Here is a 71,387-nt window from a genome sequence, read left to right on the forward strand (position 1 = left end):
ATAAGTGAATAAAACCATTAACTGATTTGAACCCAGGTCTTTATATTAAATTAAATTATATTATTTTTTCCAGGACACCATGCTGCTTTGAAGGTGGAAAGGGTAGGATGTGGCTCTGGGGACACAAGATCCCCCTTGGTTCATTAGCTTCGTGGTTGGGTGCCTGGCACATCCTGTCCTGCCCCAAGGGCTGAGAGGTCGTGAAGTGTGGAAGCTGGAACTAAATGTAAGAGGAGCCACCGAGAACTTAAGTCCCAACTTAATAGAATTGTTTCAGCTCAAAGAAGATTTCTCCCACCTTCTCCCAATTGCATCAAGCAGGAGGTTCATCTGAACTCTTCTTGTAGCTTTACTCGTGCTCCAGATGACTAGTGTAGATAGTAAAAGCAGCAGTGAGACCCCAGGAGGGGCTACATTCCTGCCTTAGCCTTTACTCTGAAAGAGAGTTGGAATATTGTAAGGCTAGACGTAGGTTAGAATTTCCTAATGCCCTAGGAGGTATTTCCCCCTGTAGTCAGAACCCACAATTTTGTTCCCAGTTCAGGAGAGAGCACCTAAATGATGAGAAAGGACTGATGGGATGTGGGACCTATCTCTGACTCTGTTGAGTGGAGAGCTTTCTAGAAAGTGGTCCAGGAGAGTAATTAGTTGCTTTGTGTTTGATCAGAGCTGAATAAACTGATACCAATTGAAGGAGGGAATGGACATGCCAACGATACAGACAAATCCACCTGAGATAGGAAGAATGTGTCTGGAAGGGGACCACCATGAAGCTAATGCTGTCAGAATTTCATGGAATCCCAACTGCTGCCCTGGCCACTGCTCCTGATACAACATCTTTTTGTCAGCATAAGAGTTCCCAGGTGAATCTTGAAAGCTGGGATGTGAGAGAAGAGGACAGGTGACATTCCAGAACATGATTGTGTTGAGTACATGCTACAGATGGAGGAGCTCTGCCTGTTAGGACAGATACTGTGTGACAAGAGGTCTGACAGCAAGGGAAGTGTACTATTTGCTCTATGTCAAATGCTGGGCCAGGCCCAGTAAACTCGCTAGGACAAAACAAGACCCAAGATACTGCACTTTGATTCTACCAATGCCACTTTCTTTCTAGGTGGCCTTGAATCCGTCCTCCCTTTCTCTGGCCCTCAGTTATTCTAACTTTAAAATGCGGGGATTAGACCAGATGATCGCACAGAATCCTTTTGGTTCTAAGATTGTGGGAAGAAGGAGTATGAATTGTATTTGTGTCCAACCATGAGTTTGGGGGTAAAAAAGGAAATAAATTTGATGTGATGGGTAATAAAGGCAATAAATGAGTAAAAGACAGTGGGTAGCTGGATGGAGAGAAGTATCTCAGCTGATTGGTGCTGTCGCGCTGGAGATGTGGACCCACACATGGTTGAGCCTGGCCACGAAAAGCTTGATGACAATTTGTTGGTTCCATGGGGAGAGATGGGGGTACAAATTTGGCATTAGGTAGAACCATGAATTCTCTTACAGTCAAGGAGTCTGGTGCCAGCCTCTGGGGTTTGGGCTATTGTGGCCCTGGTTTCCTTTCTAGACCCTGGTACACATACCTCCTCTTCTTTGACAAATCCTGGGGTGTCATGGAGGTGTCATGGAGCTAGCTGATAACACGTGTACAGTGTCTCACCCAAAGTTAGGATTTAATAAAGTCCTAGTTGTTGGGATCTTATTTATTTTGTTGGTTTTTTTTTAGTCTTTTGGAGGGTTCCAGTTACTCCCCCACCAAAATAATACCTTCAGACTTTCTTCCCTTAGTCCAGTGAGCTCACCCCAAGGAAATTGGGCATTTTCTGAACAACTATCCAGACGCTACTTCGAGCTTGACATCCTCAGTTGCCAGAAGGTCACAAAGGAAGATGCATTGGTGATAACTACAACTTTCTGACCAAAGAGGCAGGTGAGGGCACCTGTGAATTCTCATAGTAGGAATCTCACAATATATAAGAATTCAGAGGTTGAGAAATGTCCTTGGCCCCAGCTCTCCACTGTTAGGTTATAAGAGCCATGGAAGAAGAAGCCAAAATGTAAGAATTTGGTGTGGGGAGGGACTTACACGACTGATGGCCCAGAAATGGGAATTTTCTTTGATTTCCAAATGAACAGGGACATCTAGTGTCAATTGTTTACAAAATTTTGGAACAATCATGATTAAAATTCCAAGTTTCTCTTCATATCTCTTCTTATTAAGGCTGTTTCTGTTGCTGTCTTGTAACTTCTGGGATTTCCAAAGACAGGAGCTCATCCCCATGTTCTCAGTTTACTGTTTACCCCACCATCTCATCCTTTGTGCCTATCATATGTTATATGCCTACAAAATGAGGGAATTCCGAGCAGACACCCCTGAACCCAGGGAGTTTTTAGCATTTGAGCTCCAGAAAAAGTCCTTGATCTGTTATGAACAAATCTAGCTCTCAGTAATACGCTCTTAGATACGCTCCAAGGATCTTACTCTATTTTGCTGCTGCACCCATATTGTATATATCCTATATATTTCTCACTTAGGACTGTGCCCCTGGGCTTCTGACCTTTTTCCATCTTTTTTCATATGGAAACTGACCATGCCGAGTCACTAGGAGCAGAGCACACAAGGTTAATTGGGATGGGATCTAAGTTCATAAACTCCATACAGATAATTTCTTCCCAATCTCACTGTGACTTCTTTCTGCTCCCTCGGTCACTACAGATGCAAGCTATTTTATTTATTAATTTTATTTATCAGCTAATACTACTTGCTGGATTCAGGTTAAGCAGCTGTCTCACCACTGCTCCAAAAGATTCCCTGGATTTGTCTAATGGAAAGTTTCTGTACTCAGCTCCTTTTTTTGGTCATCCAACTCCCAGGACTAGGTTCCCCAATTGACTCCTGCATTCAAGTTTTCCCAAGAAACTCACCCATGCTGACACACTACAATACCTACCATTTGTATCTTGAATCAAGACACCCTTTTCATAAAAGCTTCAAGTTTCTTCATACCTCTGTTATATAGCATTCCTGTACAGTAGTCAACCTCCCACCTAGGATCTTTGACTGAAACAATTCCTTGTACATAGTCAGACACTCACTTAGCTCTGGTTGAATTGAAGTGGGAAGTTTGTTCCAATAAGGATGTACTGACAGGACACAAAAGAACTTATTAAAAGTTCCCATCAGGAGAGGCCCAGATTCCAAGCAGGGCTAAGTCTCTGATCCCTCCTTCTGATCTCACTACATTATCTTTACTCTCAGTTTTGCTCTTTTGGACTACATTTTCTTTCATATATTCACCATTGCCACAGAGAATACCTCCTTAGCACTCTCCTTCTTTCACATTATTTAAATGATGGGATATAAGAAGTATAGCCTTCTTCCTTGTCCTCCTGCTTCAGTCTTTCTAGCTCCCCTCCAACCTACCCATTGCTTCTAGTATAATGTTTACAAACACTGCTTATACTCTCACAATTTTCTAAAATGTTCAGAGTCATTTGGACTCAAACTATGAGTACGTTGGATGCATTACGATTTTGTAGTATTTAAGTTAGTCTCTTTCTTGTAAACTTTATCAAATCAATATTATTATACATCTACATTCTTCCAATGGCTTCCAGGTGGACAGAGTGTACTTCCTCTGTTTTTCCTGGCTCCTTGACGTTGGGTGTGGTCCTGGGACTTCCTTTCGTCAAGGGGTATTATCAGGCTTGAAATGTACTTTCAGGGTTGGATTTTCTCCTTTGACCTCTGCATTTTGCATGAGAAGAATGTTTCTTGAGAAACCGCTGTTCGAAGAAGAATGAGAGACACATGAATCAAAAGTAGACTCTACCTCAGCCTAGACCCAAGCTCAGCTAAACCCAGTTTAGATGAGTTGAACTCCTGTTTTCCTGCTGATGTGTGAGAGAGAAATAAATTTTTATTGTTGCCTGCCACTGAGATTTTATTGGTGGGAGATTGTTACTTAGCAGTGCTGACTAAAACACCCATGCAATAAATTCTAATTTAAACATTACCTCCACACATAATATAAAATAATAGGAGAACATGGGAAATTGAAAAGAACTGAAATAACTACACATATGTAATATAAATGACATTTGTATTTATAAACATCCATGATACAGCAAGGAAGAGAATATTATGGTCCTCTTTTCTGATCAGAAGGTCATGGCCGATATTTATGATATCTTCCTTACACGATTCATCCACATTCCCTTTGCTTTCAATCAGCAATGTATCAGGTAGTTAGTGTTGTGTTTTTTTCACCTAGTAGAATGTTCCAAATCCTCATTTCTGAGGCACATGAGCTCCTCATGGCTCTGTCTGTATTGGTTGCTGTAGTCTTCTATTATACTAGACCTAGAAAGTTCCTATGTTCTAGGTTCTAATTCCTATTCCCATTGTTTAGTAGCAGTTCTATTTCTCCTTTATAACGGTGATTGATCAGTACAGCCAACAGGGAAACATCTCTTGATTTGTTCAGTGAAATGAGGAACATGAAATGGTCACTTGGCAGTCTTACCCCATAATCTAAGGACAGTTTTTGTGACACTTGGAGGAATTCCCACCTGGGATACTAAAAAAACCCCAAACTGGTAGATCACAATTCCTATTGTTGGGGACATTCTTGGAGCCTTAGAAGAAAGACTTGTGGTAAGACAGAAGGGGAACTGGGAATCCTAGGTTGATGAGTCTTTGAAAGACATTCAGTCTATCCTTCCTTAAGGCATGTCCATGACCAATCCCCCTCAGTCAGAGGGACATTTTTCATTTCCAGCCTGCAGCATTCTCTGATGGGCTGAGGCACTCTGCAGCTAATTCCTTCTGTAACTGCCCCTGGAAACATGCTCAAGGAGTCCACAGCTGGCAGCCTTCTTGCTGAAGTCCTTCCTAGATGTCTCAAGCCTAGCTACATCTCTGTTATTTCCTTGGCTCACAAGAAGACTCAGACATCCTAGCCCTTTCGGACTCTGGAAGGGAAGACATCTCCGTTGCTTCTCACTATCTAGGCAATAGTCTTTATGCTTCCCTCAGGGGACACATCTCAATCTCTTCCAAGCACTCTTTCATGCTCTGCTTGGACAGCAGAGGAGTCTCATGTTTCTGCAGTTCAGCTGCACTCAGCTTGGGGCTGGAATGTCAATTGTCCCTTCTGGCAGAGGATTCAACTCACCTGTGAGTTGGTTCTTTTAAAGCCCCTCACCTGGCGTGGTCAAGGGGAACACAGCCTTCCTTAGTTCTGTGACTTCCCTTCCAAAAACGTCTTCATGAACCCTCTCTATGTTAAAGATCTAACCTTTTCTTAGATGGCTGGAGGTGAGTAATGTCCATTGGACCACTCTAGCCACTTCTGAGTGCCTTCCTCTTCAGGTATTTTATACATCCTTTTTGAACGAATGGACACTCATTGATGACTATCTTTAGCTATGAAGTCTCAGCTAAAATCTATCAGATAACAGAAAAAGTTCCATTCCAGAACCTATCATAAATATATTTGTTTCACACCATGGATCTACCATAATTTACATAACTAGTCTCCTATCATTGAATATTCGAGTTGATTCAAATATCTTACATTCCTAAGTAATTTTGATGAACATCTTTGTCCATATCATTATTTCATCAGTATATCTTTTATTAATGATCTTCACTTGGTATGATGCCTATGGGTCCTCCAGTCCAACACCCACCGAATCCTCCAAAAATATGGGGCCATTCCTGTATCATCCCCAATTCCTTCAGTTGGAAAATCCATATTGTGGGTGCCTATGAAATAGGAGATCTTCATTTCCCCAGTCCCTTCACTGCCTGTTCCTACCGGAGGCTCTTTTCGTATTATACTCTTATACCCAGACTAAAAAGTTCAGATACATGCTTCAATAATTAGCACATATTTTGGAATTTTATTTCTTCACAAATAAATGGAACTAAATACTAATACATTAAGTGTAAAAAATATTCTATAATATTAAACCCGTGTAAAATTCTCTCATATCATTATCTTTAATTAGCCATTATTATTTAGACATCAGCTTTATGTAGCTCAAAGCAATGCTTTCCAATAGAACTTTCTGCGATGATGGAAATGTTTTATGTCTGCATTGTTTAAAACAGTAGCCTTGAGCCACGTGAGGTAATTGAGCACTTAAAATGTAACTAATGAGACTGAGGAGATGATGAGATGTTTTATTTTGTTGAATCATAATTAATATAAATTTAAATAGCCTCCTGTGACCAGTGCCTATAGTAATGGACAGATCAAGCTCAGATGATTAAAACAGTGATAGCTGCAGTTTGAGTGGGCCAATCTTAATGTGAGAGGCCTGGCTTGCTAGGTCAACCGGAACAACATCTGGTCAGCTCACGGTGATAAAGGAGCCTGCAGAGTTTTCTGAACAATGTTTCCAGCTCTGGGCCAGGGATGAGCCAGATTAGAAGTGTGTCACAGAAGAGAGGTGTAGGACATGGAATTATGATAAGTTTGTCTTGGGAGAAGTTCATTTGGAGGGGATGTGATGGGGGAAATTGGAATCGTGGGACTAGGTGACCATGAATTTCCAAATTGGTAACATTCACATGTGATTTGCAGAGGGAAGCAACATGTTCCACAGTTGCTGGAGATTTAATAGAGGAATTAAGATCATTGTTAGATTAGCTGATCCTTCATCATGTGGTTTAATCACATGATCTTTCAGGGGGGGAGTACTTTCCATAACTGTGCCTTGTTCCATCTTAGAAGATATTTCAAAGATCGGAGACACGGTGCTTGTCTTCTTTGGGAGCTAATTTATACGGGACCTAGAGAAATTTTTTAAAAACATAGAGTTTAAAGTGGAATGTACACTTTGATTCCTTTATAAAACAAGAATTTTGGACAAAAGAAGGATTGGGATGACACGAATAATAATAGTAACATTCTCCTTAGACTCTGCCAGACACCGTGGTACATGCTTAACCTCTGTTATCTCATTTCGTCTCATGATGCGCCTGAGGGTAGGTGTTATTCAGCTCCAGTTATAGATGAAGAGACTGGGGCCCCGAGGAGTTGGAGGTACTCAGCATCACCAGGTCTGCAAGGGCAGAGCCGGACTGAATCCCAGAGCGCCAGGACCCTTCGCCCTTCCTCTGTCCTATTACCCCTTGTGAACAGATATTTCCAAGCTTCTGTTGTGTTTGTTTTTCAGCATTTTCTATTTTCAAACTTATAAATTAGTCTTTAAGAGAAATAATTTATAAAAGGAGGCTGCGTGTATCAGGCAAAAGTGAAGTAGGCAGCTGATATCTGAGGGGTTCCAGACTATGAAGGCAAGACTTTCTTTGTGAGAACAATTCATCAAATGTTAGGATTAGTCTACTCATTGCCAGCCTCCTTCTCATCCTATTTGAAAAGTTGGAATTGTATCCTCACTATATGCAAGGCATAGTCTTAGGTTCTAGGATTCTGTGGCAAAGAATTCAGACACAATGCCTGCTTTTATGAGACTCGTCATCTAGAGAGAGAAAATACTAAGTTAAACAATTACAGTACAGTGTGATAAACTTAAAGTAGAGCCAAGATATAGTGCTGTTAAAGGACAAAGAGAGTGACCCATTCCATCGGGGCTGAATTGATGAAGCTTCCCTGGAGATTTTTATTTAACATGAAACTTGAAGCATGAGTGGAGCTCACTGGGAAAGTGGGAGAAAGACATTCCGGGCAGAGAGCAGATCTAGAGTTAGAGCATAGAGAGAGACGTGCATGGGGTCTTGGAGAGAGACCAAGTGGAGTGAGGCAGGTTTTTAAGTGTGAAAGGGAATGAGGAGTAATGAGGCCTATGTTGAAAGTAGGGGGAAGAACATCAATGGAAAAATTCAGTGGAAACAGGAAAATGTGAAAATCCACTCAGCAAAAGTGAATCCAGCAACCCAAGTTGGCAATCCCTTGGGAAGAAGGCATCCCAAGCCTTGGGTTTATATTCCAGCTACGCTATTGACCGGTTGGCTAATGCTGAGCATATGACATTAACTCTATGATCCTCAGTTTCCTTGTCTGTAAACTGGATATTATGGTTGCTGTGAGGACCAAGCGAGATGAAGAATGTCAGGGCTAAAATGTTAGTTCACATTTGAAAAGTTGGAAGCCCTTGACAACACTCATCAGAGCCCAGGTTTCGTGGAAGACTGTGACAAGGTCTGCCTGGGCTGATCTGTTCTCCATTCCAGGTCACCACAGGAACCTCAACACTGCACTTTCTAGGAACAAGATAAGCATTTTTCTCAAGTCCTCACTGGCACTGCAATCTCCTACCTCACCTGATCTTCCTAGCCAGCATGAGGGTCTCCAGAGTAGTCACGGTCAGTTCTGCAGAGGACAGGCTGCAGGGCCAGGGACAGCAAACACTCTGATACATGCTTCTAGTAGATATCACAGTTAATGCGATACGTCAGAGGGGGTAGGCTTAGCAGACCCTACAAGAAGATAACAGGATGGGGGTGCCCGTTTCCATAGAAGACATACTCAGGTTTATGGCAATGTTTTTCTGCCTGTTCAAGGTGAAGTCCTGCCTCTTTGGGCAATGCATTGAGATGAGGTTTACTAAGGCTTATATACCCACAGCCATGTGACCCCGCAGTACCGCAACAAAAATACCTGATATTGTTGCCCCAGCCACCTTTAGTTAGCCTTTTACCTGGATATAACACCTGGGTTCTTACTATGAGCTCAGTGTCTTCATGCTGCCTGGGCCCTGGATTATGTAACAATGCTGATGCATTGACTGATGGCCAGTATATGGCCTGAGCAGTTAATTGTGTACAAGGTGCAGAGGAAGATAGCATGACTGACTCCAGGGCCTGAGTAAGGGTGTAAGTGGTGTTCATGCACTTAAACTCGTCCACTGGCCTCCACTTGCTACCATTTATTGAGCTCCTTTGTACAAGGTTAATAAAAGAACTGTCTAAGCTGAAATAACTTGGAAACTCCGGTGACATCAGAGGGACTGTTAGAAGACTCAAAGCTCCTCATTTTTTCCCAAACAGTCTGCAACAAAATCCACCAAGTTCTGAATAGTAGCTTTGATTTGGTGGTGGAGTTACAAATGACTCTGCTTTGCTCACCTTTCATGTAACACTGGTAAGGTAACAGTGGTAAAATAATAAAGATGATCCCTTTTTTTAAAGAGGAAAAATCTGGAACCCGGAAGACTGAGTTGCTGGCAGCTTCTGACCTTTGCAGAGTCTTTGCAACCACCAAGTTCTTCCATTCCACATGGCCTCATGTAATCCTCACATACCCAAGGCACAGATGTCCTCTTCATCTCTCACATGAGGAAGACAATGGTCTCAGAGATGCAGAGGGAGCCGACCAAGGCCACACAGACTGTGAAGGACTCAGCTCGACTCACTGCTGAGGGAGTTGTCAACCTGCAAGCCGGCACAGCCTGTTCCCTGGCAAAGGCTCAGATCTGAGTACCTTGTATTTCCCCTGGGCCATGACTCAGCCTCCTTATGTCGCTCTGTGTTGCAGAACTCACCCCGGACCACATCCTCCCCCAGGGAGTGAGAACATAGCCCCAGGAGGGGAATAGCAGAGGAGGGCATGATCTGGATAACCAAAGGCTACTCTGACATTGTGGGAATATTGGACCTAGAGAGCCTAGGGGAGGAAAACTGGGAAAACTCACACCAGGAATGCCAGGCCAAACCCCAGTCCTTACCAAATGCTCTGGGAAACCTGCCTCAGTTCCCAGCCATGAAGTTTCTCAAGGCCCTGCGTTTGATTCTGTAGAAGAAAAATATTTTCAAATATTATCTGGTGAAGTTTTGTTCTTAGAGATATAATTTTTTATTTTCCATTACTTCCATCATTAAAACAAGACTAGGAAGCTAAGTTCTCTTGCCATGGGGAAAGCAGAACCTCAAAGAACCCCGTGACAATAGAGTCATACTTATGCTTCTGCATTCCGATGTAGAGCCTTGAAAGATGTGGAGTTTAATTGCAAGGGCCAGTCTCTTGAGAGAGAAGTGGTTGCCTAATTGCTAAAATTTACTAATTACTATGTGGCAAGCAATGTTTTAAGAGCTTGCACGGGTTATGTTTTTTAATCTCGCTCTTATTGTTCCGTCTTAAAGATGAGAAAGCTGATGCCCAGACAGAGGTTGATTAACTTGTCTGAGGTCATTCAGCTAAGAAGTGGGAGAGCCAAGATTTGAGTCCAGATATCCGGCTCTGGGCCCATACTTAATCACTCTGTACCTTGTCTCATGTTGGTCATCGTGCTCAGGGCAGGGAATATAGCTGAGAACAAGACAGTTTAGAAGCTCACTGGTTGACTCTCCTGCCTTTGATCTTTTGAGACGTCATTTAAGCCTTATAACAATCTTGCACGGCTGAAAAAAAGAGTCCTCATTTTATGCATGAGAAAAAGAAAGGAAAAAACGGGGAATTGTCTTACTCAAGGTCAAAGAAAGACATAGTGCAAGATAGGATTAGAAACCAGATGTCTCATCAGCCCTTTCTCTGCTCTGGGAGCGCTCTCCATTCAGCAGACTTAGGGCCAGTGCTAACACCTGGGCAATTAACCAAAGCTTCCCTTAGGTTGGAGGATCTCCAGAGCCCGGGAACACTGGGGGCCAAAGGATGGTGTTTGGAGAAAGAGGGCAAGCAAAAACAGAACAAATTTGCTTTGGGACTTTGGTGATACTTGCAGCCCCAGGTATAGTATATCAGGCCCCAGGACACAGGTGGATTCTGGGAAAGGGCAGTGAATGGATGGGTTTGTGGGTGTGTTCAGAGAGGCAGATTCAGAGACTCACAGATGTGGTGATGGGGAGAGGAGGCTTATATAGTTCAGGAGTAGAGGGAGCCTCTTTTAATCAGGACATTTATGGAAATTATTCTCGGTAAAGAGAAGGACAGAGAGAAAAAGAGATTTGTTGTAGTGGCTGGTAAGAGGCTCTTCTGTTGAGCTCCCACTAGCAGCTCCGGGGTGAGGACTGGGCATGAGAAACCCCTTACCTTTTGCGTTTTACATTTTTGTTTAGTGTACAGACTATCCCACAGAAGGCAGAACAGCACTGAAGTCCTTTTTGGCAATCTTCCTGCAATGTACAAAATTGAGTACAGTTTTCAGGGTCCGATCTGCAGGGTGGAGGTTCCAAGACATACCCTGGAATACAGAACAGGAAAGAGAAGAGCCTAAAACAGCAGGCTGGAGTCACATTCAGAACTCCAAAAGCCCAAGAAACTGCCAGGAAACCAGCCACCCTGATCTCCCTCGTACGGTCTCAGGGAGGTGGAATAAGATTTTGTCCTTAGCTCCTGCCTTCCTCTGAGTTCTCAGCAGGAAAACCAGGACTTGGATATTTGACCAAAGACAGATTTCAGCAGAACACTGTACCCCCTGGTCATTCACTATCCTTGCAGATCAGATGCCAAGTCCCCATAGACCCTGCTTGAGTCCAGTTCAAGGGAATGAATGGTGTGTGTTGTGAGCAAGAGAGGGGTGTGTAGGTCCATTTGCACTGACCCATTGTGTAGTCTCAAGCAAGTCGTACAGCCTTTCACTAAAACTATAGTTTATCCTAGGGTCAACCTAACGTGTTATTTGTGTATAGGAAGAATGAGTGGAAGGGAAGATTTTGGGAAAAGATGAAGACCACACAGTACACTGAAGGTACTAGCATCAGAATGCTGGAACCCAAATCACAAATGAGTTCTGGGGGTGACTTCTTTCAGGTGGAGAAGGGTGGGTATTTCAGAATGGGGTGCAAAGATCAGCTTCTCCTTCTTCCCAGGTCTCTACTGATCAGGAGGCCAGAACACCAGGATGCCCTCAGTTTCTGCTGTTAGAGAAGAATAAGCATTTTCATGCTAACATCCCATTCCCTCCATCCCCCAGGACTCAGGTCAAAGCCAAGACTACCTCCACCGGGAGATCCTGCCCCAAGGCTCCAAACTCACAATGTTCTCTCTGTTCCTGAACTCCAAGGCATTAAGGATGGGCCCCAGTAACCCCTTTATCTAAGCCCAGCCAGGCTGTAATTTTTGAACCTTCTGTCTTCCCCTTTCTTTGGGGCAAATGTCGTAGGTGGAGCGTTTTATAAGCCCCTGTTGATTTCTTGCTCTGCAAGTATTTGCAATTAGAAGGGGGTCTGTAGAATATCATGCTGATCTGAAAGGAATAAATGATGAATGAAGTTGGGGCTATAATTGTAATAGCAAACAACACCAGAGATGGGGTGAAAGAAGCCAAGGCCCAAACCATTGACAATTTGGCAGAGACCGGACCCAGCACTCACCCTGGGCCTTCCAGTCATCCTACAGCTCACCGGGTCAGGGCAAGAAATTGGAACTGGTCTCCACTTTGGAGAGCTTGGGGCTCAATGGAACAGTATGGGGAAGGAGTCCTGAGCCAGGGATCTCAGAGAGGTTGACCTTCTCAAATTTTGCCTCCTCTTCTGGGTATCTGGTCCCAATCTCGCTCACAACACTTACCAGTCTTTCAGAAAGTCTCTTCTCAAATTTTAGTCCTTGATTCTCCAATCAACTGTGCCCTGGATACCCCCATTCTCTTGCAGCTTGCTTAGCCTCTCTCATTCTTACAAACCTGCAGCCCTCTCGAAGTCCCCTAAAACAGGACCTTGTATCCCTAGACACGTGAGGTGCCACACCTATCCCTCTTCTGAGCCCCCAAAATTCTGAAGATGCTCCCCCCACAGAAGAGTACAGGTATGGTGAATAAGAGTTCATTTACCATTTGGTGTTGGTCAAGGTCAACATTACTGTGGCCAGCGCTCTTGGTAGGTTGAATTGGGCAATGGTGGCTGCTGAGATGGACTCTACACCTTCCCTTTGATGCTAGTCACTGGTAATTGTGCAGATACCTCTGAATTTTTAAAATGTGGGATAAAATGTAAGACTTTCTTTCCTTCCTTCCCAGAACATCCTCTAAGGCTGAGATTATGTAGGTTCCAGCTTGAGTTCTACAAAATTAATTTTCCTCTCTGTTTTAATGCTTGAAAGGTTGGCCCAAGCATCCATGAAGGAACCAGGGGCAGGAAGAATAAGCTAGATGACGAGGCTGATAACATTTATAGTGGTTAACACTTACTGAGCACTTACCATGGTCCAGTAAGAGTGCTCTATGTCTACAGACATTATCTCAGTTTCTCCTCCCAACTATCCCAATATCATTATATCCATTACAAAGATAAAATCTGAGGCCCAGAGACTCTGTCCAAGGTCACTCAGTAAGCAACAGAGCAGGGATTCAAACCTAGATCTTGCTGAAAATAAAACTGGGACTCTTGAACTTGATATTGTATTTTTTCACAAGGTGTGCTCAGGCTGTCAGCGTTCAGATCCTCTCACCTCTACAGATGCTGCTTCCCTCCCCTGGGCCCAGACCCAGCACCTACTCATAAAATGTTGCTTGGGACTCCCAGGCACCAGCTGTGGTGTCAGGTGAATTGACAGCAGGAGCTGGAGAATCAGCACAGGCTTCATGCTGCCGGCAGGACGGATGGGTAAGTTCTGGCCCAAGACTGCTGGGTTTGACCGGTTTAGAGAAGAGAGGGAAGGTGGGCAAAGTGAAGGCAAGCTGTGACTGGCCTTTTGTTGTGTATCCCAATTGGGAGGGCTTGGCAGAAATCCAAATACCTCCCAACTACGCCCACTCCAGGGCCAGGTATTATTTTCACATCTATACCCCTTTCATCCCCCTAATCTTGACCTTGTTCTGTCTCTCATCTATCTAGGTCTTATTCATGTCCTTTCACAAAATTTTTATAATTTTTCTCATGTAGAGCTCCGGCATGTCTTTGTTCTATTTATTCCTAGAGGCTTGAATTTTTAAAATGAAATTATAAATAGTATCATAATTTTTAGTTCTTTCTTTTCGTTTGTTGCTAGTGCAGTGAAATGACTTTTGCATATTGATCTGTAACTGGTTACCTTGCTAAATTCTCCCATTGTTTATCATAATTTCTTGGTGTGTTCTTTTCAGTGCAGTCAGTCATCATCTGTAAATAATAACAGTTGATTTTTCCTCTTCGAACTTTACACCATTTTTAATGCCTCGTTGCACAGGCCAGGACCTCCATATGTTATTGCATAGAAGTGGTGAAAGTGTATATTCTTGTCTGATATCTGATTTAAAATGAAAGCTTCTTAAGTTTCCCCTTTTAGGATAGTGTCTGTTTTAGCTTTCTCGTAAACATCTTTTATCAGGTTTAGAAAGATCTCTTGTTCCTGACATAACAAGAAAATTTTCATTAATTTATGTGAAATTATATCTATTGTTTTTTCTGTTTATTGAGATGATAGCATTATTCTTCTCCTTTAATCTCTTGACAGATTGAAGTACATTTCAGATGTTCTAACATTAAACCTTTCTTGCATTTCTCCAGTAATCTAAAATGATCATTGTATCTTATCATTTTTATGTCATTTGGTTCAGTTTGCTATTTTTAGGGAATTTTACATCTATGTTCAGAAGGGGACTAGGCTTGTAATCTTCTTTCTTATACCATCCTAGCCAGGTTTTGTAGCAAGTTGACACTGACCTCATAGAATGTGCTGAGTACCAGCCCTTCTTTATCAACGCTTTGGAAAGTTTTGTGTAAGATAAAGATAATCAGCTACTTGAATCCTTAATTCCCCTGTTTTCTGGCACAAATATACTCATTTGCACCTTGTCATTTTCATTGAACAATATATCTTGAAAATTACTCTAAGGTGGTTCATAGTGACTTTCCCTTTCTTACAGCTGCATTCCATACCACCATGTGCACACACCTTAGTCATAGAGCCAATCTCCCATATATGGGCATTTATGTATTTTCCAAGATTTTGCTGTTACAAATATGCTGTGATGAACAATCGTGCATATTTTCTGTATTGTTGGAGGTATAACATCAGGGTAAATTTCTAAAAGAATAATTGTTGGTTAAAAGGGTAAATTCATATGTAGTTTTGTTAGATATTGCCAAATTCTACTTCATGAAGGTTGTACCATTTTGTACTGCCACATACCATGTGAGCAGTACATGTTTCCCATAACAGAATGTGTTGTCATGCTTTTGAATTTTTGCCAAAATGATAAGTGAGAATGTTATCTCTATAGTTGATGAGATTCATTCACATTGTAGTATGTATCAGTACTTTATTTTTATATCTGAATAATATTCTATTGTACATATATCCACAATTTGCTTATACATTAATCATCTGTTGATGGATATTTGGGCTCTTTCCACCTTTCAGTGCTTGCAAATAATGCAGTATAAACATTTGTGTGCAAGTATTTTTTTTTAGTACCTATTTTCAATTCTTTTGAGTGTATACCTAGGAGTGGAATTGATGGATTATATGTTTAACTTTATGTGTTTAGCTTTTCCAGGAAACTGCAAACTGTTTCCACGGCGGTTGAACCTTTAACATTTTTATCACTAATGCCTGATGATCATGTGATTTTTTTCCTTCATTCTATTAACGAGTTATATTATGTTCTGATACATACATATTTCCGTATGTTGAACCAGTCTTGAATTCTGGTATAAATCCCAGTTTGTAATGGTGTATACTTGTTTTAAAATTGTGTTGGATTTAGTTTGCTGGTATTTTTGGAGAATTTTTGCATTTATATTCATAAGAGATATTGGTCTATAGTTTTCTTTTCTTGTGGTGTCTTTGTCTGGCTTGGCATCAGGATAATGCTGGTCTCGTAGAATGACTCAGGAAGTGTTCCCTTCTCTCCTGTTTTTTTTGGAATTAAAAAATGTGAACAATATGTTTATTTTATATAACTTTTTGTGTGTGCATAGAAACCATATAAGTAAAAAACATGAGATTACATGGGTGATTATAATACAAAAGTGGGGAAAGGACATCTAGTCCTGGGCTTTTCTTTGTTGGGAGGTGTTTTTTTTTTTTTTTTTTTTTTTTTTTTTTTATTACTGATCCAATCTCTTCACATGTTATAGACATGCTCATTTTTTATATTTCTTCTTGAGTTAGTTTTGGTAATTTGTATGTTTCTAGGAAATTTGTCCATTTCATCTAGGTTTTCAAATTTGTTGGTATAAAATTATTCCTAGTATCTCTTATAATCCTTTTTATTTCTGGAAAGTTGGTAGTGATGTTCCCATTCTCATTTCTGATTTTAGTTATTTTTGTCTTCTCTCTTTTTTTTTTTAGTCAATCTAGCTAAAGGCTTTAAATTTTACTGATCTTTTCAAAGAATCAAGCTTATTTTCATTGTTTCTTTTTTTTTTTTGGTTTTCTATTCCCTATTTTGTTGATCTCTGCTCTAATATTGTTATTTCCTTCCTTCTATTAGCTTTGAGTTTAGTTCTTCTCTTTTTAGTTCCTTAGGGTATAAAGTTAGGCTGTTGATTTGAGACTTTCTTTTTTTTAATTGAAATCTAATTAACATATAACATTATATTAGTTTCAGTTGTACAACATAATGATTTGATATTCGTATATATTGTGAAATGATCACCACAATAAGTCTAGGCAACATCCATCACCATACGCAGTCACAAATTTTTTTTCTTGTGATGAGAACTTTTAGGATCTACTCTCTTAGCAACTTTCAAATATACAATATAGTATTATTAACTATAGTCACCATGCTGTACATTACATCCCATGATTTATTTTACAACTGGAAGTTTGTACCTTTTGACCCCCTTCACCCACTTCTCTCAACCCTCACCCCTAACCTGTCACAACCACCAATCTGTTCTCTGTATCTATGAGCTTGGTTTTTTGTTTTGGGGTTTTTTTAGATTCCACATATAAGTGAGATCATACTGTCTTTTTCTGTCTGATTTATTTCACTTAGCATAATGCCCTCAAGGTCCACCCATGTTGTCACAAATGGCAAGATTTTCTTATTTTTTTATGGCTGAATAATATTCTGCTATATACCACATTTGCTTATCCCTTCATCCATTGATGGACACTTAGGTTGCTTCCATGTCTTGGCTATTGTTGATGAGGCTGCTATGAATATGGGGGTGCAGATATCTTTTCAAGTTAGTGTTTTCATTTTCTTTGGATAAATATCCAGGGACCTTTCTTCTTTTCTAATGTAAGCATTTACAGCTATAAATTCCCCCCTGAGCATTGCTTTCACTGCATCCTATAAGTTTTGGTATGTTGTGTTTTCATTTTCATTCATCTTAAAGTATTTTCTAATTTCTGTTGCAATTTCTTTTTTGACCCATTGGTTGTTTATGAGTGTGTTGTTTAGCTTCCACATATTTTGTGAATTTTCCAGTTTTCCTTCTGTTATTGATTTCTAGCTTAATTTCATTGTGGCTGGAGAATATAGTTTGTATGATTTCAATCTTTTTTTTTTTAAGGTTTTACTTTTTATTTTTTTGTGAGGAAGATCAGCCCTGAGCTAATATCCATGCTAATGCTCCTCTTTTTGCTGAGGAAGACCTGCTCTGAGCTAACGTCTATTGCCAATCTTCCTCCTTTTTTTCCCCCCAAAGCCCCGGTAGATAGTTGTATGTCATAGTTGCATTCCTGCTAGTTGCTGTGTGTGGGATGCGGCCTCAGCATGGCCGGAGAAGCGGTGCATTGGTGAGTGCTCAGGATCCGAACCCAGGCTGCCAGTAGTGGAGCATGCGCACTTAACTGCTAAGCCACAGGGCTGGCCCTGATTTCAATCTTTTAAAATTTATTTAGGCTTGTTTTGTGGCCTAAAGCAATAATTTATTTTGGAGAATTATTTTTCCTGGGGAATGTTCCATATGTAGTTGCGAAGACTATGTACTCTGTGGTTGTTGAGTGTTCTATATGTCTTTTAGGTCTATTTGGTGGAAGCATCCCCTCTGGAGACCAGAACTTCTTGATAGACCCTAACATTGCAGGCAGAGGAAGGACAAATTCCTGGGGATGATGTGGAGTGTGGCTACTTGTAGTTCCTTGGGTTCTGGACTCATGTATTCTGTCTGTGGGAGACATTGCAGCATACAATAGCCTTTGGTTCAAAGTATATTTCCAAACCAGAAGGAAAGTACTCCATCTTTGTGGGATGTCATCTCCAGTCTGGCAATTTATATACTTCAGTAGGCCAATCCACAACTCTGTCAGGCTGACAGATTCTGGGTGATATCGTATAGTGTAGAACCATGGGGATCTTGTGATTAAGGACCTGTTATTGACCTCTTCTGATGTAAAATTTGTCAATTGGCCTGAAGCAATATTACATGGAACCCTATAACAGTACATCAGATACTCTTTGAGCACCATAGTGGTGCTGGTTGAGGCATTGCAGACAGAGAAGTCAAATCATGCTCCCAGAATATGTGTTTATCCCAGTCAAGGTGAGTCACTCCCCGTCTGAGGAGGAATGGGACTGATGTCTAAATTGCATCAAGTGGCTGATTCACTTACTGAGGACTGGTGCTATATTAAGGGCTCAGTGTTGGTCTGTGCTGCTGCTAGGTCATATATTCAGCACAGCAGTAGCTACATGAACTTTGGTAGCTGTGAGCTCACACTGATGAGCCTATGCATAGCCTATATCTGTGTTATCATGGCTACTCTATTCATGGGTCCATTGTGAAAGTATTGATGTGGCTAAAGACACAATCTGGAGTACATTAAATGGCCAAGACAACCAGTATACCCAGATGTATCATGCCTCTTCTGCAGTGATGACACTTTATGCCTACTCCCCTTCATCCACCCACATACCTTCCTCAAAGCTTTTGTCTCCAAGTTTCCTGGCTTGTTGTTTCTTTCACTCCTTTGGCTAACCTGCCAAGAATTCACCACTATTCAGGGGGCCATAGATATTCCTGTCTCAGGTCCCTTCTCTCTACTCAAACTGCAGGTAGATCACCTGAACTTCTGTCCACAGGGAGAATTTCCTCTCCCCTTTGCCTTTCAGGCAACACATCAGTAGGATTGTTGTGTGGAAATAGTGCATTTTCAGCTTACACTCTCATAGAGTCCCAACCCCTCTGTGAACCAGACTTTCTTATTTTTTCTGCTGTATCAACCAATAGTTAGACAACAGCTCCTGAGACCCCAGGTGTGAGCTGATGGAGAAGTATAGACATAACAGTGTTAGGTGACACAGGGGTCTAGACCACCTGTTTGTGTATCTTTCTTGTACTCTATGGATCTACTTAGCCCCATCCCAGCTGTACCACTTATAACATACAATAGATTGCTCCTGGTCATATCTGAACTTGTATTGTTGGATGTGATAGCACCCAGCTAATGATGAGCATGTTTGATAACAGCTACTTGATGTCGTCATCTCAGATACTCAGTCTTTTAAGGACCAGATAACATTCTAGAAGCTATTTTATTAATGATTTATAGTTTTCTCCTACAGGAGGCTTTCCCTAACATTAATGATAAAAGAACTAATGTGTGCTGAGCACTAACTTTGTTTCCTATGCTGTGCTGGAATATAAAGGTTGACTTCTGCTCTCCTTTAAGGTTTTACATTAAAGGGTCATTCCTCCAGGAATCCTTTACTTATTCCTCCCAGTCGGGGTCAGTAGACCCTTTGCTGGGCTCCAGTAGTACCGTATTTCCCCCTCTGTAGTCCTGGTCACATTGCATTACACTTACTTAATCTTCTTTTTCTCCTGCTAGATTGTGAATCCCGTAGAGATAGGAACATATTTGACTTATACTACAGTACATAGCACTGAATTCAGTGCCTTGCATGTAGAAATTTAAAAAAAATTCATAAACACTCTCATTTGAGCCTTTTATTACTCTTGTGAGTCACACAGAAACATGAATCATTCAAGAGTAAGAAGACGTTTGTTGCAGAGTTGAGTCAGCAATCTAGTTGTCTTACTTTTGCACCAAGAAAAGTCCCTTACTAAGTCAGATTCTGGGGCCAGTGCTAATGGCTAGGCAAGGAATAGGAGCTTCACTTAGGCTGGATCTCCAGTGCCATAGATTAGTGGATCCAAAACATGGATGTTGCAAAAGAGAAAAACTTTGTTTCTGCTTAAAATATGTGTTACTAGTTAGGATAGATTAAATGGCATTAACAAAGAGCCTCCATTATATAATGGCTGGAATGCAATAGAAGTTTTATTTGCTGCTCACACAATAATTTAAGATGGCTATTCGAGAACACTGGGTGACTCTCTTCCACGTGGTGATTCAGGGACCCAGGCTTCTTCCACCTTTTTGCTTCACCATGCTGTCATCTATACTAAGCTGGTGGAGGGAAAAGAGAGTGTGAAGGAGGCTTAGCAGCTTCTTAAGACCTTGACCAAGAAGTAATAAATAACTTTTGCCATCAACCTGTTGGCTGGAATATCTATGTTGCCACACTAGCTACAGGGTGGTCAGATCAAGAAAATGCAGCTCATATTTGAGCAGCTATTTCCCATCTATAACTCTTCTTTGATAGGGTCAGTATGACCCTTTAATGGAATCACTCACCAAATAGTTACCTTTTATGAGTGGATAAAAAGATGAACTGGGAGAGCAAGAAAATTTTGGATAGGTCAAACAGCACTCTGCAAACTATAGATACGAGTATCAGAGATTTTGAAAATAAAATACCCCTGTGTACTGAAGGAGCCTGCATTAGGAGTTCTGAATATCAGAATATGGTTCAAATCTTCACAACCATCTTCTTCCCAGCTTCTATGCCTATTGGGAGTCCGGTGCCTTCAGGTCCCTCCTCTTTCTCCTGTTAGGGGAGAATAAACTTCTTCACTCTGAGAGCCTACAATATTCCTCCACAATATTTCTGGTCAATGACCACCTCCTCCTGGAGAACCTGCCCTGAGCCCTTGACTGGCAGATCCCTTCCTCTGTCTGAGCTCTAAGAAACTTACTGTGGGCCCCCATTCTTCCCAGGTCCTCCCCTAGCATATCTCTCTCTCTGATATATTAATTAATAATGTATTAATTATGTAATTATATATATTAATAATCAATATATTATTATGAATACTAGAACTAATTATATTAATATAATTTATTATACATAACATTATAATCAATATATTACTAATTAATTTTACAATATATTTTATTATATTAACAAATTATTGTGAATATATTTTAACAAATCTGTAAAATACATGTGTGTAATATATACATTCTTCCAGCTTTATCAAGATATAATTGATTTATATCTTGGTATATTGGTATATATTGATATATATTATTTGTATAAGTTATATATGTATATGTATACATACATTATATATTTATATATTGATTTATATCAATTATATCTTAAAATACACGTGTGTAATATATATAATTATATATAATATATGTAATATATTATTTTCCAGCTTTATTAAGATATAGTTGACATATAACATTGTGTAAGTTTAAAGTGTACAGCATGTTGATTTGATACACTTATATATTTCAAAATGATCACCAACATAGCATTATCTAACATCTTCATCACATCACATAATTATCATTTCTTTTCTGTGATGAGAACATTTAAGATCTACTCTCTCAGCAATTTTCAAGTATATAATACAGTATTATTAGCTATAATCACCATGCTGTACATTAGATTCCCAGAATCTATCCATCTTATAACTGGAAGTTTGTACTCTTTGCCCAACATCTCCCATTTTTCCCAGCCTCCAGCCCTGTAACCACCACTCTGCTCTCTGTTTCTGTCACCCTTTTTAGATTCCATGTATAAGCAATGTCATGCAGTATTTGTCTCTTTCTGTCTAACTTATTTCACTTATCATGATGCCTCAAGTGTCATCCAAGTTGTCACCCATGGCAGAATTTCCTGCTTTCTCATGGCTGAATATATTGCATTGTATGTATACCACATCTTCTTTATCTATTCACCCATTGATGAATGGGTGAATAGATCCTTCTTTTCTTTTTTCTGTAAATTATTTTGTATTTGAAAGTAGAAATAGATTACATCTTTCAGGAAAAAAATTCTGTTTGCAAAAGGGGAGGGAGGAGTGAGAGGAGGAGTCGTCTCTGCAGAAGCCCAAGTCCCCATAGAGCAGACCACGGCAAGGGGCAGGCAAAGGGAGGACACCAGGACTCCCTGGCTTGGCCACCAGAGGCAGGGAGGAGCCCAGGATAACCTGTTCTTTCTTTCCTTCCCTCTCCACACCCAGCTCTCCAGAGAAGTCTGCGCCAGACTTAGAGCTCACCGCTCTGGCCAGAGTCATGGCAACCCAGGCCCTGCTGCCCCTCTTGCTTCTCTGTGTGCTGCTACTGCAGGCCCAGGGAGGGCTCTATAACCGGAAGGAGATGCAGAGTAGGTGACGGACTAGGGGACGGGGATGGGGAGCGGGCAGGAGGGGCCGTGTCCAGTCTAAGGAGGAGCTGGGAATTGGAACCTTTCAGCACATCCTGCTCTGACCACAGCACTGTGAGGACTCTGGGTCCTCCCGAACTATGGCCTCCAGCCCCTTCCCTCAGCCCTGGGAATAGTGATGGCGGTGGAGGGGGAACCTGCATCTTTTTATTCTCCATTCCCCAAATCCAAAGACAAATGGTACATACAATAGTGAAAGGTACAGGTGAGCTGAGAGTCAGATGGGAAAACAAAACAACTATTCTTGGATTCATGTGTATATGCAACAAGTAAGCATTCAGAGATGTTTATCGGGGTAGGTTAGAATGGAAGATTGTTGGGAAAGCAAATTTGGGGTGTTCAGTGTCAAGTTAAAGTTAGCATCAGAGGGACCATGATGGTGACTGTGGAAGGGAAATATTGAAAGTGGTATTTTCTGGGAAGGGGCAGGGGTACTGGAGACAGTGACAGTGATGAGAAGAGGTAAGGTCTCTTCCTCTCTGGACCCTGCACATTCTGGAGACTGGGGGAGGGTTTGCAGGATGTCTCAGACTTTGTCAAGTTCTCAGGGTCAGAGTGTAGATTCTATGGGGCTGACTTCACCAAGGCCATGACTAATATGAGAGGTAGGATCCTGGTGCAGGAGGATGGAAAGGGTCCAGGAAGCCCAGGCATTGAGGTCTGTTGGGAGAGAACGGGGGGAATAGGATTGAAGATACTACCAATCACCAGGATTTGCTGAGGGGCGGAAAGTGAGTTCCCTGAAAAGTCCAAGAGTGTCATGAGTGGGACCTGGGTTCTGGGGTCTTGGAGGAGGCTTTAAGCTTGAGCTTTAAGCTCAAGAGGTGCTCTCTAGGGGCCTGGTTCCATTGACTCTGCCCCTGCCCCTCTCAGATATCAAGGCCTGTGAGAAGCGGCCCAGCGTGTATCTTTGCAAGGACCACTGTTCGTATTACCTAAGTTGTTCAAAGACAAACACCATATGCTGTCCAACCTTCTGCGGGAACGTTTGCATGAGCCTTGAGTGAGTGGGAGAGTGGGCTGGGCCATGCCTCCTGCTCCCGCAACTCTCTATCAGAGACTGTGCCTGCGACGAAAGCACAAGGATGTCAACAGGAATGCCCCCTTCCCCACTGTCTGAACTACTTGTTCCTGTCAAATAAACCAGAACAAATGCCTAGGGACCTGCCTGTTTTATTCCCAGTGCTTATGATCATTGAGAACTCAGTGCAGACCCCAGGGTGCCCCCGCCTTTCTGTGTCCTGGTCTCTGATCTCTCTCCCCTTGTCATTTTTCTCTCCTGTCTCTCCCTTTGGCCCACACACCCTGGCCAGGCCCCTGGAGGCTCAGTCCCCTTGTTGCTCTGCTCACTGAACCAGTACTCCCAGGGGGAGAATGTGCTCATGTGTGGAATGTCTCGATGCTAAGAGAACATTCCTTACCCTGGAGTCAGAAGGGCCGAGATAAGCATGAGCTAGGTGGAGGCTAGACCCTGGGTCACAGAGTAGGAGGCCCCCAAGGGCTGCATTCATGTTTCAGGCCTTGGCCCGTGCCACTCCTTCTCCTTCTGAGGTTCAGATTACTGTCTCTTTACAATGAAGAAAATGAATCCCAGGGAATTTAAGTGACATGCCCAAGGCCAAAATAGAGTGAGAGGTCGTGATGCTGCTGGAGGAGGACATTTCCTCTGGACTCCCTGCTTGCTCACTTCTTCCCCATTATGGTGAGACCACAGGCATGGTAGTGAGAACTATGCTAACCCCAAACATCCTCCACTCCCTCCTCTACCAACATGGTCGCTCTTATGATCGGGCCTGGAATGGAGTGCAGGGTCTGAGACTCCACTGCGTTCCATTAGCTGAGTGGTCTCTACCTTTCCCAAACCCTCCTTCTTGTGGCCTCATTCTTGTTTTTTCAATCCAGAGGGAAGTCATGGGGTAGGGAACAGGTGGTTCATGGTGATGCTGCTAAGGATTAATTGGCACAGGAGACTATGGATCTTGCCCATGGTCTCATGGTGAGTCAGTGGAAACTGATCATTGGGGTACAGATTCCCTACTACTCTGTGCAATAACAAGTCCTGTGAAGTGGTCCTGGGACTAGATGCAGGGACTGGGTCACATGTGGCCAGTCAGGACATGGAGTCAAGCGTGAAGAACTCGGGTAGACAGGCCATGCCGGAGGCAGGCGTGCAGTCTTACACTCCAGTCCAGTGCTTGCTGCTGGGCGTCAGTGAAGGAGACATCAGAGGAGGAAACCTGACTCCACCAGGTCAGAGCCTCTGGCCCACCTCAGAAGCATCACAGGGCTCCTGGTATTGGGGGATCTTCTCCACTTCTGCTAAGAGCTGCCCTTGGACAAGGGGGCCTTAGGAAGGAGAGCATGATCAACCACCAACAAGACATCATCAGAGGTAGGTGGGTGGTCAGGGCGTGCTCTACAGGAGCTCTTACTTGGTGCTTCCTCAGATAGCCTCACTCTCCAAGCGTCTTCCCAGTGCTTGGCCATGCCCCAAACACCCTAGGAGAGACTATTAAGAAAAGTAAAGGTCCCTCCAGGGGCCACATGGGGAATGACCTCCCATGTCCAAGTCCAGTTCTCCCTACCAAATGGGTACACCATGGTTGCCACGCTGACCTATTCCTTGCCACTGGCATGAGAACTATGGGCCATGAATTTTGCTGGAAGCAATTGCTCTTTTCCTTTGTGATAACTGTTGTTTTGACCTGTGTCCAGAGAGCTGTCTGGACACTGCACTGTGCCCCAGGGAACTCAGAGGCTACACCTAGAATGCTGTGGCTGGAAGGAGTGCTTGCCTGGACACAACTGCATGTTCTGTCTTATTGGAACAACTGTGTGCCTCCATATTAGGTAAAGTAGAGGAGTAGGAAACCCTGGAAGGCTTTAAATCTCTTGGAAGGAGAGTAAGAAGCGAATGCAAATTCTGCCATGATCTGGGTCTCCAGAATATCAAGTCTCAGCCTGCAAAGAATTACAGATAAGTGCTGGTCTGTTTGAAACCAAACACACAGCCTTATGGTTGCCATGCTTTGCATGATTTGTTCTCTTCTCTTGCTCCAGACCTGCTTCTAACAAATTCTTTCTCCTCATTCCTATCAACTAAGATAATCAGAAGTAGCTTTCTCGGGCCAGCCCCATGGCTTAGCGGTTGAGTGCGTGCACTCTGCTGCTGGCGGCCCGAGTTGGGATCCCAGGCGCGCACTGATGCACCGCTTCTCTAGCCATGCTGAGGCCGCGTCCCACATACAGCAACTGGAAGGATGTGCAACTATGACATACAACTATCTACTGGGGCTTTGGGGAAAACAAAAAAGGGAGGAGGATTGGCAATAGATGTTAGCTCAGAGCCGGGTTTCCTCAGCAAAAAGAGGAGGATTAGCACGGATGTTAGCTGAGGGCTGATCTTCCTCACATACTTAAAAAAATAATAATAAAGGAAGTAGCTTTCTCGCATGTATAGACTCAGAAATGTGCTTTCACTGTCTTTCCTCAGGACTAAGTCATCTCTTTGGCCCTTTGACCTAGTAGAGTCTGAAGACACTTTGATCATTTGGTATCCCACAGAACATACGGTCAGTCCATCACATTGATTACATTATGCTAACTGGCCATAGGGAACAGAAATAGCGGTATCCTAGGTGCTTTACCACGTGCCTGCCAGAGAATGAGAGATACACCTGATAATAGTCCAGGACTTGCCATATTGGTGAAATCTCCAGAGATCCAGTGGTCTGGGGCACATAGGGATAGTTCCTCTGAGGCAGGAGACAAGATGCTGCACCATGTACTACCCACCATGAAGAAAGACACAATGTTTGGTGGGCCTCTTTGGATTTTGGAAACAAGAAAGGCCACATTTGGGCATTCTCCTCTTATCTATTTCCTGGGGGAATGTTAGGAATTAAGAAAAGATTCTGCAACAGGTCCAGGATGTGTTGAAAGTTGCCTGCCACTTGGGTCTCAGCACCTAGCATATACATTATGTTAAAAACGTCTGTGGCAGATTAAGACGCTGGATAGAACATTTGCAAGTCCAAGTAGGAGAATTACAGATCACACACCTGGGGTAGTGAGATTTCCTTTTTCTGTTGACTGGTGCTCCCATTTGAGAAGTAGCTCCTTACTTGCTAGAGGACCATCATCAAGACTGAATGCCTGACCACGAGACATCAAGTCACTCTACAACTGGAACTTTCCGTCCCAAATTGGGAGTTATCTGATCTATGAAGTCTTAAAACGGGATGTGCATGGAGGCAGTCCGTTGTCAAATGGAAGTGGTATAAATGAGACAGAGCTTGATCAGTTCCAGAGGAAATGAGTAACCCGTATCATCAGGTGTTTGGGCTCCAAGGACCCACTGATTTCTCTCCTGTTTCATTCTTGCCCGTTGCCACTGAGACTCCAAGAGGTGCTTCCCTTTCCACATCAGCATTCACTCCCTAAGAAGTGGCATCTTCCCATGGCTGCCTGTTTGAGTCCCTTGTACTTTCAAACCTTTTCTTTTTGATTTCTCAGGAACCAGGGATCCGATCTACCAGGTATCAGCCTTGTTCTCAGTATTCCTCCATTCACATTGGAACTTGCGTTTTCTGAGGGTGATTTTATCTGTGTTCTATGCTAAGCCCCCTGCTCCTATCTTCTCGTTTCCATGCAGTCTCTGCAGTCTATGTATGTCTCTGCCTAAACATGGACTCCAGCACTACATTTGCTGGATTTGGGTGTTTATTTCTCTGCTAACAGATCATTTGAAATTTGTAGCATTCTCTGTTTCCTTATTTGGCTGAGGGTATGGGTGATGGATTGATTTATTTGCTCTCCTTGTTGATCTGTATGGCTTTTTTGACGAGAGCTAAATTGAGGCAGCCACGATTACATTATGCAGATTGTTTTTTTCTTTACTTGCTTTTAAGAACTTCAAGAAATTTTTGGCAATTCTGTCTTGGTTTTAAGATTCTAATTAAAAACCGAAGATTTTCAGAGATGGTTTTTATAGAAAAGGTGATAATTTCATGCAATTATGGATTTCACCATTTAAATATTTTATACTTCTTTGTTGGTTCCTGTTTGGGTTTCCTAGGGCTGCCATAACAAAGTACCACAAACTAGCTGACTTAAAACAATAGAAATTTATTTTCTCATAATTTGGGCGGCCAGAAGTATAAAACCAAGGTGTTGGCAGAGCCATGTCCCTTCTGAAGGCTCTAAGGGAGATTCTATTCTGTGTTTCTCTTTCAGCTTCCGGTGGTTGCCAAGTCTCTAGCATTCCTTGGCTTGTAGAGGCATAACTCCAATCTTGGCCTTTCTCTTCACACGGCATTCTTTTGTGTTTTCATCTATCTGTGTCTATGTCCAAATTTCCCTGTTCTTACAAGGACACCAGTCGTTGGATTATGGCCCACCCTAATCTAGTATGACCTCATCTTAAATTGATAACCTCTTCAAAGACCCTATTTCCAAATAAGGTCACAATCACAGATACGGGGGATAAGGACTTAAACGTATCTTTTTGTTTCTACCTACAACAGTTCTTTTATCTTTTTGCTTGGTCCAAGGAGAAGGGAGAAGATACGGGGGAGAGAAGAGAGTAGACAAAATATTTGAAAGTAAAATGACATCTCTCCCCTAGTCAGCTGTCACAATAGATACCAAAATAATATTAAGACAAATCAAAGAATTACATGTAAAAATATCAAAATAGAGAAGCCTAGAAAAAATTTGAATGAATGGTCATCAGAGTTTGGAAAAAGAAAAACATGTCTGTCTAACCTTGATAAAAATAATAATGATGGCCATCATTTATTCAGAACTGACTCTGTGCCAGGCACAGTGTTAAGTGCTATTTTGAATCTCTAATTCAGTGTGCTTCAAATTTAGCTTGCAAATGGCACTCTCCGGTCTGGTTCCAGATGCTTGAGTAGCAGGGAGTCCAGTCCACACCTCTGCAAGGTCTCAATTTCTTCATTCTTACTCTCACCCATCTCGGTACCCACATTTAGCCCACTAGCCGCATCTGTTCCTATTATGACTTTATTTTTGTTTCAAGAGCTTCCTTTCCCTTTCTTCCCACTTAGCATTGGATCATGCATGAACATGGACTCCAGAGCTACCCTGGATAGAGGTTCCTAACTCAAAATATCAGGAAGAAATGGCTTGGGAGATATCAGTCTTTTCCTTATCACAGAGTCCCTAGAGTGCTTATGCAAATTACCTCATGTGCTGCCCAGACTGATGTTTGCATGAAGAAAATTCTTCCAATAGTCAAACAACATGCTCAGTTGTAGCCTTGCCCGAGAGCAAGAGACCTGCCTGGCGTACATGTGCACAAAGAAGGAAGGAATTTATCTTCAAATGCGGGTTGACAGCTAGTGTGGCTAAATGAGGAAAATGGAACAATCTTTTGAAAAAACACATCCATCCTTTGGCTCACTTAATTGTTACAATACCTGATGGAATGAACTCTATGATTATTCCCATTCTTACATGTGATTGAATGGAGTTTCAGAGAGATGGAGTCATGCAGTTAGCAAGTGATGGAGTCAAGTTTCAAATTTAAGTCTGACGAACCTGAAGCCTGTGATTACGACACTACACAACTGTGCACTTCCATTCAAGAGTACACTGGCTCCTCTGAATTACCATCTGGACCACCTATGGTCAGAGTCAGGATGAGGGAAAATGGGCTGATCCACACTCTGTTGGTGCAAGTACAAGCTGAACATAATGAAGGGAGAATTGGCAATATTTATGCACAGATAGAATCATGTGTATGTCCATTTCTGATTGTATTGGCTTTCCCAAGGTATAAGAAATGCTCAAGGATTTAGTTACAGTAGAGTAACTAATAATAGTACAATAGGGAAAAACTGGAACCATGAAGATGTCAAATGACTGGTGATTAGTTAGCAGAGTAATCTGCTAATCTATGAAGTTATAGAAAATATTTAAGCCTATGGGAAAATGTTCATCATATATGTCAAATTTAAAAGCAGTCGCGGACCAGCCCCGTGGCTTAGCGGTTAAGTGTGCGCACTCCGCTGCTGGTGGCCCGGGTTCGGATCCCGGGCGCGCACACACGCACTGCTTCTCCAGCCATGCTGAGGCCGCGTCCCACATACAGCAACTAGAAGGATGTGCAACTACGACATACAACTATCTACTGGGGCTTTGGGGGAAAAAGAAATAAATAAAATTATAAAATAAATAAATAAATAATTAAAAGCAGTCGCAGGATTTTCCATTATTCTTTTGCTATTTTTTTATTATGGTAAAATATATACAAAATTTACCATCTTAGTCATTTTTTTCTTTTTGTGAGGAAGATCAGCCATGAGCTAACATCCATGCCAATCCTCCTTTTTTTGCTGAGTAAGACTGGCCCTGAGCTAACATCTGTGCCCATCTTCCTCCACTTTACGTGGGACACCACCACAGCATGGCCTGACAGGCAGTGCGTTGGTGCACGCCCGGGATCCGATCCTGGCCGCCAGCAGCAGAGCATGTGAACTTAACCACCATGCCACGGGGCCAGCCCCATCTTAGTCAGTTTTAAGTGTAGAGTTCAATGGTATTAAATGCATTCATTATGTTGTGCAACCATCACCCCATCCATCTTCATAACTCTTTCATCTTGTAAAACTGAAACTCTATGCCTACTAAACAATAACTCCCCATTTCCCCTTCCCCCAGCCTCTGTCAACCACCATTATACTTTCTGTCTCTATGATTTTCACTACTCTAAGCATCTCATACAAGTGGAATCATACAGTGTTTGTCTTTTTGTGACTGGCTTCTTCCACTAGCATAATGCCCTTCGGTTCTTCCATGTTATAGCATATTGCAAATTTTCCTTCTTTTTTAACTTTGTATAATATTCCATTGTATATATATATACTACATTTTGTTTGTCCATTGATCTGTCAATGGACGCTTGGGTTGCTTCCATGTTTTAGCTATTATAAATAATGATGCTATGAACGTGAGTGTACGATTATCTCTTCATTAATCTGCTTTAAGTTCTTTGGGGGAACTTAAACTCAGAAGTGGAACTTATGGAACATATGGTTATCCTACTTTTAATCTCTCGAGGAACCACCATACTGTTTTCCACCGTGGCTGTACCAGCCTATATTCATTCCCATCAATAGTGTACAAGGTTCCAATTTCTCCACATCCTTGCCAACACTTATTATTTTGTTTTTTTGATAGTAGCCATCCTAATGGATGTGAGATGGTATCTTATTGAAGTTTTGATTTGCATTTACCTAAGGATCAGTAATGTTGAACATCTTTACATGTGCTTATTGACCATTTGTATACCTTCTTTGGAGAAATGTCTATTCAAGTCTTGCTGATTTTTAAATTGAGGTTTTTGTTGTTGTTGAGTTTTAGGAGTTCTCTGTATATTCTGGATATGAATCCCTTATCAGATATATGATTGCAAATATTTTCTCCCATTCTGTGGGTTTTCTTTTTACTCTGCTGATAGTGTCTTTTGATGCACAAAATTTTAAAATTTTCGTAAAGTCCAATTTGTCTATTTTTTCTTTTGTTACTTGTGCCTTTGATGCCATATCCAAGAAATTATAGCCAAATCCGATGTCATGAAGGTTTTGCCTATAATTTCTTTTAAGAGTTTTGTAATATTAAGTTTTACATTTATATCTTTGATCCATTTTGATTTAATTTTTGTGCATGGTGTTAGGTAAGGGTCCAACTTCATTCTTTTGCATGTGGATGTCCAGTTTTCCCAGCACTGGATGTGTTGAAAAGACTGTCCTTTCCCCATTGAATGGTCTTGGCACCTTTGTCAAAAAATCATCTGACCATATATGCCAAGGTTTATTTCTGGGCTCTCTAGTCTATTCTATTGGTCTATATGTCTGTGTGATTTTTTTGGGAGGAAGATTAGCCCTGAGTTAGCATCCAATGCCAATCCTCCTCTTTTTCTGAGGAAGATTGGCCCTGGGCTAACATCCATGCCCATCTTCCTCTATTTTATATGGGAGGCCGCCACAGCATGGCTTGACAAGCGGTGCATCAGTGTGCTCCCAGCATCTGAACCTGCGAACCCTGGGCTGCTGAAGCGGAGCGTGCGCACTTAACCACTGCGCCACTGGGCCGGACCCTATATGTCTGTCTTTATGCCAGTATCACACTGTTTTGCTTACTGTAGCTTTGAATTAAGTTTTGAAATCAAGAACTGGAGTACTCCAGCTTTATTCTTCTTTTTCAAGATTATTTTGGCTATTTGGAGTCCCTTGAGATAACATATGAATTTTTCTATTTCTGTAAAAACATCATTGGGATTTTAATAGGGATTACATTGAATCTGTAGATCACTTTGGGTAGTATTGACACCCTAACAATATTAATTCTTCCAATCTATGAACATAGGATGTATTTCCATTTATTTATGTCTTCAATTTCTTTCAGCAATGTTTTATAGGTTTTATTGTACAAATCTTTTACCTTCTTGGTTAAGTAAATTTCTAAGTATTTTATTCTTTTTGATGCTATTATAAATGGATTTATTTTTGTAATTTCTTTTCTGGTTGTTCATTGTTAGTGTATAGAAATGCAACTGATTTTTGTGTGTTGACTTTGTATCTTGCTACTTTGCTGAATTCATTTATTGGCTCTAATGATTTTTTTGTATGGAATCTTTAGGGTTTTCTACATGTAAGATCATATAATCTGCAAACAGAGATAGATTTACTTCTTTTTAAATTTGGATGTCTTTTATTTCTTTTTCTTCCCTAATTGCTCTAGCTAGAACTTCCAGTACTATGTTGAATAGAAGTGGTGAAAGCAGGCATCCTTCTTTTGTTCCTGATCTTAGAGGAAAAGCTTTCAGTCTTTCACCATTGATTATGATGTTTGCTGTGGGTTTTTCATAGATGGCTTTTATTATGTTGAGGTAGTGCCCTTCTATCCCTAATTTGTTAAGTGTTTTTATTATGAAAGTGTGTTGAAATTTGTCAAGTGCTTTTTCTGCATCAACTGAGATGATCATGTGGGATTTTTCCTTAATTTTGTTAATGTGGTGTATTACATTGATTGATTTTCATATGTTGAACCATCCTTGCATTTTAGGAATAAATCTCACTTGATCATGATGTATAATCCTTTTAATATGCTGCTTAATTCAGTTTGCTAGTATTTTGTTGAGGATTTTTGCATTAATGTTCGTAAGGGATATGGGTCCATATTTTATTTTCTTGTAGTCTCTTCATCTGGCTTTGATATCGAGGCAACACTGGATCCATAAAATGAGTAAGGAAGTATTTTCTCCTCTTCAGTTTTTTTGGAAAAGTTTGAGAAGAATTGGTACCAGTTCTTTAAATACTTGATAAAATTCACCAGTGAAGCCATCATGTCTAGGGCTTTTCTTTGCTGGGAGACTTTTGATTACTGATTCAAACTCCTTACTAGTTATAGGTCTATCAAGATTTTCTATACTGCATGATGTAGTCTTGGTAGGTTTTGTGTTTCTAGGAATTTGTCTGTTTCATCTAGGTTATCCTATTTGTTGGCATACAATTGTTCCTAGTATACTCTTAAAATCCTTTTTGTTTCTTTAGAATTGGTAGTAACGTCCCCACTTTCATTTCTGATGTTAGTCGTTTGAGTAGCCTCTTTTTTTTCTTAGTCCCACCTAGCTAAATGTTTGTCAATTTTGTTGATCGTTTTGAAAAACCAATTTTTGGCTTCACTGATTTTTCTCTACTGCTTTTCTATTTTGTTTATCTCAGCTTAATCTTTATTATTTTCTTCTTTCTGTTAGCTTTGGGTTTAGTTTGTTCTTCTTTTTCTAGTTCAAGTTGTTAAGTTAGGTTGTTCATTGAGATTTTTTTTGTTTTTAAATGTAAGCATTTATAGCTATAAATTTCCCTGTTAGCACTACTTTTGCTGTGTCACATAAATTTTGGTATGCTTCATTTTTTCTTTCATTCATCTCTAAGTATCTTTTAATTTCCCCTTTGATCCATTGGTTATTTAAGAGTGTGCTGTTTAATTTCCACAAATTTGTGAATTTTCTAGTTTTACTTCTGTTATTGATTTCTAACTTCATCCCATTGTAGTTGGATAATATCTATCTTTTAAAATCTATTGAGGGCACTGATGAACATCGATGCAAAAATCCTCAACAAAATACTAGGAAATCGCGTACAATGATACATTAAAAAGATTATACACCATGATCAAGTGGGATTTATTCCAGGTATGCGGGGATGGTTTAACATTCGCAAATCAATCAACATGATACACCACATTAATAAAATGAAGAATAAAAATCACGTGATCATCTCAATAGATGCAGAGAAAGCATTTCACAAGATACAGCATCCATTTATGAAAAAAAACTGAATAAAATGGGTATAGAAGGAAAGTACCTAAACATAATAAAGACCATATATGACAAACCCACAGCTAATATCATCCTCAATGGGGAAAAATAGAAAGCTATCCCTCTAAGAACAGGAACCAGACAAGGATGCCCACTGTCACCACTCCTATTTAACATAGTACTGGAAGTCCTAGCCAGAGCAATCAGGCAAGAGAAAGAAATAAAAGGGATCCAAATTGGAAAGGAAGAAGTGAAACTCTCACTATTTGCAGATGACATGATTTTATATATAGAAAACCCTAAAGAATCCACCAGAAAACTTTTAGAAGTAATAAACGAATACGGTAAAGTTGCAGGATACAAAATCAACATACACAAATCAGTTGCATTTCTATACACTAACAACAAAGTAGCAGAAAGAGAAATTAAGAATACAATCCCATTTACAATTGCAACAAAAGAATAAAATACCTAGGAATAAACTTAACCAAAGAGGTGAAAGAACTGTACCCAGAAAACTATAAAACATTGCTGAAAGAAATTGAAGAAGACAGAAAGAAATGGAAAGATATTCCGTGCTCTTGGATTGGAAGAATTAACATAGTTAAGATGTCCATACTTCCTAAAACCATGTATAAATTCAATGCAATCCCTATATCAAAGTTCCAACAACATTTTTCACAGAAATAGAACAAAGAATCCTAAAATTTATATGGAACAACAAAGGACCCCAAATAGGTAAAGGAATCCTGAGAAAAAAGAACAAAGCTGGAGGTATCACACTCCCTGATTTCAAAATACACTACAAAGCTATAGTAACCAAAACAGCATGGTACTGGCACAAAAACAGACACACAGATCAATGGAATAGAATAGAAAGCCCAGAAATAAATCCACACATCTATGGACAGCTAATCTTTGACAAAGGAGCCAAGAACATACAATGGAGAAAAGAAATTCTCTTCAACAAATGGTGTTGGGAAAACTGGATAGCCACATGCAAAAAATTGAAAGTAGACCCTTACCTTACACCATACACAAAAATTAACTCAAAATGGATTAAAGACTTGAATGTAAGACCTGAAACTATGAAACTTCTAGAAGAAAACATAGGCAGTAAGCTCTTCGACATCGGTCTTAGCAACATGTTTTCAAGCACCATGTCTGACGGAGCAAGAGAAACAATAGAAAAAATAAACAAATGGGACTACATCAAACTAAAAAGCTTCTGCACAGCAAAGGAAACCATCAACAAATCAAAAAGACAACCTAACAATTGGGAGAAGATATTTGCAAACTATACATCTGATAAGGGCTTAATCTCCAAAATATATAAAGAACTCATGCATCTCAACAACAAAAAACTGCCAACTCAATTAAGAAATGGGCAAAAGACCTGAACAGACATTTCTCCAAAGAAGATATACAGACGGCCAACAGACACATGAAAAGATGTTCAAAATCATTAACTATCAGGGAAATGCAAATCAAAACTACAATGAGATATCACCTCACACCCGTCAGAATGGCTATAATTAACAAGACAGGAAACAACATGTGTTGGAGAGGATGTGGAGAGAAGGGAATTCTCATACACTGCTGGTGGGACTGCAAACTGGTGCAGCCACTATGAAAAACAGTATGGAGATTCCTCAAAAAATCAAGGATAGAAAGACCATATGATTGCTATTCCACTGCTGGATATTTATCCAAAGAACTTGAAAACACCAATGCATAAAGATGCATGCACCCCTGAGTTCATTGCAGCGTTATTCACAATAGCCAAGACTTGGAAGCAACCTAAGTGCCCATCAAGGGACGAATGGATAAAGAAGATGTGGTATATATACACAATGGAATACTACTCAGCCATAAGAAACGATGAAATCCAGCCATTTGTGACAACATGGATGGACATTGAGGGTATTATGCAAAGTGAAATAAGTCAGAGGGAGAAGGTCAAATACCATGTGATTTCCTTCATTAAGTAGTAGATAATAACAACAATAAACAAACACGTAGAGACAGAGATTGGATTGGTGGTTACCAGAGGGGAAGTGGGGAGGGAGGCGGGCCAAAGGGATAATTCGGCACATGTGTGTGGTGATGGGTTTTAATTAGTATTTGGGTGGTGAACATGATGTAATCTATGCAGAAATAGAAGTATAATGATGTACACCTGAAATTTATACAATGTTATAAACCAATGTTACTGCAATAAACAAAAAAATTAAAAAAATACAATAAAATCTATTGAGGGGCTGGCCCGGTGGCGCAAGTGGTTAAGTGCGCGCGCTTGGCTGCGGCTGCCCGGGGTTTGCCGGTTCGGATCCTGGGCACTCACCGATGCACCGCTTGGCAAGCCATGCTGTGGTGGCGTCACATATAAAGTGGAGGAAAATGGGTACGGATGTTAGCCCAGGGCCAGTCTTCTTCAGCAAAAAGAGGAGGATTGGCAGATGTTAGCTCAGGGACGATCTTCCTCACAAAAAATAAATAAATAAAAATAAATAAATCTATTGAGACTTAATTTGTGATCTAATATATGGTCTATCTCAGAAAATGTCCCATGTGCACTTAAGAAGAATGTGTGTGCTGTTGTTGTTGGGTTGTTCTGTATATGTCTGTTGGATCTAGTTATTTTATTGTGTTGTTTAAGTCCTCTATTTCCTTACTTCTGTCTAGTTGTTCTGTCTATTATTGAGAGTAGAGTAGTGAAGTCTCTGATTATTATTGTAGAACTGTCTATTTCTCTCTTCAATTCTGTCAGTTTTTGCTTCATATATTTTGATGATTATCATTAGGTGCATAAATGTTTATAATTATTGTATCTTCTTGCTGTATTGAACATTTTATTAACATATAATGTCCTTCTTTATCTCTTGTAACATTTTTTGACTTAAGGTCTATTTTGTCCGATATGAGTATAGCCACTCCTGCTCTCTTTTGGTTACTATTTGCATGGAATATCTTTCTCCATCCTTTCAGTTTCAATCTATTTGCGTCTTTGGATCTAAAGTGAGTCTCTTGTAGACAGGCTACGGTTGGATCGCGTATTTTTATCTATTCTGCCAGTCTCTGCTTTTTGACTGGGGAGTTTAATCTATTGCTATTCAAAGTAATTACTGATAAGGAGGGAATTCTGTCATTTTTCTATTTGTTTTCTATATGCCTTATAGTTTTTGTCTCATATATGTATATATATATGACTAGATGGATAGACAGAAAAATGTTAGCCCAGGGTGACAAAATCAGCAGTGATTTTAAAACTTCTCTGTCATTTTCATAGATTTGCCAGATTTATGCACTGAGCATGAGTTGCTCTTTTAATAGTACAAAAGCAACAAAGGATATTCTGGAAAGAAACCATTTTTTCTACAGAGAGAAGTAAATGGGATGAAGTGATGAGGGGCCCCGTGAAGAGGTCAAGGCCAAGGATATGTTGTATATGGGAAGAGGCAAGGCAACAGACCTAGAGAAGAAAATGTTCAGACAGTCCGCAAGGCTTTGCTTCCCTCTTCCTCTCCATCCTTCCCATTCGAGCTAAGCAACTCTGGGTATATTCCAAGACCCAGTCAGGACCTACCCAGAACTGCCCACAGTCAGTTTGGCCCCTGGAATTCCCCTTCCCATCATGCTCCTCTGCCAGTATTTTAAGGGCACCTGGAGAGAGGTGATGGGAAATGGGTCCAAGGAGTATCCTAGCTCCCAGTCCCAGAGAAGCTGGGGGCTTCACTATCTGGCATAAGTGGCTCTGGACTCACTTCCTTTTAAATCCTGTACCTGGCACTTTCTAGCTGTGTGACCCTGGGCAAGTTGCTTATCTCCTCTGTGCCTCAGTTTCTGCATCTATAAAATAGGAAAATAGTAGTACTAAACTCATAGGGTCATTGAGAGTATGAGTTAATACATGTTAAACATCTGACATGCAATGCAAATAATCCATAATCAATCTATAAATCAAAATTGAGGGGTGAGTTCATTATGAGACAGGTCTGAGGGCTATAGCCTGGGACCTTCCTTCTCCAAGGAAAGAAGGGCACGAAAGAAGTGGGATATACAGAATGGTTATATACCATCTTGGAACAAAGAGCATACAACACATATGATAGGAATGTCCCTTTTACAATAGTCATGAGATTGCTTTGCTGGCGTAACATTATCAGTGGTCACAAGGTGAGCACAGCAGGTCGGTAATTAATCCTTAGTTTCTAGGAAGAGATGCTTGTCCTTAAGGAAATGCCGATATGGGGGAAGGTACATCCCCATCTTTAAGGGCATCATTCTTGTCTTTGAGACATTGTAAATGTTTAAAGCAGATGTACAATGCATGCTCAACAGGCCGTGGCAGGCCCTTTTGGAAAAACAAGGTCAGGCTGAATTAGTTTTAAACCAAATGGCTTCCTCGTATCCTCCAATATATCCTGTTGCTTTTCATTTATTTATCAGACGTGTAGTGAATTTGGTGTTAAACTGGGTGACTCTTGACATTTCATTAGGTAAGTGTTTCATTTGTTTATTTAACAAACCTTATATAGCACTGTCTATGTGCTAGACATTGGCTCTTAGTGCTTAGCAAATAATCACTCGTGGAACCCTCACAACAACCATATGAGGAAAGTGCTATTATTGTTCCCACTTTGCAAACGAAGAAATTGAGGCACAGAGAGGATTAGTGACTTGCCTGAAGTAAGTAGGAGCTAGGATTTGAATCCAAGTTAAATCTGTGTTCTAAATCGCCGTGTTACATGGCCTTTTCTTGGCAGAGCTCTCTCTTTTCTTCGGCACAATGGCCACAAGACATTGGTGATAAGGTAGTGCTAGGCGGATGCTAGCAATGGAGAACTTAATATAGAGGTGGATGGATCTCTACAGAAGTCATCACACAAATGTTAGAGAAAAATAGGTATACAGATCCTCCCCCACCTCCACAATTACCCAGACTTCCAGGAAATGTGTGTGTTGGGGGAGAGGAGGCTCCTGTAGTTCCACAGTGTTCTGCTTCTATCTGTATAACTTGCAGAAAAAAGAAAAAAGAAAGTACTTCTTGAATAGGAATTCAGTGACAATGTTCTGTATGTACCCAGCTGACGTGCTGGGGCAGAACTCACAGATCTGCTACAACCAGAACCGTGATTACACTCTGAGTCTGTGAATCTGTTCTGGTCATCGCCTGCCCCTGTGCAGGGGCTCTGCATTCCCAGAGACCAGGAAGAAGAGCCATCAGCCAAATAATAGCGCCACTTCTAACCTGAACATCTTCAGAGGTAGGTGGAGGTCAGAGTCCTAGGACTGGAAGTGTGAGCCTGAAAACGCTTTTATCTGTGGCTCGGTTGAGGGAGTTCCCTGTCCAAATCACGCTCCCAGGTCATGCCAACACCACCCCTCTATGGAAGAAGTTATTGCTCTTGTTAAAGTGGAGAAATCAAGACAAAGAAAGATGACAGGGATGGACACCATGTCCCTTCATATGTGACACCCTGAGAAGAACACTACATAGTGCCTACATAGTATTCCCACTGAGAATGCATAGCTTAAGTCTAATCACGAAGAAATTTCAGACAAACCCAGAATAAGGAATGTTCAATTAAGAGAAAATGTTGGCTGTATTCTTCAAAAATTTCAATGTCATAAAAGACAAAGGACATTACTGGGTGAATTTATAAAATGGAATACTGATAGTAGATTAGATAAAAGTCTAAAAGTATATTTTATCAACGTTAAGTTTAACGAAGTTGATAATTGTACTGTGATCATGTAAGAGAATGTCCCTATTGTTAATACTCACTGAAGTATTATTTCTAAATTAGGGCCATGATATATGAAACTTACTCTCAAATGATTCAGAAAAAAAATATATGAGAGAGAAAGAGAGAGTGAGAGAGATGGAGAAAGAGAGAGAGAGAAGAAAAGAGGAGGCAATAAGGGGTAGATTCTTAAAATAAGTGTCTGAACAAATGGTATACAGATGTTCTTTGTGCTACTCTTACTCTTGTAGCTTTGAAATTATTGCCAAATAATAACTTTAAAAAGGTTAAAGGCAACCCATCTAATGGTCCATGTGCCTCAAATTTTATTTTCCTATTTTATGATTTGTCACATATGCCAAGAGAAGAATAAATTTAGCCATTTCAACGAGTTTTGCACCTTTTAAAATGTCTCCAGGTATTGTGCCTGCTTTTGAGCATTTGAAGGGATTTCAACCATTGCATGTAGATTATCTTCTGTTTGGTTGAAAATACTGAAGCAAAAATAAAGACTTTACGGAAAAATTGGTCACTTGCAGGGAAAGAGACAATTACTCCACTGTGAGTGTGTAATTCATAGTACCCAGACTCCTCCTTTGCCTTTGCTTCTTGTATCTTCCTTTCTGTTTGGCTTCAAGAGCGTGAAGCGGCAGGTTGGGAGTGAGAGAGGAGTGGGGAAAGGACCGGGAATTGTTTTGAACGGTACTTAACCTCCTCCTACTGAACCCCAAATCTTACCACGAGTGAGCTGCCTAAAATAATAACCAGCACTTATTTTATATATTCTGTGTTTCAGGTCCTAGACCCTCTCTTATTTTTGCCTCCTGCACGTTGATCTCTATTATTATGTATTTCTTTTATGTATCTTGTTTATTGTCTGTTCCCTCTACTAGAAGATAAACTTTATTTTAATTTTTGTTGGCTTTGTTCATTACTGTATCCTCAGTGCTTAGAATAGTGCCTGGATGATAGTAGTTACTTAATATAAGTATTTGTGGGGCGAATAAATTTAAGACAGATGAATGAAAGCTAGAACCTCACTAGAATTAATTCCAGATAGGTAAAATGGTTAAAAAACAAAAAAGACTGCAACAAAGTCAATGAAATTAAATAACTTTCACTCCTCTAGAGAAGAAAAGAGAGTCTGAGCTTAATAATAGCCAACATTTATTTTGCACATTCTATGTGCCAGGCCCTATGCTCAGTGCATCATATATTCTCCCTTTGGAATGTGCATATGAATATCACCCGATATTACAAATAGGGAAACTGAGGCTCTGAGAGGTTAGGTGATTGGCCAATCACATAACTTATATTAACCTAAACGTGTTGAGGTTGGGATTCGAGCCCAGGTCTCTCTGACTCCAGTGCCTGTGTTTTGTTCTCTGTCTATATTGCATCAACAGTCTTCAGTGTGGTAAAAAATAGGAGAGAATTTCCCTCTTCTGGTATGACAAAACATGTATCCTGTTGGTAGAATAAACCAAGCTTAATGGAGAAAAAACTGGCAACAGCTATTCAAGATTTGAAATAGGCAATATCCTTCACCCAGGACCTCCAGATCTACAAATTTGTGTCTGAAGCTAATAATGGATTTAACCAAATTTTAGTTGCAAGAAAGTTCCCAGCGACATTTTTTTCCTAAGGAAGAGAAATTACAAATTTTCAGTTGCCTTATGATCAATGGGATAATGATATGTATAACTACTATGTTGGGCAAATATTCATGGAGAGTGTTACTGGTAATATGTTGAAAGGCTTGTCCTTTGTCTCATTCAAATTTATTCAGAAGACTTCTTTCCCTGACTCTGTAGGAGAGCTTGGGTATAGAACTTGACTTTTCTAGACACTGAATAAATTTAGAATATAAAAAGCCTAAGCCCATGTAATAGTTAAAATACTATGCTTGAATTAAAATTGTGACTTCCCCCACACCTAGAAATCTGCAATTGGGGATGAGCGTCGTCAATTTCCTTGTTCTTTCCTCTCCTCCTGCAGCAATCTAAGTGCCATTTTGGAGGTAGAGGAGGAAGAAGAGATAAAGGAGCCAGGACAGCTCTTTTTAGCAGGTAGTGTTGTATCTTTGTGCTTTCTGGGCTGACTATTGCTTAAAGTTGACTCTGTCATGGGTGGTTTCATGGGTTCTTTGAGTCTTCCCCCAGTGCCAGCTGATGGAAGTTTCTCACCTGTGGTTCTCTTGTTATGGCTGAATCCAACTCATTTCTGGCTGGTCTATTTTGACTCCTTTCCCAGACCCTAGGCACCTTGCCACTCACTTTCTACTTCCGTCTGCTGAGGTCCCATGGCTTTTCCAGGCAACCTGCCTGGAATAAATCTGGCACAAACCCTTACTGGCTCTTTCTTGCATCCTTTGCCCTATCAAATTCCATAGTGTAAGCTGTAGCCTCTTCCCTGTGGCCATAGGTCACTTCGGCCAGCCTCCTACCCTTTTGTATTCTCAGGTGTGAGTCAGACACCTATCCACTGTGTTGCCGCAAATCCTTAGAGCACATATAGAGCTCTGTGGGAGGTATCCTTAAAGTCTTTCTATTGGCTTGGAATTAAGAGACTTGGGATTAAGGGAGCACAGCGTTCTTTAAAGAAAATCTGCTAAAAAATCTCCCTCCCAAAATATGTCAAATTCCTGACCATTTTCCACCTTTAAAACAAGTAAGGGTTTTGAGTCCCTGTACCACATTTTGGCCATCTTTCTCTCTCTTTTTTTCAAAGTCCTACAATTTGATCTGTCTCACAATTTTGCTTTAAGGTCTACCCAAAGGTTTTGGTCAAAATTTTCATTTTAATGTCATGTTACAAATTTTTAAATAAAAAGTCAAGATATATAACAGTAAGCCTGATATGATTTCAGTTTTGTTTTTTGGTTTTTTTTTGATAAGGAAGATCAGCCCTGAGCTAACATCCATTGCCAATCTTCCTCTTTTTGCTGAGCAAGATTAGCCCTGGGCTAACGTCTGTGCTCATCTTTCTCCATTTTGTATATGGGATGCCGCCACAACATGGCTTGATGAGCGGTGCATAGGTCCACCCTCGGGATCTGAACCTGCGAACCCTGGGGTGCCAAAGCAGAGCACATGAACCCAACCACTACGCCACTGGGCTGGCTGATTTCAGTTTTATAAAGACAATTCATATTCATATATATGCACATATAAAAGACAGAATAACCTACACGAATATAGTGTGATTACTAGAAATCTTTTGTTGTCTTCTTTGTACATTTTATGTTTTAAGAATCTTGTAAGCTGAATTTGAATTATCTTTTAATCAAAGGAAGGCAACACATTTTTTAAATTAATTTTTTTTTCTTCAAAAGGAGGGCATGACGTGTAAGATGGAGAGGTACCTTTTAGCAAAGCCAATGCTCAGCTTAGGCGTGTGCCTGACGTTGGGTGGGTGGCGGGCAAGGAAGAATAACTAGAAGACAAAGTATAATGAAATTCTGTAAGAACTTCTTGCTTCACAGCTCTCTTTATCTCTCTCGATTTCTAGCAGCAACCAGAAAAAAAAAAAAAATCCTGATAACGTATATTCATGAGCAGGTCAGCATCATGAAGCTCCGGCCACCTCTACTCATGACATTCCTCTGTATGGTGCTACTGTCTGTGCTGGGAGGAATAAAGAAAAAACATGGCCGTAGGTGATGAGGCTGGGTTGGGGGTCAAAGAGGGTGGTAGAGCTGTGCTTGTTTCTGGACAAGTGAAGGGGTCATCATGTCTGGCACATCTCAGGACCTGCCTTATTTGGATCACCTATTGGAGAATCAGATACCTTTTTACGCAGAGATCCAAGAAATTCTCAAGATGAGGTCCTTTAATGCTTCCTCTTCCAACCTTGAAAGTAGCAATGAGTATCTGTCAACTTTTATGTACATTCCATAAGTTATAAGGATGCAATATTTTCCAATATTAGGCTATCTTGGGGGTGGGGGGGGAGGGGGCCACCAATACAGAGCTGCCATATCTCCCCACACTTCAGAAGCTCTGTCTTCTAGCTGCGTGTACTTTAATGAGTACCAAATGGGTATTTCTTAATATATTCCGTTAGTTTTAGTGGCAAGATCTTTCAGAATGTGAAAAGATAGAAAAGAGCCATGAGATGGGTCCTCAGTGGGGCAAAGTTGGGGGCCATATGATAAGAAAATGAAATCAATGGAGGGGTCCAAGAAAACTGAATGAGAAAGACAAGAATTTGGAGAAAGGCTGAGTTATTAAAGGCAAGATCAGCAAGGAAGAGGAAAAAGGAGAGAGAATTTGTTCCTTACTCTTCCTGCTCGAGCTTCCCACACTATGAAACAGGTGTGATAACGAGGCTAGAGTATATCTCAGGCCCTCAGAGCTCCCGTTCCATAAATGTAGATTTTATAGGAGGGCACATGAATGCTGGGAGTATATTGAGTCCTCTCTCTAGGATGCTCAAAGAGGACCCAGGGGCCTGCAACACTGGTAGGACCTGGGGTGCAGAGAAGGCAAAGAGGTTATGAAGATGCAATGGGGTCAGTGGAAATGCAATGACTGGAATTTAGGGAGGCTCAGGAAGGGGATTTTCTTTTCTTTTGTTTCTCTCTCTCTCTTTTTTTTTTTTGTGAGGAAGATTAGTCCTGAGCTAACATCTGATGCCAATCCTCCTCTTTTTGCTGAGGAAGATTGGCTCTGGGCTAACATCCGTGCCAATCTTCCAGGAAGGGGATTTTCTTGTGAAGCAGTTAGATACCTTGGCGGGAACTTGGGGCTGGGATTCTAGGAGGGACTGTTGAGCTTATGAAGGGCTTTTCTTCCCACACTTCTCTACGTGGTCCCTGTCAGCCTCTTACCAACTCATCTCAATTTCAGAGGATGAAATGTTAATTGAGGAGTGCTGGGGAGACCCGATGGTCTATGAATGTACCAAGAAGTGTTCTAGAACCTTTAGATGTGTTGACATCAATCACACATGCTGCTGGTCCTATTGTGGGAACATCTGCTGGAAAAATAAAGTGAGTTGGGAGATGTGTGCTGGGGCGTGTGTCTTCACTGATTGTCACCCTCTTCTCAGAGGCTGTTATTCCTAAACAGATGACTGAGGTACCCCAAATCCTAGGCACAAAAATAGCAGAAGACAATATTCCTCTAAACATGAAAAGCAATTCACTGACAAATAAACCAAGACACCAGCTTGGGGCATATTGCTTCTTTCGTTATGTAGACAATGCCTGTCCTGTCCTCATTATATTACTCAACAGTTTGCTCTTTTCCTAATTTTTGTCCAGCTTTCTAACCATTGCCTTCATAGTCAGATTTTTCCATGAGCCCTTTTGGCTCAGCCAGGCCCTGAATCTCCACCTTTCTCTGTTCAATGAACTGATACTCCCCCCTACTCAGAAGTGGACAATTCCCGTATTCCTGTCCCATGGCCTGGCAGGGATGGGAATATTAAGCTTGGGAATGAATGCTTTTTTCTCAGAGTTTCCTAGCCTCTAAGCATCTAACCTTCTTCTCTTGCAGGACACTTTGCAAGATGACTAAAACCATAGCCTCCCACTGGGACACCAGCCTGTTCTCACTGAGGGTTGGGCAGGTTCAAGTCCTTGACAAATAAACTCATTTACCAACAGTGGCCTTTGGCTTTTTTCCACTCCATTCCACTACCCTTGATTGCCCTTATTACAACCCCAATATTGTTCCCATCCTACAGGGCACATAAGCTTCCAACTTGCTTCCCCATTTGATGACCTTAGAACTGAGAGGCTACTCTCATAGACTTCACAGAAGAGAAGTTTATTTCTCACCTGCCTTTTTAGTATGGGTAACTGGCAAGCAGCCCCTTTTCATTTGTTTTTTCAGAGAGCAGGTCTCTTGTATGTTGGTTTCTCACAGGGTATGGGTAAACAATTCCAAAACTATTTTACAAGTATACAAGATTGAACAAATTGATAAATAACTGGTCGATGATGGGAGCAAGGTTTCTAACTGTCAGAGAAAAGAAGTTATAAAGGGAGAATGCTAGAATGATGGAACATAAAAAATTGAAGAAAAAGATAAAAGTCATCCTAGAAATCAAGATTGTAACAAGATACTCAAGACAGAATAAATTCAACTAAACTATAAGAGGCATTGAGAAAAAGAATGAAAGAAGCCTAGAGACCAAAAATGAAATGCAAAAAGTAAAAATAATAAGACAGAAAAAGATTAATAAAGAAGATGGGCAAAGAAAATCTAAATATACATGATTGGAATTTTTCCAAAAGAAAAAAAAGTAACTAATATTAAAAACTACAATCCAAGAAAACTTTCTGTAAATAAAAGAAAACCCAAATCAACATAAAATAGGACCACCAGATACCCAGAAACAATGACCCGGAATATCCTCTGAAATCAGACATTTGGTGCCTTCTTACTCAAATTCTTACTTCTACCTTCTCACACCCTCTCACTAACGATTTTCAGGCGGTGGACACTTTCCAAGCTAAGACACTGGACACTACATTACCTGATGGGTATACTCCTGGGGAATGTAATTTTGGTGGTAAAATTTTTGGCTTAGGAGAAACTTTCTTTGGCTAAAACCTTCCTTGAATGCTGCTTGTCATGCTCATTCTAATTATATTAGGGGCCGTTGGGCATTTCTTGGTGGTAGACATTGCACTCAGCACCTAAACCCAACTCTTGCATTCCAGACAACTTCCTGTAGCTTCTTAATTAGACATCTTGGGTTTGTTAGAACACAGACAACTACCAGAGGTGGAGTGGGACACACTTTGCTGGTGAAGGCATCTGAATGGACCATCTGGGAGCGTTGGAGGCAGCCGAAGGACAGAAACAAGGCAGGAGCTGACCAATATCATGATGTATGAGATGGGGAGGATACTTCTAGGGTCCTCACATCTGCTTGGCATAGAGAAGGAGCAGGTCTGGAGCATGAGACGAGAACAATTCATGCAAAAGCAGTGGCAACCATGAGGCCATGTGTTTGGCTGCAAACAGACCAGCCCTGATCTGTGATTCTTTGCAGGCTGGGACTTGACAACTTGAAGTCTCAGATCATGGCAGAATTTGCATTTGCTTCTTCTTCTGCTTCCACAGAGTGCAAGGTCTTCCGGGGGTCCCCACTTCTCTACTCTACCTAATATGGAGGCCCACAGTTGTTCCATTAAGACAGAACAGGCAGTGATGTTCAGATAAGCACTCATTCCCGCCATAGCGTTCTAGGTGTAGCCTCTGAATTCCCTGGGGCAGGGTGGAGTGTCCAGAGAGAGTCAAGGCATCAGTTATCACAAGGAAGAAGAGCAACTTCTTCCAGCAAAATTTGTGGTCCATAGTGCTCACACCAGTGACAAGGAATAGGTAAGCCTGGCACTTATGTTATACCCACATAGAAGGGAGCACTGGACTTGGACATGGGAGGTTATTCCCCATGCGGCCCCTGGAGGGACCTTTACTTTTCTTAATAGTCTCTCCTAGGGTGTTTGGGGCATGGCCAAGCACTGGGAAGACGCTTGGAGAGTGAGGCTATCTGAGGAAGCACCAAGTAAGAGCTCCTGTAGAGCACGCCCTGACCACCCACCTACCTTTGACGACGTCTTGTTGGTGGTTGATCATGCTCTCCTTCCTAAGGCCTCCTTGTCCAAGGGCAGCTCTTAGCAGAAGTGGAGAAGATCCCCCAATACCAGGAGCCCTGTGATGCTTCTGAGGTGGGCCAGAGGCTCTGACCTGGTGGAGTCAGATTTCCTCCTCTGATGTCTCCTTCACTGACGCCCAGCAGCAAGCACTGGACTGGAGTGTAAGACTGCACGCCTGCCTCCGGCATGGCCTGTCTACCCGAGTTCTTCACGCTTGACTCCATGTCCTGACTGGCCACATGTGACCCAGTCCCTGCATCTAGTCCCAGGACCACTTCACAGGACTTGTGATTGCACAGAGTAGTAGGGAATCTGTACCCCAATGATTAATTTCCTGACTCACCATAAGACCATGGGCAAGACCCATAGCATCCTGTCCAATTAATCCTTATCAGCAACACTATGAACCACCTGTTCCCCTACCATGTGGCTTCCTTTGGATTAAAAAAGAGAAAATGAGACCATAAGAAGGAGGGTTTGGGAAATGTAGGGACCACTCAGTTACTGGAACGCAGTGGAGTCTCAGACCCTGCACTCCATTCCAGGCCCCATCGTAAGAGCGGCCATATTGGTGGAGAATGGAGTGGAGGATGTTTGGGGTTAGCATAGTTCTCACTGCCATGCCTGTGGTCTCACCATAATGGAGAAGAAGTGAACGAACAGGGAGTCCAGAGGAAATGTCCTCCTCTAGCAGCATCACGACCTCTCACTCTCTTTTGGCCTTGAGCATGTCACTTAAATTCCCTGGAATTCATTTTCTTCATTGTAAAGAGACAGTAATCTGAACCTCAGAAGGAGAAGGAGTGGCACGGGCCAAGGCTGGAAACATGAATGCAGCCCTTGGGGGCCTCCTACTCTGTGACCCAGGGTCTAGCCTCCACCTAGCTCATGCTTATCTCGGCCCTTCTGACTCCAGGGTGAGGAATGTTCTCTTAGCATCGAGACATTCCACACATGAGCACATTCTCCCCCTGGGAGTACTGGTTCAGTGAGCAGAGCAACAAGGGGACTGAGCCTCCAGGGGCCTGGCCAGGGTGTGTGGGCCAAAGGGAGAGACAGGAGAGAAAAATGACAAGGGGAGAGAGATCAGAGACCAGGACCCAGAAAGGCGGGGGCACCCTGGGGTCTGCACTGAGTTCTCAATGATCATAAGCACTGGGAATAAAACAGGCAGGTCCCTAGGCATTTGTTCTGGTTTATTTGACAGGAACAAGTAGTTCAGACAGTGGGGAAGGGGGCATTCCTGTTGACATCCTTGTGCTTCGGTCTCAGGCACAGTCTCTGATAGAGTTGCAGGAGCAGGAGGCATGGCCCAGCCCACTGTCCCACTCACTCGAGGCTCATGCAAACGTTCCCACAGAAGGTTGTACAGCATATGTTATTTGCTTGACACTCTTGGTGATATGCACATGGGCGTCTGCACATATATATGTTGGTGAGCTTCTCACAGGCCTTGATTTCTCTGGGTAGCGTTGTTTCTGAAACAGAGCAGGGAGCAGGAGCAAGGTCAGTGGAACCAGGCCCCTAGAGAGCACCTCTTGAGCTTAAAGCCTCCTCCAAGACCCCAGAACCCAGGTCCCACTCATGACACTCTTGGACTTTTCGGGGAACTCACTTTCCGCCCCTCAGCAAATCCTGGTGATTGGTAGTATCTTCAATCCTATTCCCCCCGTTCTCTCCCAACAGACCTCAATGCCTGGGCTTCCTGGACCCTTTCCATCCTCCTGCACCAGGATCCTACCTCTCATATTAGTCATGGCCTTGGTGAAGTCAGCCCCATAGAATCTACACTCTGACCCTGAGAACTCGACAAAGTCTGAGACATCCTGCAAACCCTCCCCCAGTCTCCAGAATGTGCAGGGTCCAGAGAGGAAGAGACCTTACCTCTTCTCATCACTGTCACTGTCTCCAGTACCCCTGCCCCTTCCCAGAAAATACCACTTTCAATATTTCCCTTTCACTGTCACCATCCTGGTCCCTCTGATGCTAACTTTAACTTGACACTGAACACCCCAAATTTGCTCTCCCAACAATCTTCCATTCTAACCTACCCCCATAAACATCTCTGAATGCTTACTTGTTGCATATACACATGAATCCAAGAATAGTTGTTTTGTTTTCCCATCTGACTCTCAGCTCACCTGTACCTTTCACTATTGTATGTACCATTTGTCTTTGGATTTGGGGAATGGAGAATAAAAAGATGCAGGTTCCCCCTCCACCGCCATCACTATTCCTAGGGCTGAGGGAAGGGGGCTGGAGGCCATGGTTCGGGAGGACCCAGAGTCCTCACAGTGCTGTGGTCAGAGCAGGATGTGCTGAAAGGTTCCAATTCCCAGCTCCTCCTTAGACTGGACACGGCCCCTCCTGCCTGCTCCCCATCCCCGTCCCCTAGTCCGTCACCTACTCTGCATCTCCTTCCGGTTATAGAGCCCTCCCTGGGCCTGCAGCAGCTGTACAGAGAGGAGCAGGAGGGGCAGCAGGGCCTGGGTGGCCATGACTCTAGCAGAGCGGTGAGCTCTAAGTCTGGCGCAGACTTCTCTGGAGAGCTGGGTGTGGAGAGGGAAGGAAAGAAAGAACAGGTTATCCTGGGCTCCTCCCTGCCTCTGGTGGCCAAGCCAGGGAGTCCTGGTGTCCTCCCTTTGCCTGCCCCTTGCTGTGGTCTGCTCTATGGGGACTTGGGCTTCTGCAGAGACGACTCCTCCTCTCACATAACTAACCCTCTCCTTTTGCAAACAGAATTTTTTTCCTGAAAGATGTAATCTATTTCTACTTTCAAATACAAAATAATTTACAGAAAAAAGAAAAGAGAGAAATATAATTTAAAAAAATGATGATAATCTCACTGCATAGAATTAACCTGTCTCATTGTATTATCTTTCTAGTTTCTTTGCATATTTAATGTAAACAATCTTTTGTTTTCTCACATTTTGAACCACCTGCCTTTTGTAACCCATCTTGTCCCACCCTTGTTTAATCATGTAAATATTTCAGAAAACATGGCTTTCCATAATGCACAGCTCTCACTTAAAACAAATGCCTATTGTCGAGCGTTTGTGTTGTACTAATTACTGATTATCTTGACAATATCATGTTGAGCATTTTTACTCATAAATCTTTGATTTTTTTAAACTAATGTAAGAGAGGTGGAATTTGTGGGTAAGAGGATAAGTAGGTATTTTAAGTATAAATAAATAAATATACAAACATACATACATATATAGATATAGATATACAGAGAGAGAGAATTCATTTTTGAAATAAACCTGTTTAACTCAACAGAGGATGAGTGTCAATTTCCTCAAATCCTGTAGGACACTACAGTGTAAATGGGGGGATAATGGGCAGGAATCAGCCACCCATTGGCTATAAAAAAAGTCGGATAGGAAAGGACTGTTCATTGGTTTTCATAGGTTTGCAGGTTGCTCAGGCAAATGTGGAATTGAATCCTGACTCCAATGTTCACCAGCTTTGTAACCCTGGGAAAATCCTATAACCTCTACAGACTCAGTTTACCCATGTTTTCTTGGCACCTCAGCTGTGAGGATGAAATAGGATGGCATATATAAACACATGGTACCTGGCACACAGTAGGTGCTCATGTAGGCCATTTGTCTTCTTCCCAATCTTGCTTCCCAAGCACACATAGCAGGCTCCAGGGATCAGAAGATCTCTTTTATCTCATAGTCTATGTTGGGTATTAAGACCCAGCCCTGAAAGAGGAATCTTGAAAGAAAAACCTTTCGGGCTGGGAGTCAGGAGACGATGCTTATCCAAGTAGATCCATCTACTCTATGTGAATTGGTGGCATAGCCAAGAGTAGATATAGGAACTCAAAGCAGCCATTCCAAATACTGGCCATGAACTATCTCTGTTCTCTTAAAGGACAGAAAATGTAGGGAAGTTGTTTTGGTTTCATGGAGTGAGGAGCTGAGCTCTGAGTCAGGGACCATTTCCTGTTCTATGAGGCTGAGACTCGGTTACTCTACCTGATCCTTCAACTTAAATTATTCCTTCCTGTCAACAAGCTCTACCAGCTACTCCCTTGAGGGACATCTCAGTTCTTTCCTTTCTCCTCCTTTCTCACCTGCTACCTCTTCCCTACTTGCTCATTCTAGTGTCTCTGGGAAGATTTCCACAAACTGCCTCCTCTTTCAACATTTTCTGGGTGGGATAGTTTTACCCAAAGACACACAATCCTCACCCTCTAACTTGAGGTCAACTGTACAGTCCTCCCTATCCAAAAAGTGTTCCTAAGTGATGCTTAAATTTCTATCGTCAGCCATTTTTTTCTTTGGAGATTAAATCCCTTTAAAAATGTAAATTCTCTGTGATCTCACTTATATGTAGAATTAAAAGCAAAAACAAAAAACCCCCAAGCTCATAGATACAGAGAACAGATTGGTGGTTGCCAGAGGTGGGGGGTGGGGGCTAAGTGAAATGGGTAAAGGGAGTCCAAAAGGTACAAACTCCCAGTTATAAAATAAATAAGTCCTGGGGATGTAATGTACAGCATGGTGACTATGATTAACAATACTGTATTATATATTTAAAAGTCGCTGAGAGTAGATCTTAAAAGTTCTCATCACAAGAAAAAAAAATAACTATTGTAACTATGTGTGGTGATTGATGATAACTAGACTTATTGTGGTGATCATTTCACAATATATACAAATATTGAAGATATTTGTATATCTGAAACTAATATAATGTTATATGTCAATTATATCTCAATTAAAAAATGCAAATACCTGTGGAGTAAGCAATTACTAGGACTCATGGAGAGCTCAGGAATGGAGACTATGAGAGCAGACACCAACAAAACCTTACAGTGTTAGGAGAAAACAGATACATTATAGATCATTATGTGTATTATATATATGTATATAGGTATAATATATATACGTGTATACACATATATACATACGTGTGTATAATATATGTGTATATATGTGTATATGGATAATATGTGTGTGTGTGTATATACATATATAGAGAGAGAGAGAAAGGGAGAGAGAGAGAGAGAGAGAGAGAGAGTTGTCCTAAATTCTGAACAGCTTTCTACAGACCCATCTGCAAGATCCAGAACCAAGAGGGGCAAGAATCCTGGGAGGAACATCTTCAGCACTCATCAGTGACTGTGCTCCTCAAACAGACCATTAAATATCCCCAACATCTGGGCCAGATACAGAGCACGAGGCTGTGATTTCCCTGCATGAAACATCATTTTCCTGCCATATAAACCAATGTCCTAGGAATCCATAATTCAATCATTCTAGGTTTGGCACCATTTTCAGTCCCCATCAAAGTTCCCTTCGGTTTGCTCCCACACTTTTGTACCTAGGTACCCAAATACTGCCTTTTTTTTTCTCTGTACTGGTCCACCCTCCTCAGCCAAGTCCCTGGAATCCTGGCATACATTTCCCGCTGCTCAATGCACCCAACATATCCCGGGAAAAATCACTCATACGTGGACATCTCCTGTCACTGTATAAATATTCCTGCAGACAGAGTTTGGGAGAAGGCGATCTGCTCCTTGGGAGGCCCTGGCCCTCGCCCCCTTGACTCTTCTTTTTTCTAATGAGCTCCAAGTCATATGTATGTGCACCCAATATAGTGCTGCTCTCTGGTCATTGATGAACAAATCTCCCCCCACCCCTCAGCTCACAAACCTGTGCCAAGATCTTCGTGATCGATTTGATTCCTTCCCTTCCTTCATCTGCCAGGTGAGTGTCTATCTTTTCTAAAGTCTTTCCTATTGAGCGTATTATGCAAAGTGAAATAAGTCAGAGGGAGAAGGTCAAATACCGTGTGATCTCACTTATTAAGTAGTAGAAAATAACAACAACAAACAAACACACAGAGAGAGAGATTGGATTGGTGGTCACCAGAGGGGAAGCAGGGGGTGGAGGGGGAGGAGGGCAAAAGGGATAATTAGGCACATGTGTGTGGTGATGGATTGTAATTAGTATTTGGGTGGTGAACATGAGAACATGATATAATCCATGCAGAAATAGAAGTATAATGATGTACACCTGAAATTTATACAGTGTTGTAAACTAATGTTACTGCAATAAACAAATAAATAAATAAACTCCTTCCTATTCAGTCCCTTTTTATCCACATAAAAGTCACAGGGCCTTTGGAGGGAGATGATGTTATGCTTTAATTAGCAAAGGAGAATCAATTCAGAGAAGGGTGGGACCTTAAATAGCACACTGACAAGTCACAGGAAAATAGATACCAGGCTGTACTCCATTCCCTCCCTGTGGATGGACTCAGATGCATCAAATAAAGACTCTAGATTTGGGTCTGTTGGGGGTGGTCAGAACTGCAACCCAGGTACACAATGTTCCTCCTAGCTTATGAGGAGATACTGCTCACGTCAAAGAAAATCCAGTACTTCTGGATGGGTGAGTATCAAAGGAAAGAGTCTGTGATGTGGCCAACATGTAGCTCCTGGGCAGAACTTAAAGATCTGGCACAACCAAAATCACCATTAAGTTCTGGGCCTCTGGACTTTGTTTTTCTGCTCTTCTGCTCCCTATTCCAGGCCACAATCTCCCCCGCACCTCCCCAAATAAGAAGAAGCCAGATAAAAGAGCTGTCAGCCAGTTACTGCAGACACTCAACTCAGACACCTTCAGAGGTAGGTGGGCAAAAGGGTCTTGAGGCATGAGCTTCTATTTGTGGCTTGCTTGGATGAGTTCCCTGCCCAGGTGATGTCAACACTATTCTTGTGAGGTGGGGATTATTGTCTCTGTTCTTCAAATAAGAAAATTGAGAGATATGACATGACCTGTCTGAGGTCCCATAGGTAAAAGAGGCAGAGATGAAACAACATACCAGCATTCCTGACTCTAAATCCAGGCCTCTCTCTTCTTTAACATTATCTAGAAAGCCCAGGATCCTGGATTTGGTGGGGGCGAGGAGAGCAGTAGTTCTGTGTCTTTTGATGCCTAGGGACATTTTCATTGTCCTACACTCAATCTCAGGGTGGCCAAAGAATTCACCCAGAACTCTATATGTGGATAGGATCCAGCCTGGGCATGATGATGTTTCTCTTCTCTGGGATCAGTTAGTACACCTGAGGTGTGCAAAGAAGGGCGCTGGGCACCCACAGGATCTTGAACACCGTTTAAGGCAAGTAAGGAACTCAGAAAATTTGACTAAGAGTGAAGCCTTTTAAATTAACAGATCTCAAAGCTCTGGAAAACTTGGGTCTAGAATGATATTTTTGAATACAAATAAACAGCTTCATAGAACCCATTGCTTTGAATTTACTGTGTTTCTGTCACTGTGTGCCAGTCTTCCTCCTTCTTTGTGTAAAAGGCAGGTGCCAGGAATCCAGAGGCCATCCCAATCCTTGTCCACCTTCACCCAGTTGCCTCATACCTCATATCCCCATCTGTAAGTGGCTAACAGAGCATCTGCGTTGCACATCTGTCTTGCTATGTGCTGGTGCCTTCAGAGGATCAGAACACGCTGAGCCAGGCTCAAGGACTTGGTGTGCTGCCACTGCGAGCTGGCTTTCCTGTGCAAAACATGTGAGTGAGTCACAGGATTTCTGGAAGAGTACTACACTCAAAGAGAATTCTCGTTTGGCCTGAAGCTTCACCAATGAAGTTGTATCCCTTGATATAAATATTGCCCAATGGTAAATGAAGTCTCAACACCTTAACTTGGCAATTTTCCTTCATCAAGCCATGCTGAGGCAAGCTGGCAGGGACATGGGTTCTGAATGGAGAAGATTGGAGAGCAGATATAAGCATCTAAGAATGGAGGCTCCCCAAACATCTGACCTTTTCCATTTTAGGGGTTTCTCTCCTCCTTTTCTTTCTCCCCATAAACTTCTTCTCTTGCCCTTGTCTTTCCCCAAGTCATTTAAATCCAATTTGCCTCAAAGTCAATGCATCAATGATTCATGTGCCTAACACTTGCATTTTTCCAACTTCTAAATTTCACGTATTTTGAGAGGAGAATGAGTTTGAGAAGTGCCCTTTGAAAAATTCTTCACCTTTTAAATTACCTCTAGTACTACACCTGCTTTTGAACAGAGGAATTTCCACGGATTCGTCTAGAGCAGCCTTGTTCAGTAGAACTTTCTGGGATGGTGGAAATGTTCTACGTCTGAGCTGCCTGATAGAATGGCCCCTAGCTCCATGTGGCTAGTGAATGCTTGAAATGACTGGAGACTGAATTTTTAATTCAATTAATTTAAATAGTCGCACGTGGCTAGTGGTTACCATATTGGACAGTGCAGAGGAGTCTCTTCTGCTTGTTGAAAACTTCTGAACAAATATATTTTCAGGGAGAGGGACAATCACTGCCTTGTTACTATGTAACTCATAATATCAGAATTTTATCCTTTTCTTGGACTTTTTTTTTTATTGATGTTTTAATGGTTTCTAACATTGTGAAATTTTGGGTTGTACATTTTTGTTTGTCCATCACCACATATATGACTCCCTTCACCCCTTGTGCCCACCCCCCACCCCCACTGCCCTGGTAACCACAGTCCAGTTTTCCCTGTCTTGGACTTTTTTTATTTTCCTTCTTATTCAGTTTCAGGAGAGTAAAGCAGCAGATAAAGGATGAAGGGGACAGATGGGAGAGGGCCAGGAATTTTGAATGGTAATTAGGGCTCCTCCCCCCATGCCCCAACTCCCTGTACCCCTCAGCTGCCAATTATCAGCAGGCTATTTCATCTTCTTCTGCTTCGTTGTTTTCTCCTTAACACTTATGACCATCTATGTATTTCCGTATTGTCTTGTTTAACTAGAATGTCAGCTCTATGAGTGAAAGGAGTTTGCTCTGTTTTGTTCACCGCTACATTCAAGTGCCTAGAGCTTGGAATGTAGTTAGGCACTTAATCAGTATTTATTACATGAATGAACTCCCCCTCCACTCATACAGGCATACATTCTAGACAGATTAAAATGTCAAGTGTAAAAAAAAAAAAGAATTAAAATAAAAGTAGTTTTCAAACATCTAGAGGAGGAAGGAAATTCTGAGCTTAATACTGATAGCTAACATTTATGAGTATATATTATATTTTAGGTCCTATGCTTAGTTTTCATACACATCAGATTATTTAACCCTCCCAGTAACCCAATGAGATGAATATTGATATTATTTCTATGATACAGATGAAGAAACTGAGGCTCTGGGAATTATGTGATCAGCCTAGTTTCCACAGCTAAAAGTTGTTGGGGTTAGGATTCTAGTTCAAGCCTATTTGACTCTGGTGTATACGTTGTTTCCTCTCTAAAATGCTGAATAGCAAACAGTGTGGTGACAGAAATTACCTTTGTATTGCCTAGAACAGGACAGGAGGTGGGGAAACATAACTCTGATGTCTGTTGGTGGAAGTATAACCCAACCCTCAGAGAGAAAAATGTGGCAGAAATTCTCCAAAGCCTGAAACAGACAACGCCTTTTGCAATCTTTCTCTATTAACTCATAATACAAAAATCATAATATATGTGCCAAAGCTTTGGCTATAAGGAGGTTCATCAGGATATTTTATCACAAGAAAAAATTGGAAATTCTCAAGTCTCCATGATGTTGGGAACAATGTCATATTTATAATTGGATTGTTGGCCTAACTTGAATGGTGTGATTGTATTTTTTTGCCTCCCTCGTTCTGAATACTTTATTCAGTTATTTCCTTGGTTCTTCAGGAAAACTTAGGTAGGTCCTCACAAATTTTGTGCGACCCTTCAGTCACAAAACATCTTCTCAACTTAATAATTAAACTGTGTAGGCCCATGTAATTAGCCACAACTCCATAAACTGTTTAGAACTGTGGACTCTCCCCGCCCTCAAAAGCTCCAGTTACGGAAGAGGATGTGGTCAACACCTCTCTCTTGGGCTCTTTGTGAGTCTGTTCCCCCACCTCCATCCAGCTAAAAAATAGTTTCTGGTTCCTAGGTAGTAGAGGGAGGAAGGACCAAAAAGAGGGAGTAGGAAAGTTCTTACACAATAGATATGATCATAAGCTCTCGCTGTGCTTCTGGTCCTCTTTCATGGGAGATTTCCAGGGTTCATTGGAGACACAAAATGGCATCTGGCCATTTACGATTCAGATACTTCCCAAACTGCAGCCCACTCGTCTGCTACTACAAGTCACTTTAGCCAGATTCCCTAACCTTTATTTTTTTATTATTTATTTATTATTTTGGTAAAGAAGATTGGCCCTGAGCTAACATTTGTGCCCATCTTCCTCTATTTTGTGTGTGGGATGCCACCACAGCATGGCTTGATGAGCGGTGTGTAGGTCCGCACCTGGGATCTGAACCTGTGAATCCTGGGTTGCCGAAGTGGAGCATGCAAACTTAACCACTATGCCACCGGGCTGGCCCCTTCCCTACCCTCTAGAGTCTTCAGTCATGACTCAAGTCTATGGTGTCCCCACAAAGTGTGTGTTCTGGGGACACACAGTAGGCTCCGGGTAGTATCCCAGAGCTTTCTTAACTTGGAATTAGAATTTCTCTCAACTTGGAATTAGAAAGCAGCATCTTTGCTTCCCTGAAGAAAGCTTTTCACCAATAAAAATCCTCTCTACAACTCCTTCAACTTTGGACCATCTGTGTAGATGAAAGTTTTAAGAGTCCCCTGACCATTTCTTGGCCATCATCTTTTCTCAAGTCCTGCTGAGTAATCTATCTCATAACTCACTCTGGAATCACTCTGATGCCCTTTGTCTGAGGGTCTTGACTAAAACTTCTATTGTATCATCCTGTTACATATACTCTTAAATGAAAATTCAGGACACTTACTGTGTTCTATTATTCCAATTTCATAAAAGTAATGACTACGACATAATAGGATACACATATATTGGTTATCTCTGGGTGGTGGAATTATTAATGCTTACCCATTTCCGCTTTGTATTTTTTTGTTGTTGTTTTACAAATTATACAATCTGAAGATTTAATGCTTTTTAATCAGAAAGAAAGCAATGCATTTTTAAAGAGAACAGTTTTGCAAAGGAAGGGGTCTGTAATGTGAGATGGGGAAGAAGCCTGGGGAAGCCAGTGGTTAGCTTGATGTGTTGTTAGGTGCCAGAAGGTGAAAAAGAAAAGTGGGAGAAAGAATAACACAGTATTCACTAGCACTTTTTCTCTCTTTCCCACCCTCTTATCCTTAATTCCTTTTCTTCCTCTAGCAGTATTGGGAGAAGACCTGCCTTCTACCAGAACTTAACTCAAACACACATAGAAACTACCATGAAGCCCTGGGTTTGCCTACTCGTCATGCTCAACTGTGAGGTTCTGATGCTCCTGTCTGTGCTGGGAAGCCTCAGGAACAAACCTTCCTGTAGGTGGTGTGGCAAGGGAGGAGGGTGCTCTGCCCAGACCTGGGATGTCTGGCATAACTGATTCAGGGCCCACATTTTCAGGATCACCCTTTAAAGGATCAGAACCCTCCTTAAAGCAGAGACATCCAAGGAAGATTAGGCTGTATGTTTCCAATCTGGCGTCCCTTCAGGCTCCTTCTCCCAGCTCTGAAAGCAATAATGGGTATATGGAAAGGGATTGTAGCTTTTGTCCACATTCCATAAGCTGGCAGGAAATAATATTTTCCAATGTCTGACCACCTTGGATAGAGGAAACACCAACACAGAGCTTCCCTCTGAGCCCATCTTTTCAGAATCTCTGTGCCTGATCTGAGTGAGCCTTTGATGAATATCAAAAGAGTAATATTTTGACACATTCATTTAGTTTGAAGGGAAGAATCTTTTAGAACATGAAAAAATGGACAACACAAAAAAGGGGTCCTTATGAATGAAAATTTGGGGTCATATGATAGGAAAGTGTGGATAACAAAGGATTGTGGGCCAGTGAAAGATATGGACTCTGGGGAGAGACTGAGTGCTTAGGTGGGATCAGCAGGGGAGCGAACAGAAAGGGATAAAAATAGGTTCCTATTCTCTCTGGGCTCAGTTTTCTATTCTGCAAATTGGATATGGAAATTGGAGCTAGAAGATATGCAGACCCTAAAATCCAAAGTTATATGAGAATAGATTTGGTGAGGTGGTGTCATACGTGGTGAGGGTGTCCTAGGTCCTATCTTTAGGGAGCTTGGAGAGGGCTCACAGGCCTGCAATGCTGTGGGGACATGTAAAAAGAGGCCAGGCATGTCACGCAAGGATGGTGCCCTGTGAGAAGACATGGGGTAGAATTCAAGGAAGAGATTTTCTTGAAAGGCAGAGAAATTCTTTGTGGCTTGGAGATCAGGTTCCAGAGCTCAGGGATTGTTAAGCTTGAGAAGGGTTTCTTCTCCAAGTTGTGGGTGGATGGCCCCTGCCAACTTCTACCATCTCAATTCCAGCTGAAAGAAGAGAAATTGCGCAGTGCTGGGTACAGCCTCCATTAGAGTATTGCAGGAAAAGGTGCACTAAAGTACAGGGATGTTTATATCCAAATCATACCTGTTGCTGGACCTTCTGTGGAAACATCTGCTTGGACAATGAGTGAGTGGTTGGGGTGGGAAGGCTGGGCCTGGGCATGCTTCCTCACTGCTTCTCATCCTCATTCATAAGCTGTGACTTAGAACAGAAGATTGCAGTCACCCAAATCCTGGTCAAAGAAACAGGCAGCATAAGGCAATGCCGTCCTATCTCCACACCTAGGCTGCCACTCACTGCAAAATAAACCAAGATACCAACATGGGGGCCTGTACTTTTTTTTCACTCTCATTCAGTTCCCCCAAAATATCACCCATCAGTTTGTCCATCCATCTTTTGTCCAAGCCCCCAATTATTCCCTCATTAGTCTGGCCTCTTGATTGGTCCCTTGTCTCAGCCAGGCCCAAAGGGACCCAGTCTTCACTTGTCTGCTCAGTTGGCAAACCTCTTGGGAGAAATTGCTTAAAAATGAGTAACTCTTGATCTTACAGAAAGAATTCCTATTCCCACTAACTGGAAATGGGCCCAAGGGTGCTATTAATTTTGGGAATGGATGTCCATCAGGGTTCCCCGACTTTTAACCACTTAACTTTTCTCTTCCAGAGAACCCTTTAAATCCATGGTAAACCAACTGGCCCCCCACTAGTGTGGGCTGGAGGATGACTCTGTGGTCTGAGAAGAGCAATGCCTGGCTCCCTGTGGGGATACCCACTTGTTCTATCCTTGACCTCTCTATCCTAAGAGGGCTCAAGTCTTTGCCAAATAAACTCAAACACCAACCTGAGGGCCTTGCAATTTTTTGTACTCCATCTCTGAGACTCCATTTCTCTCATTATAATTCCCACAGTCCTCACAGTTGTTCCCATCCCCTCATGGGCACATGATCCCTTCCCAATTAGACCTGTGTATTAGTCAGGTAGGCTCATGGCTGTAGCAAAAATACAGAGATTTATAAAAATCTCATGGGGTTAACACAGTACAAGTTTATCCTTATTCACAATACATTTCACTGAGGGTAGGTTGGTGAACAGCCACCCATGCCATGATTCAAGGACCTTGGCTCCTTCCATCTATAGCTCCACCATATCCCAGGGCCTCTTCTGCATCCAGCCAGCAGACGGGAGAAGAAAGGGAGCATGGAGGCTCATACAGAAAGTTTTTAAGGGCCAGTCCTATAAGTGAAGTTCATTATTTCTATCCACATTGTATTTGCCATAAAGTAGTCATATGGTCCCATTTATATGCAAAGGAGACTGGGAAATATGGTCTAGCTGTATGCCCAAGGAGAACAGAAAAGGGATTTGGTGAACACATGGAAGTGTCTGACCTGTCTACTTATGCAAAGCCAAACTTCTCAACCAAGACCCAAGACCTTGGCCTCCCTCCACATCATTCTGTCCAATGGAGCAAGCACCCCCCTGGTAAGAAGCTGGCATCTCCAATTATTAGAGAAAGCTCTCCTGCCCTCAGGGTGAGTACTCTGAGCTTCCAGAATGATTCCTCCTTCTGCCATCCCCAGTATCCTCTTATTCTTGCCAGGTCTGTTCTGTCTGCCAGGCAGTTTTGCCTGGGTGACATTACTCATATCCTGAGGTTTCAGGTAATGCAAGGCAGGCTTCCCTATCCATATAGTTTCCCTAGATTATATCTGAATTTCTACCATTTGTCATCAGTATCTTGAAGATCATTTAAAAAACATAACATCCCCTAGATGAGGAGATTATAGAGTACCTACTATGTATCCAGGTTTGTGCCTCTTCCTGGCTCAGAGGACAAGATATTCTCACTTAGATGGATGAGTCTTTGCTGCATCACACTTATCAATTAGCCCAAGGAAAGGCTCGAGAACGTGATACAGCAAAGACCAAGGCCAGGCAAGAGACTAAGGCCTAATAGAACACTGGCTAGTGTCTTAGAGCTCAGAGTACTGAGAATGGACAATGGTCCAAGGGCTCCGGTAAACATCCTTCAGGAGTGGGACTTTGTCTTGACCTTCAGAGATAAGGAGGACTTGGAGCTCTTTAGAGTGAAAGTGGTTATTTCTTCCTGACAAAAAAAGTAGAGCAGGACAAACGTTAGGAACTCCCACAGGAAGGACCAGGGGAGGAAAAGGTTGTCCTCTTGGGTATCCTCGATATTGTGAGGGAGGAAAAATAATTTTTCCTCTACCCTTCTAGGTTTTGACTGAGACCCTCCCCACCCCCCGCAATAAAAGACAGATTAGCAGGAGAAAAACAAACAGGAGTTTAATAACATGCATACCTCCTGTATACATGGGAGATACTCAGGAAAACTGAGTAACTCCCTGAAATGGCCCAAGTCCCACTTTAAATACCATCTTCAGCTAGAGATAAAAGATGTTGGGGGGAAGCAGAAGGCCAGTTACGGGAGGTTACCAGCAAAGGAACAGTAAACAAGGGTAAGATTGTTATGCAGTTTTAAGTTACTGCCCTCTCCATTGACGAAGCGTTTCTGGAGACTTTGAGTCATCCTTCTCTTCCTGGTACAGAGAAGAGGACACACTTACAAATAGATATTTCCCTTATAAATGTAAATGTCTCTTACAGAAGAGTAACTTTTACTCAGTTTTCAGAGCTTCTCCTATGTCTGCAGTTTCTTAAATATAACCAGCCTGAAATAATCCTTATGCTGAAGAGGCATATTTTGGGGTGACACATTCTGCTCCCCTTCAATATCATATCTCATTCATGCCTTCATCTGCCAAGCCTGGGTCATGAGAGGTGGAAGGGAGAGAAGATGCTGCTTGGCCAATATTAGCAAAAGAGTAATTGGCACAGAAGTGGAAGTGGAAGGACACCAAATGGGTCAGTAAAATATGGACACGCAGACAACACTGCCCCTCTGCCAGCCACATAGACACAGAACACAAGGGCTACGGGTTGAGCTTTCAGCCATGCCACCCACTGAAGAAGCTATGAAGCCCACATTGTCCTTTCTTGTCATGGTGGTTCATGTTAACAGACTTCAGGTTGGGCTGTGGAGAGAATATCAGCATCCTCATTATTGAGACTGAAGTGGTAGTAAACGCTGAGATTATCACCTGTTAGCAGAACCCATCACTTTTGCCCAGCGGCATTAAGCGTATATGTCAATGAGTTACTGTAGAAGACACTCGTGGAACTCTGACCAAACACCCGTCTCTCAGCTCCTGCAAGTGCTGTGGCTAGTGGCGTACACCTGCGACCTTCTCCAGTGAATTGCCCTTAGTTGGTGGGAGTCACTTCAGCTGGTTATGCCTGCCTCTTGGGATGGTGGCGCCTAATACAGGGACAAATAACCTGACTCCTTTGCCTCCAGGTGGGACAACTCTAGAGTGAGATATATACTCCAGAGCTTTGTCTAAGGCCAAAGGTAGACTTTACCTGAGATCGCATCTTTGCTCAGTCCCTGCCCTATTCTGCTTCTCTCACTCTCTCAGACATTTTTACTGAAGGGCACTCCCTCAATAATACACATGCACCTGAGTTCCTTCTCAGGTCTGCTTTTAGGAAACCTGATCTAAGACTAGGGTGATAAGCTCATTGTGGTTTGCTTGAGGTTTTCCTGGTTTAGCACTAAAATCTCATGTCCAGGGAACCCCCTCAGTTCTGGGCAAACTGAATCCTGGGATGGTTTGTCGCCCTGCCTAAGACAATTGTCAGCTTTAATTTAGAAAAACGCCCCATGCCCTGAAAATGCCCTGAACTCAAACCTATTGGCTTACATTAGCTCCTGAAAGATGTATTTGTGAATAGGGTGTTAAGACTATACTCTGGTTGAATTGTGACTGGCTAATGCAACAGGCTTCTTTCTCTTGGCATGGAACTGTTCCTCGTCTAGAATGATACTAAGACTCTTAAAATTGGCATCAGTGTATGAGATAAATAGCTTAATGCCTAAAATAGCAAATTCTGAGAAAAAGGAGCTTTAAACAAAATGATTACTAAAGTCCAATCAGCCTGTCCATACTACCCCCCTCCCCCAACAAATTCCAAAGAGCTCAAAAGGACATGAAATTAAAGCCAATTTTGTTTCCTAAAATGCTCTTGAGTAAGGCCTGATAGCACTGGACCAATTTACTGAAGCACTGGGTAAGCCTGGAGAAATCTTAGTCAAGCCTTGCTTAATAGCTTTGAATTCCCAGATATCTTCAAAGTTGATGGACAAGGTCAGACAGGAAAGAAAGAGCTTTCTTCAGGATCTATCCTTATCTCTTGCTGCAATACTATATGTCCAAGATATTTTTCTAGGACCTATCAGACTTGACATTAAATGACAGACAATTTCAAATCCACATACTCAGACAAATGAGAACCCAGCACCACGAGGAAACCTTCCTTGTGTTCCTCCATAGTCCTGCCTAATGCAATTATATTTTCAAGGTGAAGCAGTTCATCTTGATTGACCCATCTTTCTCTTTCTCTCCATCAGCCACTGAGAGTTGGCTGGGGCCCCAAGTAAGCAATTGCTTAAATTTAGAGTTTTGACTTTTTTTCTTATTTAAAGGAATCTTCTATTTTTCCTCCCTTTGAACATCTGAAGGAATTTTATTCAGTTCATCTGGTGCATTGCAAAAAGGCAGCCATTTTTAGGGGGACAATTAGTTCCTTGACAACCAGAACATCAGAATCGTACCCTTTTTGTCACCTCTTTTATTTCCCTTCCTACTTGGGACAGAAATAGGATGATACTGGTAGTAAGAGGGTAGAGTTACAGGCCAGCCCCGTGGCTTAGCGGTTGAGTGCACGCGCTCCGCTGCTGGCGGCCCGGGTTCGGATCCCGGGCGTGCACCGATGCACCGCTTCTCCGGCCATGCTGAGGCGGCGTCCCACATAAAGCAACTGGAAGGATGTGCAGCTATGACATACAGCTATCTACTGGGGCTTTGGGGGGAACAAAATAAATAAAAAAAAAAAAAAAAGAGGGTAGAGTTAAAGAATGCACACCCAGCTCATCAGCTTATCTTATGCATCCTTTAAGTAGTTGCTTTTCTTCCATGGGGACTCCTAAAGTTCTCCAGCCTCCTGCTGGGGTGTGTCTATACTCCAGGCCCACAACGCAGTGTCACTGAGGATTGCCCTTCTTCATCATAGTGGTACTTCACCTTCTTCTGGATTAGAGATCCTGTTTCCTAGACCCCACCTCTCTCTCATTCTTAACAATCTCATTTTGGTAATAAACACCCTACAGGAGCTTCGTGAGAGAGGTTATTTGAGAAATAAGTGAATAAAAATTTTGAGACCTTTCATGCCTTCATTCTACCCTTACATGAACATAAAGTTTGGCTGGTATATCAGTTTAGATTAGTTTCGGCTACATATAACAACAACAACAACAACAACAAAAATAGTGGCTTACATAAGAGAGGTTAATTATTTTTTCATGCATGAGAGTCAGGCTTTAGGTATCCAGAACAAGTAGGATGATACCACAAAGCCATGGAAGATACAAGCCCCTTTACTTTTCTCTCCACTGACCTTGATATGAGGCCTCCATTTTCAGGATCTTCGCATGATCTATAAGGATTACGCAAGATATTAGATATTCCCCTCACCCAAGTATAAAATTCAGACAAATCTGTTAAATCAAAAAGTTAAATCGAAGTAAGGAAATTCAAACCCTAGCAAAACTAGAGGAAAATGGAATAGACTATTCCTTAAAACTGTAGGAGGAAAGACTCTGCGGCCTTAATAATAAAAATGGCATTGTGGTCTAGCACTTTTGGAATATTAATCAAGTTATTGTTTTTCTTTCTCTGCAATTCCTTTTTTTCCATCAAGCCCTTTCCCCATGAAACTAGGACATGAGGCTGAGGTTTATTTCCCCGGGGAAAAGTGATCACAAAACAAACCAGTGAGAATAAAGAGTCATGTTTATGGATTTGAGGTTTTGAAAGCTATCATTGGTACTTCAGAGAGAAAAGTTGTTTTCCGGTTTTTGTCTTGTGTTTGAAATGACTCTGACTCTCAAGAGTATGGAGTTCATGCTATATCTTAGAGCTAGGAATAAAGTTAAATACTGTGAGAACAGTTTTTGTTTACTGCAAAATATGTAAACATCTGATCAGTTGGTAGGAGGGAGAACACTGGTGGAGTGGATTAGGATAGAAACAGAAACATCTAGATAGGTTCGGAAATTCCAAAACAGAAAGGGGACCTCCAGTTAAACAGGTTATTTGAATATGAATGTATTTGTTTTCTACTGCTGCTGGAACAAATCACCGTAAATTTAGTAGCTTAAACAACACAAATTATTATTTTATAGTTCTGTTGGTCAGAAGTCTGACATGGGTCTCATCCAATTAAAATCAACGTGTCAGCAGGGCTGCTTCAGAATTCAGTTCCTTGAAGTTATAGGACTATCTCCACTTCCTCACTGGCTGTCGGCTGAGGGCTGTTTTCATCGTCTAGAGCCGCCCACATTCCTTGGCTAGTGGCTCCATTCCTCCATCTTCAGAGCCAGCAATAGCGAGTTGAGTCCTCACTCTTCACCTCTCTCTGCCTTCTTCTGTCTCATCTCTCGAACTCCCTACAGCCAGGAAAGATTCCTCGCTTTTAAGGACTCATGATTGTATTGGGCCCACCTGGCTCCTCATCTCAAGGTCCCTACCCTTAATCACACCTGCAAATCCCCTTTACTATGTAAGGTAACACAGTCCCAGGTTCCAAGGGTGAGGGCATGGGCATCTTTAGAGAGGCCATTATTCTGCCTACTACAATGTGTTTACCTCTGCTTGCACATAAAACCTCACTAAAGTGATTTAATAAAAAACATTAATATACCAGCTCAAAGAGAACAGGTGAGGAAACAGAGCAAGTATGCAATTTCAAGAAATTGAAAGCTGGAAAGCAATAGATAATTAGTAAGTAGCTTACTAGATTGGAAAAGATAAAACCAAACTACCTGGAGGATATGTCTATATTGTATTGAGTTTTTCGGGGGAGGAGGGTGTTCAGAGTGAGAACTGGAAAGGCAGCTGATTTAAGCCAAAGAACCACAAAAAATCTCAGGAACTAAAGGCATCCAGTGTCTCTGAAGGTGGGGATGTGGATATGGTTGAGAGCTTGTTACATAAGCAGTTAAACCTTGCTTGTATTGATTGTCTTTATGTTATGTATGTCAATTAAGCAGTCTTTCACAGTCCTTGAATCCTTTGAAACTATTGCAGACTCTTTGAAATTCAACTTCTTCACAGAACTATCTCCTTCCTCCATTGCAGTCTTCTTGAGATATTTGAAGATATTCAAAAAACCATCTGCTGTATCAGCCTGGTGCTTGATTCCCTCCCACAGTGATTGTGGTTATCAATATATATACATATTTCTCTAACATATTAAAATGTTATGCCATGCCCCAGCGACTCATCATAGCTTCCTAAGGCCTACAAAACTTTCATAATTTATTTTCTCGTGCATAGAAGAATCATGCACAGGACATGAAAACATGTATGTGGTCAAGCTGATGTCTTTTATGAGTTCATCATTCTCAATATGCCGAATGCTTACAATTTTTCTTCTAATATTATATGCTTTTCTAGTCCTCTTTGGCTCATGCACTTTATTCATAAGGTTTTTATTTTCATAGAAGATATTTGCACTTAGTAATATGGGGAAGATGATACCAATAATGCACAGTATGTTTAAACAATGTGAGCATGAAACAAACTGAAAGATGACTCAGTGACTATACATCTTCTTTCTGGACTCACAGATAACTTAAACATTTTTACATGCACAATTCCTCAGAGTATTTTTTTAAAAATCTGGATGGGGTGATGCAGGTAAAGTTAAACCATTACTCCTAACCTCTCCAGCACATCCAAACTTGGATTGTTTTCTCCAACAGTGTGATGAAAATTCTCTGTTCGACGCTTGGACTTCCACAAAAGCTCTCTCATCCGTGGGTGATTGTCTAAATGAGTATTCTCCAGTGGCTTCTGGACTGTGGCCAAGGGGGCTAGAGCCAGTTCACAGGCCACTTCAGAGTCCCACGCCAGGACTGGGGTCTGTATGCCTACTACCCAACCCCCGGGTGAGACTTCTCCTGGGTCCCTTAGCATATGGTGCTGGATCCCACAGCTCCTACAAAGGCATTTTTGTTCTTGGATGGATGCCAAATTGTTTTTGGAGGGTGGGAGATTCAAGCAGGGGAGTCTTCTTCAGCCATCTTGCTGATGCCACTCCTGAAAATTACTTTAATGAAATTGAGTGATACGAAGTTAATTTACCTACAAAAACTGTACGTGAAGTATGCTTTAAAAATGAAGTGTGGTGGTATCACTTAGGAGCTAATTATTGTGAAACACAGAAAATGTTGGGGAAGTTCAGACAGGAAAAGTTGTTCCACTTCACTTTTTGTGGTCAATTTTTAAAAGTCTCTGAGGATTTTTAAATTTTAATTCACTTATATTTACTGATATTCTTAAGTGGCTTTAAAATACAGTAAAATACTTATATAAAAGTGTATTTTTTTTCATTTGGGAGTTTAAAGCTATCTTCCATGACAAATAAATGACACTAGTATCTATCTAGGTGTGGATAACTGATACTACCTTACTAAATTTCTTTGTACTTTTCTGTGTTTTTCAAATTTCTAAAACAAAAATTTTAAAGTTATGGAGAATTCACTTCTGCAGTGAGAGGAATACAAGGTATAAGAGAAGGAAAGTACGTCATGAAATACCAGCCAGGGAGCAGTGGACGGAGAAGGAGAGGAGGCAGAACCAGATGGGGCAGTGAGAGACCAGTCACATGTTGTCCCAACTCCCCGCCCTGAAACCTCTCTCTTCCCCCAGCAGAACCTGGTAAAATCCTGGGTCTCCTGCCAGGCTCACGCTCAGATATCCAGAGTCAGCATGATGAGGTGGTTGGTTCTCCAGCTGCTGACACTCTACTGCATCGTGATCCTGCCAGCGTCAGCAAACTGGAAGGAGAGAGTTGAACCCATAGCTGTATTTCCATTTGACAGTAGGTATTCTTGCTGGGCTTCAAGGTGAAGGGTGGGTAGAAAACAAACGGAACTTTCTTGGTCCAGTTGTAGAGAGGAACCAGGGGCTGGCATAAATAAAAGCATTAGCTCCTTTTTAAAGCCAGGATACCCAAGGAAAGCTGAATATTTAGCTCTCAAGCTAGAGGATCTCCTGATGTTGTGAGTAACAGAATGTTTTTATATGTGTTGGGGGGACTGTGGCACCTACATGGTGTTTTTGTCCAGGAGAACACGTAGTGGTGAAAACCTCCACAGGGTTCAGAGCCTGTGTGGAGGGTGCCTAGCTTGAGCTACCAGGAGTCTATGTCCTCAGTTAGGAGTTCCAAGGATGAGAACCAAACTGGAAAAAAGCTATTAATTATTTCTTGAAATATGCCCTTTGTTTAGGGACTTGACTATTTCAGAACTTTGGGCAAGGAGAGGAGAAATAAAATGCATGCTTGATGAAGAGAAGTTTGGAACCAGTGGGGTAAAAATTGAAATCAGCAAAATTGAAGTGGGTTCCATTGTGTAATGGTTAGCACTCTGCACTCTGAAATCAACAGAATTGAGGGGAGAGTAGTGGGTTAATAACTTGTGATAAAGGTTTCCAGGGAAAAGCAAGGTTTGGAGGGCTATCTCAGCCAGGAGCAGAGCAGTGGAGGCGCAAGGCAGCTTCTTTCCCTACTCTGTCACTCATTTCCTCCCAACCTGTAAAACAAGAGTGGGAGGCTAGAAGTTCTCTTGGGACCCTTGTTCTGAGAATTGGGTTTCCGGACTCAGGTTCTGTGAGTTTAAATTACATGGTGGTAATTTCTTGGTGGGTGGGTTTGTCAGGGCGCGGGAGCTGGATCTTGACTCCAGGAACCAAAAAGGCCACCATATTCCTTTTCAGTTTTTCTAAGGCAGAAACAGAAACCCTGCCCAAAGATTCCCACTGAAGAGCATTGTGTCTTCAAATGCCAGTTATACTCGGACTGTGAAATTGGTCATCACTGCTGCAGTGCCTTCTGTGGAAATATCTGCATGCCTCTCAAAGAAACTGGTAGGATCTAAGAAACATCTTTCCCTTGGCATTTGGTTCTCAAAGACTATGGGCTCCCAAACTGTGGGGAGACAGACAGCAGGAGACTATGCCTCCCCAGTCCCAGTATCCAATCCAGCCTGGGGACCGCTGCCTCTTCATCCAAGCCCCAGAGCCTCCACTCTCCACTTGTAGGCCTACCTGATTTATCCAAACTCCAGGAGGTCTGACATTTATATCACTTTGCTCATTGGACTTAAAACATCCTGGGACAAGCCCTGTGTGGGCATCTCCTAAATGACAGAAAACTCTGCCTCCAGGGTTTGGGAGGATCTGTTACATTTAAAGAAACGTGCTTCTCCAGAATGTGTGGCTGCTGAATACCTCTCCTTTCTCTTCCAGCGAGCAGCAGTGGGGACAATAAAATCAGCAACATGATGTCCACTGCTGAGCCCTGAAATCACCAGTGAGAGTTGGAGGACACCTTGGAGGCCTTGGTAGAATGCCACATGACCTTCAGTAGAATTGTCTTCTTGCCCCAGCAGTGGGTGGGGGAGTGGGCCCAGGGTAATGTCTCTCCTACCTGCCAACCCTCTTCCCTAAGATATTATCTTCTCAGCCTCAAATCCTTGATAAATAAGCTGTGACAGTAACCCAGAACCTCTGTTTCTTCTTCTATAGTCCCAGTATCGTTTGTTGTCCCTGACATTTTACCTAAGCCCCCAACCCCTGCCTCCCAGTTTGGATCTCCCTACCTTTTCGCCCTTTAGAGGCTGGATCTCCTTAGCAGGACTCCTAGACTCTACTTCCCTTTGTTCATTGACTAACATCCCTGGGGAAAACTGCTTATGTATGGGATGTTCTTACGGCTAGGGAAAACACTGTCCCCCTGAGATCTCCATAACTTGGTGCAGCCTTTCTCCCATTATTTCAGGCCTGTGATTCTAGCAGGTTCCCACAAGCTGCCTCCTCTTTTAACTAATCCAGGAAGGTACAATCTTCCCTAAAGGTGATAGCACCAATGGTCTAGAATTGAAACAAAATGCCCTTAACCTCCCCAAGTTCTTGCCCAGACAATGCTTAATTTGTTACCATTATTTAGTCAATCATTTGGGGTCTATAGGGATATTTTCAAGTGTAAATACTCCTGGAAAGAAAAAGTAACCTTCAGAGGGTTATAGAGAGCCTACTATGTGCCCTGGCTTCTGGCAAGGGCCACTCCACGTGAGTGGAGGTGTCACTAACTCTATCTGTTGGCATACAGCCCAAGGAAAGGTTAAGTCTTATGATCCAAACAAGTAGAAACCAGGATGAGGCATGACAAGAAGGGACCAATGGGACGTACAGGCAGTGCCCTAAAGAATAGAAGACAGAGGAGTTGCTATGTGTTGTGATATCAGGCTTCCTGGAAGAAGAGATGCTCGGTCCTACATTGAGGGATGGGGAGGAGCTGGATACCTCAGAGTGAAAGTTACTTCTCCTCCTTGACAGGATTAAATATAGAACTGGGGGAAGAGGAAAGGGAATTTGAAGGAAATGAAAGGCTGATACCCCATTATCCCCCTGCCCCCAACAACAGCAGATGAAGTTGCAAACAAGGTTGAATCATGAATTTGGTATTAAGCTCTAGGACCCTGCCATGTTCTAATTTGTCTCTTCCAATTTTTCTTTTTGGTCTCTGTTGTTATACCCATAAAACCTGCAGAGCACAAGTATTGTTTGCTAAAATTAGCAAAGGAGAACAAATAGGCACAGACTATTCACAGCCTGAACCTATCCAAGTTCACTCAGCAAGTTGATGATGAATTGATGTACAGACCACATTCTCCAAACACCCCTGTACTTGAGTCTCCTGAAATACATCTATGTGAGGTGCCAGGGATGTGCTTGAAGTAGGGGGTTTAGTGGGGAATAGGGTTGGGGAGGGGCACTGTGTGGAAAGAGCATTAACTGAGATGGGCAAAGGA

At 41.9% G+C, this 71,387-nt stretch overlaps 4 protein-coding genes across 4 annotated transcripts; 2 read left to right on the plus strand and 2 right to left on the minus strand.

Moving 5' to 3' along the window:
• Nucleotides 1-10,993: 10,993 nt before the first annotated feature.
• On the minus strand, nt 10,994-13,487 carry WFDC13 (WAP four-disulfide core domain 13). Its single transcript, XM_058562108.1, has 2 exons — nt 13,400-13,487; nt 10,994-11,148 (listed from the first exon to the last, which is right to left on the minus strand). The coding sequence occupies exons 1-2, from the start codon at nt 13,485-13,487 to the stop codon at nt 10,994-10,996; spliced, it is 243 nt and encodes an 80-aa protein (XP_058418091.1).
• An 8,670-nt stretch (nt 13,488-22,157) lies between these two features.
• Nucleotides 22,158-23,315, plus strand: LOC131418784 (protein WFDC10B-like). Its single transcript, XM_058563416.1, has 2 exons — nt 22,158-22,248; nt 23,182-23,315. Exons 1-2 carry the CDS (start codon nt 22,158-22,160, stop codon nt 23,313-23,315), a joined length of 225 nt encoding a protein of 74 aa, XP_058419399.1.
• Nucleotides 23,316-24,425: 1,110 nt separating this feature from the next.
• Nucleotides 24,426-44,924, plus strand: LOC131418785 (protein WFDC11-like). Its single transcript, XM_058563417.1, has 4 exons — nt 24,426-24,558; nt 42,913-43,056; nt 44,253-44,395; nt 44,904-44,924. The coding sequence occupies exons 1-4, from the start codon at nt 24,426-24,428 to the stop codon at nt 44,922-44,924; spliced, it is 441 nt and encodes a 146-aa protein (XP_058419400.1).
• A 3,422-nt stretch (nt 44,925-48,346) lies between these two features.
• On the minus strand, nt 48,347-59,563 carry LOC131418113 (WAP four-disulfide core domain protein 10A-like). Its single transcript, XM_058562109.1, has 3 exons — nt 59,454-59,563; nt 49,425-49,566; nt 48,347-48,495 (listed from the first exon to the last, which is right to left on the minus strand). Exons 1-3 carry the CDS (start codon nt 59,529-59,531, stop codon nt 48,347-48,349), a joined length of 369 nt encoding a protein of 122 aa, XP_058418092.1. The 5' UTR covers nt 59,532-59,563.
• Between the last annotated feature and the right edge of the window lie 11,824 nt (nt 59,564-71,387).

This window comes from Diceros bicornis, chromosome 19 (genome assembly GCF_020826845.1).
Source record: "Diceros bicornis minor isolate mBicDic1 chromosome 19, mDicBic1.mat.cur, whole genome shotgun sequence".
Classification (NCBI taxonomy): Eukaryota; Metazoa; Chordata; class Mammalia; order Perissodactyla; family Rhinocerotidae; genus Diceros; species Diceros bicornis.

What these genes read in the sequence shown, in the direction of transcription:
- WFDC13 (XM_058562108.1), bottom strand. Translation starts at nt 13,487, where the DNA reads ATGAAGCCTGTGCTGATTCTCCAGCTCCTGCTGTCAATTCACCTGACA. An exon ending in TCCCAAGCAACATTTTATGA is followed by an intron (nt 11,149 to 13,399) that starts GTAGGTGCTGGG and finishes TCTGTATTCCAG; the next exon opens with GGTATGTCTTGGAACCTCCA.
- LOC131418784 (XM_058563416.1), top strand. Translation starts at nt 22,158, where the DNA reads ATGGCAACCCAGGCCCTGCTGCCCCTCTTGCTTCTCTGTGTGCTGCTA. An exon ending in TAACCGGAAGGAGATGCAGA is followed by an intron (nt 22,249 to 23,181) that starts GTAGGTGACGGA and finishes TGCCCCTCTCAG; the next exon opens with ATATCAAGGCCTGTGAGAAG.
- LOC131418785 (XM_058563417.1), top strand. Translation starts at nt 24,426, where the DNA reads ATGGAGTCAAGCGTGAAGAACTCGGGTAGACAGGCCATGCCGGAGGCA. An exon ending in AGGAAACCTGACTCCACCAG is followed by an intron (nt 24,559 to 42,912) that starts GTCAGAGCCTCT and finishes CTCGATTTCTAG; the next exon opens with CAGCAACCAGAAAAAAAAAA. An exon ending in AATAAAGAAAAAACATGGCC is followed by an intron (nt 43,057 to 44,252) that starts GTAGGTGATGAG and finishes TCTCAATTTCAG; the next exon opens with AGGATGAAATGTTAATTGAG.
- LOC131418113 (XM_058562109.1), bottom strand. Translation starts at nt 59,531, where the DNA reads ATGCCCAGGCCCAGCCTTCCCACCCCAACCACTCACTCATTGTCCAAG. An exon ending in CACAGAAGGTCCAGCAACAG is followed by an intron (nt 49,567 to 59,453) that starts GTATGATTTGGA and finishes CTCCACACCCAG; the next exon opens with CTCTCCAGAGAAGTCTGCGC. An exon ending in TAACCGGAAGGAGATGCAGA is followed by an intron (nt 48,496 to 49,424) that starts GTAGGTGACGGA and finishes GCTCTGTTTCAG; the next exon opens with AAACAACGCTACCCAGAGAA.